General features: G+C 31.0%; 4 protein-coding genes and 1 long non-coding RNA gene across 13 annotated transcripts in view; 1 reads left to right on the forward strand and 4 right to left on the reverse strand.

The window, feature by feature from the left end:
• GluRIB (Glutamate receptor IB) overlaps nt 1-4768 on the reverse strand; it is a 208567-nt gene extending 203799 nt beyond the window's left edge. For 3 of the 5 annotated variants that reach the window (XM_011633483.3, XM_011633484.3, XM_011633482.3), the window contains exon 1: nt 4479-4768. In XM_011633483.3, coding sequence (XP_011631785.2) covers nt 4479-4716 — 238 coding nt within the window. In that variant the 5' untranslated portion in view covers nt 4717-4768. The remainder of the gene's footprint in view (nt 1-4478) is intronic. The other 2 variants (XR_016139381.1, XM_011633485.3) reach the window with 1 other exon arrangement.
• A 9302-nt stretch (nt 4769-14070) lies between these two features.
• Nucleotides 14071-15697, forward strand: TfIIEbeta (transcription factor IIEbeta). The gene is made up of 4 exons (XM_011633480.2): nt 14071-14294; nt 14616-14892; nt 14974-15180; nt 15251-15697. The coding sequence occupies exons 1-4, from the start codon at nt 14233-14235 to the stop codon at nt 15563-15565; spliced, it is 861 nt and encodes a 286-aa protein (XP_011631782.2). The 5' UTR covers nt 14071-14232; the 3' UTR covers nt 15566-15697.
• Nucleotides 15698-15812: 115 nt separating this feature from the next.
• On the reverse strand, nt 15813-25686 carry LOC105423653 (ras-related and estrogen-regulated growth inhibitor). Its single transcript, XM_011633479.3, has 6 exons — nt 25283-25686; nt 23582-23695; nt 20718-20774; nt 17030-17103; nt 16671-16937; nt 15813-16596 (listed from the first exon to the last, which is right to left on the reverse strand). The coding sequence occupies exons 2-6, from the start codon at nt 23676-23678 to the stop codon at nt 16441-16443; spliced, it is 651 nt and encodes a 216-aa protein (XP_011631781.1). The 5' UTR covers nt 23679-23695; nt 25283-25686; the 3' UTR covers nt 15813-16440.
• A 4279-nt stretch (nt 25687-29965) lies between these two features.
• ple (tyrosine hydroxylase ple) lies at nt 29966-42692 on the reverse strand. 3 transcript variants are annotated; one of them, XM_011633476.2, is made up of 7 exons: nt 42220-42692; nt 35771-35882; nt 35328-35453; nt 34999-35058; nt 33367-34186; nt 32189-32552; nt 29966-31885 (listed from the first exon to the last, which is right to left on the reverse strand). In XM_011633476.2, exons 1-7 carry the CDS (start codon nt 42286-42288, stop codon nt 31718-31720), a joined length of 1719 nt encoding a protein of 572 aa, XP_011631778.1. In that variant the 5' UTR covers nt 42289-42692; the 3' UTR covers nt 29966-31717. The 3 variants fall into 3 exon arrangements, with proteins under 3 accessions (XP_011631778.1, XP_088932412.1, XP_011631779.1); XM_089076286.1 differs by lacking the exon at nt 34999-35058; XM_011633477.2 differs by lacking the exons at nt 34999-35058; nt 35328-35453 and having other exon boundaries at nt 42220-42691.
• A 19065-nt stretch (nt 42693-61757) lies between these two features.
• Nucleotides 61758-67802, reverse strand: LOC148936749 (uncharacterized). Of its 3 annotated transcripts, none has more exons than XR_016139203.1 (6): nt 67506-67802; nt 67127-67346; nt 64725-66965; nt 64339-64585; nt 63826-64067; nt 61758-63372 (listed from the first exon to the last, which is right to left on the reverse strand). It is a non-coding gene; the product is annotated as an uncharacterized LOC148936749 (long non-coding RNA). The 3 variants fall into 3 exon arrangements; XR_016139202.1 differs by having other exon boundaries at nt 64725-66491; nt 66723-67346; XR_016139201.1 differs by having other exon boundaries at nt 64725-67346.
• Between the last annotated feature and the right edge of the window lie 4287 nt (nt 67803-72089).

Consider the following 72089-nt stretch of genomic DNA (forward strand, 5'->3'; position numbering starts at 1 on the left):
AGTTCCGCCGAGTACTCGCTGTCACTCGATTAAATCTTTTAATAATCTCCAACACATTCAAAAAGAAAGAGGGAGAAAGAAAGTAAAGAAGAGGCGGAGGGACATGTTAATTGTATACTTGCATATCTGTCAGAAAAATGTTGGTTATTTCTTTTATCTTGTTCAAAAGGTATATAAAAGGTATATAAATTTTAGCCGAAAATATATCGATCTATAATCTCTACAATAATAACCTAGTTTAATATGTCTTATTAAATATTGGTAATCAGTACTTGGAGTATTGGTACTCAGTAATTGGATTATTGGAAGAAAATTCAAAGTTGCTTTTCAAAAGAAAAAGGATGTGTATCAAAGTGTGTATTTTTTGGTTATTGTAAAGTATAAAGTCTGAAATGTATATTATGGAAAGTGAAATATAGGAAAAAGATTTCGATTTTGAGAATATTGCGCAAGTAAGTCAACTGCTTTTGAACAGAGATTTTTATCGTTTTTCTTGTCTTCAAAGACCATCTTCTAAGCTTTGAAGTAGCGAATACGAAAAATAAGATCAACTTTGTGAACTTTGTAAAGATTTCTGACCGTGTTGCGAAAACATTAATGATCATAATTGACACAAAAAAACTTATTATCAACTTGTCAGTTAAAAGAAGTTCCTAATTAATCTTTTCGCACTTAACACAAGTGTTGTCGCAACGCTTACCCAATATGAAATACCTACTCTGCTTTGAAGATTCTAAAGTATATTAACAGAGATGTATTTGCAAAATTCAGTTAAAGAAAATGAAGACGTAATTAAACCATGTTTAAGTAAATGCTAGGACAAGTTTTCTTTTTGAATGTTTTGAAAAATACACATTTTCGCATCTTAAATTCAAATGTTTCTGAAATCATAACTTTAATCGACCTAATAAAAAAATGTATATTCCTGAAATTCTTTTACTTGTAATCTTTTTCACGCCGTGTTTTTCTAAAAATCGTGAGAACCACTTTGATCTCGCCTTTACTCATTTAAATGGCGAAGAATATCGTTTGTGGCGCACAATTGCTGGGTACTATTTTAGTACTACTTTATGGCACAGCTAAATGCGAAAAACAAAATCTAAAACTCGCTCTTACGAATGCACGCTCGCGTGCGCATTAATTTTACAGCTTTAATGAACGCGCTAAAAACGTGAATGCGCGCGGTGTGCATCGTGTGCATCGTATTAATATTAACTAGAGCGTTGATATCCGATGCGTTGTAAATCGGGGTCAACCGTCTCTACCTACCGCCGATGTTTTCACTATCCCTTTCGCATAATTCCACCGAAAGTATACTGCTGCACCATCGCACTCTGTGTCTTTGAAGTACGACATAGTACGAGAGCATACGAAGAGCACGACCCGCGCGTGCGGCATAATTTGAGCGCGAAGCAACGAATCCTCTCCGCGCAACATCCATCCCCGTGTCGACGTCTCTCGTGCCACAACCTTCCTTGTCTTTTCGTCGACTTACCCACTATACTGGTTTCTCCTCGTTCGCATAACTGCGGAAGAGAGACGCCGTCATTTCTATAGACATTCATTATTCACTGCTCGCTCAACGTGCTTCTCTCGTACCCTTTCTCTCTCTTTCTCTTTCTCTCCTCATCGTCTTTCTTTTTCTCGTTCTCTTTCTTTTTCTCGCCCCCTCTCTCTTCCCTCCCTCCTTCCTCTGTCTCTTTCCTTGTCCGATACTCATCCCGATATGTGTACCTCTATTTCTCTTTCAGTTTCTAGTTTCTCTATTTCCCGTCATCAAGGCTACCATCCGCGTCTGTTAAAATCGGCAACGGCGATAATCCGCTGAGCTTTTAAACGAGCATCGCCGTTCTACAAGCTGGATGGACTTTGTCGAAGGATTTCTGATCGACGAAAGAGCCAACGGAGAAGAAAGGAAGAGAACAAGTGCGCCGGCGAAAGCCCGGTGAGGCAGAATATTTCATGAGAACGGAAGAACGACGGTAAACGTTCGCGCGCGCGGTAATCCATCGGGGCAGTAATGTTTTGCACAATTCATACGGACCACGCTAAACGCTTTTTGATGACTCGATTTAATTACAATACGCTTCGATTTTCGGGCACGTGCGAGCAGGTGCGCATTCGTAGAATCGATTAAATTGCACTGCTCCATTCGTTACGGCGTAGCGTTTTCCATAGCGTTATTTCCGCGCAGCTGCTTTGTTCAAAAATGTAGCATAATGTTATGGGATACCCGACTAATATTCAATAGCATCTCCATTTATTATGGATTTTACGATATCATGGTCTTTGTTCCCCCGCCACTTGATAATTTATGCGTGATAAAGAGTTCACTGCGTCCTGGTTAATTACTTTGGCATTATGATATAAGAGAAGCTTACGAATAAGTTGTGTAAATTCCCATTCAATTGCAATTTCACTCCTGAATAACGCATAACGATTTTACAATCCAAACTGATCGATAAACATCGACAAAATTAATTTTCGACTACGGAAGATAATATACGGCTATTGCTAAGCTGTTACAGAGATCTAGAGCGGCGTATCGAATTAAAAATATCGAGTATTTATACGTAAACGCTGAAGCATTTCAAATACAGGCGTGCCGGTACAATCAATTGATTAACCGCTATTACTATATTATACATACGCGTATTGCAATCTCGACGTGTCGAGATTGCAATATATTCTGTTGCAACATAGTGCGGCCACGTTGAGTACACATCAAATATCGTAATATCATATCCGTCGAAAACAGACGGTCGCGAAAAATACTGTTTGTATCTATAATATTGGTAATGATGCGAACTTGGATAATATTTACACGGGTTGTACGGTGAAATATAAATAAACGTATCGCGAAAGTACGTTAAAAGTTAAACATTCAACGATGTTACTAACGATTAAAAAAATATTTTGTAAACTTCCAATATTTATCAGGACGGAACTGCGTTCAATATAGTATTTATGCCATCTGTATATTTTTCGAGTATCGCTTTGGCCGCTTGTAAAAACGCTTTACGCTTTTTCCCATAAAATTCGATCACCTCCTGAGGAAAAAATTTCGAAATGTACGAGTTTGAGATCGTTATGGCATGTCAAAGTCCGGTTCTTCCAATGAGATACTTTCGTCTTGTGTCTTTTCTTTATGCGCTTTCTTGTTTTCCTGTATTTTCAAATCATAAAACGAGATTGGTAGAAGCTCAAGCTAAATTATTCAGAACAAAAATTCATTTCAGAAAAATCACGAGATTTTAAAGTAATATTATCTGAGTAATTTTCCTTTAGTTTCTTTCTTAAAATGGAAAAAATGATTTACAACTCTTAATAACTTAATATCGTACATATTTTTTTAATACATTTTTTAATAATTCGGATATTCTAATAATATATAAAAAGTATAATTTTTTAATTTTTTATAAAATCAGGTATGTAAATCAGGTTAAATATATATATTGAAAATAATTTAAATAATTTAAAAAAAAAGAAACAATGAACTTTAAAACTTTAAAATTGCTATGAATGAAATAAATAATTTGTCATTAATGCGCCAGTAAATAAAAGTAAATGTTATAAAAAAAAATCGATGTAATTATTATATCACTTCAGCTTTGCATATTAAAAGAGAAATAGATCTATGTTATTTTAATATTTATTTCCTATATAATATAATCACGAATTATGAATAAGAAAAAATATTATAACTGTTGAACATTTTTTCTGAAATAATTAAGTAAAAAAAATGGTATTTATTTCTGTCTTCATAAAAAAGCAACAATAATACAGCGAATATTGAAAAAAAATTATTTTAGCTATACTTTGTTTTACAGAGCGCGCTTTCATGCCATAACGATATCGTGATGTAAACAATGTAAACACGTGAAATAGAAAACGTTTTTTTGACTACTACATCACATGATATCAATAGAATTTCGTTCACGGTTTTATTATTTTCGCCATTTTGCTAATGTTCCTCATATATACTCGGCATAACCTGTCGCGCGCGAGTAGAAAAATATAATATCAAACGTTAAAATATCGCATAATGGAGCGTGAATTCGAGCGGCGTAATTAAGTGCACTCCGATCGAAATAATGGCGCTGCGAGGTAGCGATCGCGATGTCATGCATTACGAAAGCTATTTATTTTGCCGCATTTTTCCATTGGACGCATACGATGTAATGTTGTCCCGGAGGAGGAGCCGATATTATTACTGGAGCATGCTGCGCCAGTATTTAGAATACATAAGCGAACGGTATGTTTGCACACGGCGGCTATGTATATAGCCCCCGGGTTCAGTAACCCTTCTGCCGACGGCAGACGTGCTCGACGAGGTTGAGCCCGGCGAGCACTCTCGACGGCGCGTCTCTCGCGAAACGTCTATAGCTGTAAATAAGTTCGGTACCACTCCAGGACACCCCGGCGCCGTGTATACAACATACACGATAACGATGTAACAACACACAAACAACGCTCACCAATGGGGATCTTCTCGGGGAACGCCACGGGCACCAGGACCAAGAGGATGGTTAAGGCCACGGTCATCATCGTGGCAGTAGATGTCGGTCTGCTGATTCTACCGGCACCAGTATTTCTCGCGTTTATCTCGCTTTTCCCGGAAGCGGTCGACGCGGCGGCAACGAGAGGAATCGCGGTGGTGCGACGCCGCCGTCGCAACGAGGGTGGTCCACCCGTCTCGTGAACAACCGGGAGCATCTTCCGAGCTCCGTGGTCTGACACAAACTACCGTACTCTACTCGGCGTGAACTCGGTCTCTCCTGAACCGCCCCAGCATCCCTCTCGTCCTCTCACCCCTAATTCCACTCCCACCCTCTGCCCTCCTGCTCGTCTCTCTCACTCTCTCTGGTTCGTGGACCCCTTAACCAGCAGCCATCTCCCCCCTTCGGCAGCCGTTTCTCGCCCTCTTCCGACGCGTTGCAGCGCTCTCCCTCTCGATCCACCCTCCTCCCCCCACCAAACCCGTACCCTCCGTCGCGACTTCCGCCACCACCGACGCAAGCATCCTCCATCTCTCTTTCTCTCTTACATTCCCATCGCTCTCCCACCTATCGTTCTGTGCTCTATCCTCTCTCCCTCTGTCGCGCCCTCGTGCTTCACCACGGTAGTTCGGGATGGAAGCGTACGTTTAACGCGCATGTTACGATAGTCGCGGCGCGCGTGTTCGTCTCGGAAATATTCCACGCACCTGCTGACTGGCGCCACGCCGCTACCGATCCTACCACCGATATCCTGCCGGTACGCATCATGCCGATTTAATTGTTTTTAGCTCGTAATTAAAGAGTAATTATATTTAAGAAAAGATTTCAAAAGATTTGAAAAGGTCTTTTTGATCAGGAAAAAGACTTTTAATCCTATAGTTTCTCTTTGATTATCTGTTTATATAACGTATATATTTAATATAATTTTTTTTGTAGATCTATCTTAAATTAAAATAAAAAATTATTTGATATGATACGCACCAGCGGATTGTAACACAAACGTTAATTTGAAAAATATAAATATGATCAAATTACAGCAGCATACAAATAATTAAAATCAAGATTAATTACTGCATGTACATTGAATTTTTGTGAATCTCTTTTTAAACAAAAATATTTAATAAAATAATTGTGGAATTTCTGAAAAAGATTATTAACAAAAGAGTAAACCTTTCTAAAATTTAATGAACAGTAATTTAATCCTTGTATAAAAAATGTAGATTACGTATCTTGAACATATTATTTTCAATTGTTATAATATATTATATATATATATATATATATATATATATATATATATACATATTAATGCAAAGCCGGATTCAGATTTTGACAAGCAACCAAACGCGAATAAATACAAATGAACAACTCGCTTCAATGAATACGAACGGTATCATTCGATCTACAATGATAAGCCAATTGTTTATTTGTATTTGTTCACATTCGATTGCAATATTCATCGCATGTTCAAAATATGCACAGAATAGCCTATCTTCATATAACACAGTAAATAATATTATATTATGTATTTTGTATTGTAGGCGCATAAAACAGAAACGCTATGCGACTGTTGTAGAAATAACTGTTGTAGAAATGGTTCGTTACGCAAGTAACAAGTATAATAAATTAATAAGTTACACAGAGTTATTCCCCAGTTATCTCCCAGGCTTCCTTCTTCTCCCGCGTCCTTCGGTTGCTTCTTGGCAACACTCACGAAACATTACTAATTACGATCACGCGTTGATTATTAAAGTACGACAATCGCGCGATACTTTATACGCCACTCCCGAGATTAGTTGAACTTAGTTGCGAAAACATTGGTTACGATCGGTATGCGATAATCATCAAAAGGCAACACTCTTACGAAACTTTGCGCGATTTTTGACGTTAATCGCAGATATTACGCCCGTGACGTTTACTATATTATATCTCGACAAAGGAATAACAGAAAGAGAATTTTGAGAATACAGAAAGAGAATTTTGTTGTCAAATCTAAAAATTTTGCCAGATATGAATTTAAAAATAATGTTGTTGCATCATCAAAATTATTATGTAGAACGCTTAAACATAATAATATCGTAAAAATTTTTTAGCAATCAATTTGAACATAATAATTTTAGAAGTCCATCAAAATTATGTTTATAATTTATACAATCCCATACAACACAAATATTAAAAATATATCAAGATGATATCGTATCGTGGGATACAATATTATTACAATTTCTCTACCTACCCGATTTTTTTTAATATTCCTATCTATCCGACAGGAGATTCCCTAATTTTTAATTTATAAATTATAATAATATTGTTATTTATTTATATAATATCTTTATTGTCAAATTTTTTAGCATTTATAACCCTACTTATCCATATTCTATTCTCAATTAAAATTTTATATTTTAACATTTTAAATATAGATTTATCAATTTTTAATTCTTAATTTATAACATTTTTTTATTTGTCCAAATTGTTTGGTATCTCTATTTACCCGACTGGGAAAACTCAACAAAATTTTTAATTCATAAATTATAATATTTATAATTAAAAATTATATATCCAAATTTTTATAATATCCTAATCATATTATTTCTTAATTAACTTAATTAACTTAATATTTAATCAATATTGTAAATAGATTCATCATAGATTTCATAGATGATATTAGATTATATATTTTTAATATTTAAATTATAACATTTTCTTATTTGCTTCTATTCTTTCCCTCCCGAATTCTTATCCACCTGAATTTTCATAGCGTTGTTATCTATTCGCGAATTTTAATAATATTTCTACTTATCCGCGAATTTTTTCATAGTTTTCCTACTTAACCGAATCTCTCTGTTTTGCTGGCTAATCCAGCGGGGTTCTAATTCACGGTCATTAAATAGGAAATATATTCAGAAAAAGAATTCAGTTTTTAGAAATCTATGTTCTCAAAAACATAGATAGTAGTATTTTATAATTTTCCCCCATAATTGCAATCGCACATATATAAAATCAACCATTTATGTTTTTAGTATATTGTTGATTAATTTTTTATGACTTTAGGTCAAATTGAACCTATATTTCTATTGCTCCTAGCCACAGAAGGCCAGAGCGATAGGAAGGAAACGTACTCCTTAAATTATCGACTAATTATCAATGCCGACAAATTTTTTGTTCGATTTACATGCACACGTCAATTATAAAATCGTCTTAATCGCGAGAACCATTTAAATATGAATACAAAATATGAAACTTGTGATAATATACGGTTCTTAAAGTTAATATATTGATAATTTCGCGTTTTTTTTTGCAATTCGCGTGATTAATCTTTGATTCAAAATAAAGAATTTCGATTATATTCCATGAATAGAATTTAAAAAGGTTGAATGATGATTTGAAAATATTGCATAAAAATAGAAAAATAAAAATAAAAACGACTAAAATAAATGATTAATTTACAATAAATAATATGTATTTAAACCAAAAAAATCTGAGATCCATATTATTCATCCGTATTATTCACGTACGATTAAATCGTTATTTAAATCTCACTATGAATCAGATGAGAATGGCATAAAAGATTCAGAATGAATGACGTGAGATTCGTGCGAAATAATAAATTTCTTGCATAATCAGCATGCCAATATTACGCAATATACGATTTTATAAATTACTATAATATAAACTAAATATCAAATATACGCATCTGCATAATTTATCAAATGCAATAATATGAGCAATAATAAATTTAATGAACAATGTAAATGAGAAAATCTAATATGTTAACAAAACTTACATTAAAAGGCAGGATTTAAATTAAAAATAAACTTTTAAAGATTTTAATATAAAACAAATATAATTTAAATCAAAGTAAATTAATAATTTATGATTATATTCCGCGATGAAACATTTACTGAAGTTATGTATGTTATGTTAAATCTTGCTTTAATTTATGTAAAGCTAAGTTATCATAGTCATCATCAAGTTATCTAAGTTATCAAATTAATATAAATGGATAAGTGATACACGATTAGGATCAAATCGGCACGTTTGTCATGTAATTAAATATTACTTTTTCTTATTTATTTATTTATTTATTTACGTTTATTTACGTTTTGTAATATACATTGTTAAAGAATTTCTGAATGTATGTACATATACATACATACTTTTTTCTGCACTGATTTAAATATTTAATCCTGGTAAAATTTAAAAAAAGAAGAGATAGGTAAATATAAAACACATAATAAATATATATTCTTATTAAACGTAAAATATGAATACCTTCTTGTAATTTTTGTTTTTATTTTTATTGAAAAATATATACCATGAAAAAATTTGAATAAAAATTTAATATTTCTGAAAAATACTAATTAATTTAATATAAATTTCTTTTATATGATTTTGTACCATTTCTATTAAGTATTTATTTAAGAAACCTAAATATTAAATGTGTCCATTTCTAAAAAAAGCATGTCGATACTCGAATATATCAAAATTATTGTTGTCGGTTTTCCGTTATGCCGATTAGTTCTCTCGCTGCACTCACTAAATATATATTTCAAATTGTTTATGCTTATCCATTTTAGGGCAACAAATCTGTGAAGATTCAACTGCAATACTTTTTTATAAATATAAATATATAAAAATAATCTAAGCCAAGTTTCACAGATTTGTAACCCCATTAAAAAAATTGTGTTACTTACCGATCCGATGCGCAACAGCGGAGTGAATCTGCCACGTAGCTACGATGATTCTGTAATACAGAAACAGAACATTCAAATTATAACAGCGCTCTAAATAATAAATATTTTACAAAATAGCTTTTACGTATATTGAATCTACATATTTGTTTTTCAATTAAATATTCACTCATTAAATATTCAAAATAATAAAATAATTTTCAGTAAAAATCTTTATAGAAATAATATTTTAAACTGTTTTTCTTTTCCGAAAAAAACTATAAATTTTAAATTATCGAAATTTATTAATTCAAATAAATGTAAAATTGATTAATTTTATGTTGAGAAAGAAAATGTATATTTACCGCAAGGTTGCTCCGCCGGTGCTCGATGCCTCTCCTAGGCTTCTCCTTCTCTCAAGATGTCGGGTCGTCGGATGTCCTCGCAGCACAGGATACTCATGTAAAACACTCGCGAATTATTATAATCGCGCGCGATAACTAATTTTAAATAAAAATCTTTTTTAGTCCGGTCACTCGTACGGCACTCCCGAAGCAGACGTGCGCGCGACGAACTTGATTACATTTCGTTCATTCACTTAAAAATCGGCAGCGGAAAAATGACGGTCGATTAAAAAAACCGACCGATTAACTTGCCACATAAGAGCCATTGAACGACTCGTGGCTATATTCTGTTAATACATTATTAATAACAATAATATTACCTAATGTTAACATTAATGTTAATAATAACGGTGCAACAGATACTGTTAGAATATATATATTCGAAGATACTCGAATTAGATCATTAAAGAAAGCCCTTCAGAATACGCAACCCTTCCATCATGTTAAGTGCAATACCCGTCGTTACAATATCGTTTACAAAAATAAATTATTATTAAATTTACAAAAATAAATTATTAATACTATGCTTCAAAAGATAAGCGTTGAATCAGTGAATACGGGTCAGTTCCCGCCGTCCGGAATAAAACAAATTGTCTTTTGATATATACGTATAAATCCGACAAACTTAATAACTGCGCGAGCTATCAACGTTTATTATAACATGCATCGTAAGATGTTCCGAACATCATTTAGAATTCATCGCGACTTTGATTCGAAAAGAAAATATGAAAATGCGGAGCGATACGTAACACCACATGCCCACGAGCGTGGTCGATGGTTGAATGATAACGCGTTGCGCACGCAAATACAATACCCGTCGATTGTAAACAAAGTACCAAGGCCGCGCGCTATTGTATCGCTATTTCAAACACAAAGGTTTCAATGTTTATAACAAAATTATAAATAAGGTATACATCTTTCCGTTGGACTTTACACACGGAGAAAATATCAGGAACAGGAATAAATATTAAATTTTGAAAATGGAAATTCGGAATAACGTTAATATTAGTAATTATGTAAGATTTTAGAAGTAGCAAAATTATATAATATGTGATGTACATATTTTATAAAAATATATAATGTTAAAAAATAAATGGCGCGCGCAAAGCGCGCGTTTTGTACTGTTCTAGTTTAATAAATTTTATATATTAATATATGTTTCCAAAGAAAATTTAATGAATTATACATTATTACTTTTATATTATTTATATTATTTTTACATGTTACATATGTACGTACATATATAATTTCTTAAAACATTTACATTATTTTATTTATATTTTTTTGCAAGATTATTTAATAACTTCTAAGCAATTAATCAGACATTTCGTAATAGAAATGCGAAAGACAATATAAAATAACGAGGTAACACAATAAAACTCTATTTTATGATTTAATTTAATGGACTTTCAATTTTTAATGCTCAAAAATTATTATTTTATGTTCATTAAGACATCTCATTTTATAATTATTTATAAATAAGAATGGAAAGTTTTGTTTCTACACAAGATACAAATGAATTAAAATGTGAGTCAAATTGACTTCCACACGTCAGACTTCCAGCACCTATTGATTAAATTAATTTCAATATATATGTATGTGCTATTATCAGACATTTTGTTTTTTATTTCATGTTAACGTCATCTAAAAGTCAAATATGGCTTTATTAATTTTAATACATATATAGAGAAACAATTTATAATCTTTAAAAAGATTGAAAGTCATAGCATTAATCGGTATAAAATACTAATTCATCATATATTTATTTACAAAAAGTATCCTTCATATATTTTGTTAGACTTAGAATAATATAAATATTCTTAAGCTGAAATTGTTTCTCGACAAAGCTGGGTTTTATATAAGAAGAGTTTTAAACGTTTGCATGCTGCTGTAATACGTTTTCGGCTTTTGCGATATGGAATTTAAGAAAAGTAGCTTATAAATCCTATCATAAAAATAATTTCAAAATCGTGATTCCATTTTGCCCATTTTCGTGATTTTTTTTAAATAAATTACATTGAGAAATTGCGTTTTTTAACAAGCACACGTATATTCACGATAACAAACAACTTTTGTATATATACTTTAAAATTTTGATACGTTCCGCTAAAACGCGTAAACCCAATTGTGCATTACGCGAAGTAAGATATGCACTTTTTAAAGTTTTACAGCTTTTATATGATCTGCAATGTAACAAAAGAAGAGCTCAATGTCGCCTCAGTCCTGATGGAAAGAGTATCCGATATTACATGTACGCGTAACATTCTCTTTGCCAAGAAATTCATAAGAATAAGGTATAACTTAGCGAAAAGCATGCAGAGTCGCAAACAGTCTCGTCTAATATATGCGCGACGCGTCTTCGCTCGTTGCTCGGATAACTTTCTTCGTCGAGGTTTTAAGCGGTCGGACGGTCAACTTTATACGTCCGCGCTGGCGAATTATGGAAATCCTTCCTGAAAAAGTTCAAAGTGCGACGAGACCACGCTAACGTGTCAAAAGGTTCAAGTCGTTGTTAAAGTACGTCAGAACTTTTGACAAAAAGCATTAATGTTTGTCCTGACGCTATCACGCTTATCATTTTACCACCGCGATTACATATTTGCGAATAGCGGAGATCGATCGCGGAAGTATTTAATATAAATGACGTGATTAATCCACTTGCTAACAAAGATTCTTAAATCAATAATTTGCCCTAGGGATTCCAAGATTTAAACTTCTCTATCGAACATCAAATTTACTAAAATTATTAAAAAACAATTATTAAAAAAAAAAAAAAAATACCTATTTCAGTTTGATGATATAGACCGATGTCGTTTTTGCATATTTTTAAATTGTAAAATCCCTTATTTTCCCTCTTGTTTTGTTACAAAAATAGTGGCTTAATCAACGTTGAATAATGTTGTGCAAATATTGTTGCAAACGCTACGAGCTTAGGAGGCGGGATAATAAAAAAGCGTGCCGCATTATAAGATTAAAGAAGTCCATATATCTCTACGATACAATGTTTGTCACGACTTGATTTACTCGCGGTAGCGGGAAGGGGAGAGGGTGGTAATTTGCGCTCGCAGGTGGCTGTAGTAAATCTCGCGGAATCGCGTCCGTGTCGAAGGTTTCTGCGCCCTTCGACGATAAGTAGTCATAACGATCCAAGTGCGGAATGGAACGCGCTGCCACGTGCTGCGTCGCTCGCAAAACGTCGCCGCGTCACGCTGAAAACGCAGGACCACGTCCGAGAACTACGAGCACACGAGACGCGTAAAGCGTGTTCCGCATGCGGCGCGAACGATCGTAAAACGTCGAAATGCCGCTCTGGATCATTGGCTGGATGATTGCGGAGGAACTGACTTGAAATTTTCTACGTGAACGCCGCAGAAACGCCGCGTGAAATCCGCGCGTGCTTTACGAGATCAGTGACAGTTTGATGTTTCTGACAGAAAATCGAAATTAATGTAAATTAATGTATTAAAGTAAATTAAAATAGATAAATAGGTACGTGTAAACTGAGATGTTCAAACGAGAAGTTTAAGCATTATTCAAGAGACCTGTCGCAACTACCGATTTGCTTCTTCTTGTAATATTGTTAAGCATAAAAAAGATTAAGAGACATAGTACTTTTTTATTTTTGACCCAATTTGAAATTTAAGGGATGAAACAGTCTCTTTAACATTGATAATTGTTTTCTTTGAGATCAAATATGAGCGTTAGCTGAAACGATGAGATATACAAGATAAATGTAAACGAAAGCTATAAACGATGAGATGTAAAATGCAAAACTTTTATGATTTTCTATGTACTTTAATGTGTATTTAGATAAATGTATATTCAGATTTTTTAAAAATTTAATATTTAATATTTTAATATTCTTTAAAATACCACATCTCTCATTATTATTTTTGTGAAATTTAAATTTCTTCTGAAAGTAAAGATTAAAAGAAACTTACGCCAAATTCAATCATACATATAAAAAAATTATTTAAAATTAAAAAAACTTCATCTTTTGAAAAATAAAAAATGTCACATTTCAAGAAGAATTAAATTGATTTCAAAATAGTTGTGACAAGTCCATTATTAGTCAGGTAGGATTTCTGCTTCTTGTATTTAAAAAAAAAACATAACCCATGTGTTTTTGTTGTCTAAAATGATCTGTCTTGTAAAAAATGATTGATCGTTGATAAAAAAGTAAAACATACGATCATTCACATGACATGATATTTGCATAATTTTTTAGTTAAAATACATTACAATTAAAATAAATTAGAGATGAAAATTGAAAGACCAAAAAATGCAAAAATACATAATATTGTACGTGTTAAGCACTTGATTTCTTGTGTATATTTATATTTATTTTTATATAAAGCAATAAATATTGTCTGATAAGCAACAATATTCTGATTTGTTTCCAGATTTGTTTCCACAATAAAGATCTTTCGTATATTTACGGAAATGAATTTATACACAAGTTATCTGAACCATAGCGCGCAGCTTCAAGTGCGACGTGCGACTGTACTTGCGCAGTGGCGTTTCTTCAGGGCTAAGATCCAGAGGCAGCGGTACTGTGTTCAGCGAGAGGTTAGGTTTTGACATGAGATAGTAGCATATGCTAATAATACGTTAAATTATAAATAAATAATCGTGGCATAAATACGATTAAGATCTAATATGGATCCGGCTTTACTCAGAGAGCGAGAGCTCTTCAAGAAACGTGCTCTGGCCACACCAGTGTGAGTATTCATGTTTATCCTTTTTTTCTATCCTTATTGTTTTATCGATATTATATTGTATTCGAAGAAAAAATTAAAAAATGAACAATAATAATTTATTTTTAAGTAAAAGCTTAATCTCATATGGATAATTTTGTTTTATCAATTATATAAATAAACTTTACATAACCTAATACTACCACTGTGTATACCAGTACTGTGTATGTCAAATATTCACATGTCAAATATTATATCATATTTGTAATCTATATTATATATATTTGACTTATTTACACGAAGATTTACACGAAAATGTAAATATATTTTTTAATACAATTACAGAATTGATAAAAAGAAACAGGATAAGGAAATTGTGAAAGATGAATCGTCAAAGAAGAACGAATCACCAAAGAAGAAACCTAAACCATCGTTGGTATCTACAGGCCCGAAATTGGATATGGTTAATTATAAAACCATGACAGGTAGTACGCAATATAAATTTGGTGTATTAGCAAAGATAGTAAAACATATGAAGACAAGACATCAGGATGGAGATGATCATCCATTAACATTAGAAGAGATTCTGGATGAAACAAATCAATTAGATGTTGGATCGAAGGTATTGACTGTTTTCTCTTGCATTCTTATTTTATATTTATATCTTCTAATGGAAGCAAGCTATATATTTTTTTATATTTAGGTCAAGCAATGGCTACAGACTGAAGCTTTAGTACAAAATCCTAAGATTGAAGCAACCGATGGCAGATTTGTCTTTAAACCTATGTATAAAATTAAAGACAAGAAATCCTTACTGAGACTTTTAAAACAACATGATTTGAAAGGTCTCGGTGGTATATTATTGGAAGATATACAAGAAAGTTTACCACATTGTGATAAACATTTAAAGGTAAATATAATAAATCTTATATCGAAATTTACTTCTGCAATTGGAAAAACACTAATATTATATATTTCAGAATTTACAAAACGAAATATTGTATATTACACGACCACTCGATAAGAAAAAAATTGTCTTTTATAATGACAAGACAGCACAATTCCCCATTGATGAGGAATTCCAAAAATTATGGAGAGCTGTTGCAGTGGATGCTATGGATGATCAAAAAATAGATGAATATCTTGAAAAACAAGGAATTAGATCGATGCAGGATCATGGACTTAAAAAGCCAGCGCCAATCAAACGAAAGAAACCTGTTAATAGAAGAAAACAGTTTAAGAAACCAAGAGATAATGAACATTTAGCAGATGTTTTGGAAACATACGATGATTAAGTAAAAGTTTCATTGTTCTGTCAGATACAATAAACTTTTACATAGATATGAGATAATATCATGTAAATAAAATTATATTCCATTTATTTTGTAAATTATTATTTTAAGTAAAAATTATTGTAAGCTCATAAATGTTCTTGGACATTTTCATTTTCTTTGCTCATTTCCTTTGTGAATTATTATTAGGAAACGATAATATAAATGTCAAATGTATGTTTATAGAGTACAATGTATGTTTACACTAATAATCTTTTAACAACGTGACTATATAATTTATTTCAAACATATAATAAATAAGTAAAACATTTACATTTCACATTGTAAATACAAAATAAATATAGAATTGTAAGTTGCGATACTTATATAAATTATATGTACGTTGCACATTCGGCCTTTTTTTAGATTTAAATGATTGACTCGTTTAATCTGGTGATACAGTAAAAAAATTATAAAATATGTTACTATATATATTACTATATATTACTAATATATTTTTTGAGAATATTATATAACTATCAGAAACGCAGTTCATTTTTTCTATATTACATTTTTTTCTTGAACTGAACTTTTCTAGTGCATCAGGAGTCATAGAGTCAGTTTTAAGAATTTTTGTAGGTGTATTATTAAAAATTTATACATACCCTACATTTTATTTGATATGAATCTTTACACCTAGAAATTAAAAACTATGATATTTTCTTTGGCATTTGTCGTTTCATTTTTTTCATTTATTATATAGTAAACGATTATATTCCCGAATTGTCCTATTTTCTTTTCTTGCATTTCCCCGAATACAATATCGATTTTTCATTATTCATTTGGGATATTTCCTTTTCTTTATATTTGTAATACACATATATACTTCGAACAATAATTTAATCTTTTGGTAAAGCAGAATCGCTTTTTCCTCGTGAGTAAGCACGTGTCGCTTTACTACCGAGCATTCTGTCCAGCAAAGATTGTTTGTTTCTTCTTCTGGCTGCAAGAACTTCTCTGCATAATTCGTGGAAAGATTCTGCAACTTGAGCAACCTATAAAAGTTATTTGGCTGTTTAGATAAAACTTCTAAAACCAGAAGCAACAAATTATCAAATATCGCAATTACCTGTTCAGCTGCTGTTATTTCACTAAACCAACATTCGAAATCCTTTGCTAATATCTCTCCCTCTTCTGCGCTGACTTGTCGTAAATGGACCATATCAGCTTTATTTCCCACAAGGGCAAGAGGCATCGCAGCTTCAGGATCTGCTACTGCCAGAGCTTCTTTTGCTTTTCTGACAAAATTGAATGAGTTCCTGTCTGTTATCGAATAAACCAATAGCAAGCCGTCTGCCCATTGTAAAGTTTCTATTGATGGCAGCTCATTCTCAGTCTAAAATGTTATTTAAACATTATATATAAAAAGTTACCTATACATTATAATATAATATGCGAGAAAAAGATTTTATTATATACAATAATTACTTTTGGACATGTATCTAAAATTTCAAAAAGAATTGGTTCCCCATCGACTAGTACTTCATGTTTGTATCTGGTTTCTGGGAAAAAAATAAAACTTAATACATGTATAATAATCATTATTCCTAAATCATACAATTTTGCTTAAAAGTAAAATTTTATGATATTTTATAATAATATATTTTTTAAAAAATTTTAAATACATTCTGTTCTGTTTCTTTTTTGAAGGACTTGATTTACAATCATTGTCGCTTTTGTAATTGCTAATTTTTTATTTAATGGATTTTTACATTGTTCGTTTTTATTTCATGATTTATTCGTCAATCATCATCGACTAATACTTCATGTTTGTATCTGGTTTTTGAGAAGAAAATAAAACTTAATACATGTACATTATTCCTAAAACAAATATACAATTTTGTTTAAAAGTAAAATTTTATGATATTTTATAATAACATATTTTTTACTTTTTAAAAAAATTTAAATACATTCCCTTTTCTTTCTTTTTTGAAAAACTTGATTTACAATCAATGTCGCTTTTGTAATTGCTAATTTTTTATTTAATGAATTTTTACATTGCTCGTTTTTATTTTATGGTTTATTCGTCAATTCTTTTAACAAATAATAATTTTCTTTCTTTTGTTTATAAAATATTATAAGAAATATTCTTCGACAAGATACGAATTACTGACAAAATTGCTTCATAATAATTTAAATAAAAATATTAGAATAATTGCATTCATTGTATTTTATCATGACGCAAACACATGATTTCCTTATTCTATATTAAATAAAAAAGAACACACACACATTCTTGCTCGCAGATTTAAAAAAAATATGACATAATTATCTGTATAATTTTCTGCCGCGTGAATATTTAGAAACTAAATTTATGCGTCATTAAGCGGTGCCTCAAATCGGATTTACCTTTGAGATGCTAACTCGGCACGTGCTTTCTCCTGTCTACGACCGCGTCTGTATTTTCGCAAAACGAAAAGTTTTGTTCGAGTATCAACCTCGCATTAGTACCCGTCCTGTCTAGTGTCAAATTCGTCTCCGATAAATTTAGAACGGACGCGGACAGAGGTATGCAGAGGGAGAATGTACGTAGCTTTAGAAGTGGATTACAGTTGCTGGCAATTTTTCAAACTGACACTATTCTATTATACACTTTGCCATGCGCACTTTGCCAGTTTTGTAAGTTAAACGAGTTAACAAGAATCAACGAGAAGTACGATGCAGTCGAATCTACGTTTACAATCACATTTCTACCGAGAAACTCGGCTGAAGTAATTTCTAAGATGCGGTACGACTTAACAAATAAATATCGAAAATCAATTTAATTTGTGAAATCATGTTGTATTCGTTATATTCGACGCTAACGAATTCGCGGAACAAAAACGCAAAACGAAATGCGATAACAGTCTGGTTATCAAATTAATCTACAGATTCTACAAAAATAGCACATGCGTATATTGTCTTTCGACAATATTTTAAATATTTTGTAACAACAACGAATCGTGTTTTACTGCGTTTTGTATAATGGATGCCGTTATCCATTATACAAAAAGCGCGAACATCGAATCATAAGGTTGTTCCTTTTAGTTAACTAACATCGTTCCTTTTTCCTTTTTTTTTTCTTTACTTTGAAAGAAAAGGAAGAAAGATGAATGATGTAAGAAGTTCAGTTAAATAGAACGAATCTAAAAGTTTTATCATTTGCACAATAATATTCGGACAAATAAGTAATGCCGCGAATCATTCCGTGTGGCGTCTCGTTATTCCTTCCCGAAATGTGATCGGAATCATTTCTTACAAATAACAAGCTTTCATCAATTCGATCAATTGATTTTCGCGATTAACGTTTGGAACACGTATCGAGGCAATGGCTGTTTATCAAAAGTATTTTACCGCACGTTTCTATGAAATAAAATCTGAAGTTCTACAGATAAAAGTATATAAAGAATTCTTTCATTGAAACTTGTAATAATTTTTTTTTAACAATTTTTGCATTCGAATATTCGTCGCTTACACAATAAAAGCTGATACAAATCAATCATTTATTAATAATACATATATTTTACATTTGTACATGTAAATGGTATTGCACGTGCAATACTAAATTTTGAATGTACTCGTTTAAATTTCAGGATTTTAATTTAATTAGTCATTAAATTGATCTGCGAAATATTCTATGATGCTGGAAGGAAGATGCCAATGTATTTGTCGTAGCTTTTTAGGAATTGATGAAACGCGATAAAGGAAAACGGTCTAAACGTGTATAGGGAACTATACGCATATTCGGCGCATACTTAAAGTGTAATATGTACTTTAAATATTTCGTAGTGTCAAAAAAAAAAAAAACTAAACAGCGCTTGGTGCACCTTGTATTTTGCCGTGTAGATAACGCGCTCCTTGTGTACATACACAAGATCGAACGTTGGCGGACGTTGTTGTGCTATCATTCGCACGGATAACGCCCGAACAAGCAAGTAGTGCTGCGAGCTGTTCCGCGTGTTATTAGCTCTCGAAATGGCAAGCGCGGCAGGCATTAAGAGCAAACAAACGGGATTAATTCTTGCGAATAATTAGAAATCAAGTAGCGCGTACGTATATAATATGCGCATTATATCGAATAACGCGCGCTCAAGGAAGCAATATATCCCGCTTATTAATGTATAGTATATTTCGATAAATGTATTTTACTGTGAAATGATTACGATTGTATGAACGTAATTTATAAAGTAGAGACCGTGATTCCTCAAAAGAGCGTGGAATTCCCCAAAATTTTCGTTTATACATAATTTTGGCTTATAATTAAATTATAACTTTTTATTTGTACGAGTAATTCTAATGAGAGATTTTGACGTGTGTGGCGATGTAACGTGGCTAAATTGAATCCTTAAATTCTTTGTAAAACATTTTATATTTATATATAATAATTAAATATAATTGTATGTGAGGCATTATACATAAAATATATCCATATATAAAAATATATAGAAGTGATGATACATGTATAATTATATATAAATATAAATATAAATATAAATATATATATATATATATATTAATTATACATAATTAATCATATGTAATTGAATTACATATGATTTGACAATTATACATAATTAATCGTATGTAATTTGTAAATGAACATATTCTATATATAACTATACATGGAAAATTTTTTACTGAGTTAGTTGATTCGTTAATGAAATCGCAGAAATATTTGCGTGCTAATTAAGATCAATAAATCGACAGTTATATTGACATAGTGCAATATTCATCGGAATGATATGGCAGTATTAGTAGCTGTCGATAGCTGTAGATGTACATACATTAAATATGCGTTTCCATCTCATTTACCGTACGTGAAGCATGAAGTCGCGGAAGTTGGAGAATAGAAGATAGAACGATAGGATAAAAGAACATCAGAAAGAGAAAATGTCTCGCAAGATATCGTATAATAATGTCATTTGAATGATATCAGATTTTACGTAGACGATTGTTTCGCCCCTCGGCCGAATTCTCAATTAATCTTTAATTTAAATTTGATCTTCGAACCGATCTTTGTCCGCGATACGAGATACCTCCAAATGTCTCCTGACACTTGTCAAACAAATGTCACCTGATACGCTTTTGAGATGAGTTTTGAATTTAACTATAAATACGGGCCTAAGACTCTTTTCACCTGATTGATGATCGTATTCCCCGATGTATCTCCTCGTCAGAAATCTCACTGTCAATGCTGAAACATAATGGAAATATATACCGTTTCGCATATAGTTGAAGCGTCACATAATTATATTGTACATGTTATAATTGAGTTGGCAAACTGTAATGACAGGCCACTCGTGCAACGTCGCGTCTCGGATTCGTATGCATCGTGTTGATCTATATTTCGTCCGTTTGTTACAGTCGTGTCTATTTATACAAGAGCAAATCAACACGAATATACTACCTCTCAGCGTAATTATTACACTACAAACAATATTTAATATTTAATCGTATTTTGCTAAAGAAATTCAGGAAGAGAGCTAAGAAAATCAATAGTTGAGTTTGCGTAATTAGGTTATATATAATTACTGCCAATTGCATAGCAGAATTATAAATGAAATCGTGAAATTTTGTTTATATATTACATACATTTATATTATTTGTTTATATTAATATAACTATATGCTATTTTAGTACATATAAATTGACCGATGAAATTCTATTTTATATAGAAATTTAAGCAAAAAGAAATTTTATGAATGAAATATTTTCTCAATGTACTGAACGTTATAGCTTTTAAGAAATTGAAGATTGTAAGAAAACATGCGTTAGATCTGACAAATAGAAACGTTCATTGTTTCTGTGATATGCAATCTTCGATACGCTATTGAAGCAATGTCCGTTCCATTAGTCTCAATGTTTTGCGTGAAAGTGATGAAAAGAGGTTGATCTCGCGCTGACACGTGATCTTCTCTCGATCTTCTCTCGATATGATACCGCATCTGAACATATTGCGATTTGATCAGGAGAAACGAGAGCTACAACCTAGTGACACGCTTCGAGGTATACCACACTATTTTTACCACAAACTCAAACCTACGGCGCCACAAAACCTTGCGCGAGTGATGCCTTAACGCCACCACGTCTTATCCATTTGTTTTTAAATGTATGAATTTCTTTTCGAACTCTCAGTTTATATCGAATCAAATAATATCACCAATTAATCCGAATTTATTGTAAAATTAATATTTTGATAAAAATTAATAAATCAATACAAATAGAAAAATTTATATTAATCTAAGGAAGAAAAAGTAAATAAAAGAAAAGTAATTTTTAAATCAAACTAAATTTAGCATAATGAATTTTTTACTAAGATTTATACAAATTTATAAAACGAACATATTATAATTCTATGAATGCAAAAACATTACAATCTGTGTGGAATATATTTCTATCTGATATAAATAAATATATGTATTGTCTTCTAAAATATAAGTCAATCTTTTGATCGACAGGAATGCGTGTATGTTTCAAAGATCAGTAAATTTATTAGCGATCGGTTTATTTGCGTTGGAAATTTGTGGCTCACGATCGTGTCTCCTTGATTTAATCTCAATGTCAGTAAAAGAGTTTTGTTTTAAATTTTTAGATATATGAAATTTTTGAAAAAATCTTGCTACAAAAATTAAATTTTAAATATTAAAATAGCAATTTCTATTAAAAACAGATAAAGGAATAATTACATAAATACCGTTACAAGAGAAAAAAAGAACAATATAATGAGAACAATATATATATATATATATATATATATATATATATATATATATATACATAAAAGAGAACAAAAGTTTTTTAAAAAGATTCTTTAAATATTTATAAAATTAAAATATCTTTCAAAATGTTTTGCTTAAATAATGTGTATTAAAATGAAATACAATGCATTATTGCCTTCTTCATCGCATCTGTATTGCCTTCTACGTTGTGCAAAACTCTATTAGAAAAACTGTTTTTTACATGTCATTGTTTGGCATTTATGTTGCTTCACGAAATATTTTCTTGATATAAAGTTTCGATCGTAAAGAAATGTTATGGAAATCATGACGAATTATGACTTGATTACGATCCAGGGCAGATTTTGAAGTAAAATTTTATAAATAGCGATCACGTATTTTGCGGTCAACAGAAAAGACGTATGGCTCTGACGAAGACCGACCAATTATTTATTCATCTATGCCTTTACACGTGCCATTATTGAAAATATATTAACTGTTCTCAGGTTCCTCAACGCGTATCTCGTATGTGTGGAATATGATTCGTGCTACTTGCACTTGAATTTAGAGCGAAGACAATTAACGCGCAATTATTTCTTTCTCGATTTCGTTTAATCGATTGTTCGTAAAATAATAGCTCGATTTTGTGCGCAATACGAGTAGTGTGTGAAATAGATTTTGTTCTTAATTACACGCCCCAAGGTCTTTCGATTTATGCCAGATTCGCAAACGCTTGAGATGAGAATCTATAGTTAATGCGACCATTGAGTACTTCCTGTCTTTCGCTATTAATGAGAGTTAAAATAGAAGTAGTTGCGCAAAAACACTTTTAAAAACTTAGTATTAAAGTATTTTTTAGTGTAACTATTTCATCTATTAACAAATAAAAAAAATACTCGAAAATTTTATTATAATTATATTGTGAAATTAAAATAATAAAAAATAATATAAAAATAATTAAAAAAAATAATAAAAAAGTATGCACATCATTTTTATATAAAAGTTTAAAGTTCAGTTTATTATTTTATTATTAATTTGCCTATTTCGCAAAAAACAGGAGTCTGTTCTTGTAAAATTACGCAATGCCTGCATTCTCATATCTCAATGTGATATAAATTATATCATGAAAATTAATATATATTTTATATTTCTTATAATAAAAATTAATTGTAACATTTTTACTTTACAATTTCATTAAAATTAATATTTTTAATTAATATAAAAAAGTTAAATTTGATTATAAATTTTATTAGAAATTTCGTCCTATCAAAATACATTCACTTACCGCTTTTGCCGACTCCTGGAGCTCCTATCACAGCCACCTTAACTTCGCACAGTGAACTCTTCTTCCTTCTGATGCCTCTAATTGCATTTGACGTCATACTATGAGCATTTGTCACTGACAGAAAAATAAATACAGAAGAAATTATCATATAAAAACGTCTAATAAATATCTATCAAAGATTCCGAAAGCATGCCGAATTATTTTCAGTCAAGAATGTTTTCAAAATTAAATGCCCTTATAATTTTTAATTTTAAATATTTCTAATTTTAAGTATCTTTATACATTTTGCAAAATAAAAATATTACACTTTTATAAAACACAAAAATTTATAAACTACAATTGTTATAACTATTATTACTTATTTTTAATAAGTTAATTATTTTTAATCATAATACTTTTATTTTGCAATATACAAATAGTTATTAAAATTACAATCTCTCTATTATTATTAATAAAATTAAAAAATTTATAAGCGCTTGCGTTAAAAAAATTAATTATATTTGAGAGGAAGAATAAAATTCGCATGTTCTTCGTTTGTTGTTAGAAACTTCATCGTGAAATTAATACCATGTTTTCTGGATTATCGAACTAGAATTCATTTACCGGGTGTTTCATTTCCTCTAGAGTGCAATAAAAAAAAAAAGCGAAAATTTTTACAGCACTTCGTGGCTACATCCGCTGCTTGTTTCTCTTTGGACGCGTGTTTGAATAAGTCGCGCTACACTTCGGAAGAGGAAGAGAGCGCCTGTCTAGAAACGCAGAAAGGGAGAAAAAGACGGAGCGAGAAGAGTGGATAAGAAGAGAAGGCAAGATGTGACGGGTACATTAATAGAACGGTTTGCACACACATGTTCCGTGGAATCTCGGGAATTTCTTCCACTGTCTAACAATGTACCGAGGTTACGAATACCGGGCGCGATGAGGACGATAGTGCGGTTTGTTACGAAATTTCCGTGTAATGTCATGCTCGTCGATGGCATATATTCGACATTGCTTTTAATCGAACCCATTAAAGTCCATAATAACTGTGGTTTAACCGTATTATGACGGTATATAATATAATTTAGACAATTAGTAAATCTTGGAATGTGCACGGGCAAACTTGATACAAGCGCTTTCCTTTTAATCTCTAAAGTATGCACCGATGTACTTAACGACACACTTTCCTAAATGAATGCATGTTAACGGGTCTTGGGACATTTCACCGCATAACAAAGTAGTCGTGATCCTGTAGCGTAGATATAAATAAGCGCTGTATTATAACATAATACAGACATAAAAATATGCAAATGAATACATCTAATGTAAGTGGACAATATTTAATGTGAATAAATAGGTATTTTCGCTGAGAAATACTTTCTCTCTTTCGTTGCGTAACTGTGGAACATTTTTCACCTTTTTTTTTCATCTATTTCAACATTTCATAATTTTGCAGCATTATCTCAGAGCGTGAGAAAAATTACTATACATATTTAACTTTAAATCTATAAAATATATATCTATAATTTATATATAATTGTTCTTTACATTTGAAAAAACTTCCTTAACAAATTTGACGTAAAAGTATTCACAATTGCTATGTATGATAATTTTTTTATGTAAGTCAAAAATAATTATCTTATAGTCAATAGCTTACAAACAATTATATACTACTTATTATCGATATAAATATGTATAATTAAACTATCTCTTGGAACTTACCGGTCAGCTAAAATACACTCTGTTGCTATACTGTTTTACTGTTCTGCTCTACACGCTTTATCGATTCATATCGTGATCGAGTTCGTCGTGTAAGAAGAATGCACAATTTTAATTCGAATGTCGAATACAGAAAGTTTCGCTGACGATTAATTTTGCGGCCTAAGATCAAAGGATCGAACGCGAGCGTCGCGGATTTGCCATCGGTGATCGAACATAGCAAACTTATCTACCGAACTGCATCAATTCATAAGAAAACGAAGGAAGATGGATCGCTCGATGATCGCGCGTCTGTCACGTGAACAGGCAGTAGCTTCGTTCGAATTGGCGGCTTTCCGAACCGCCGTGGCACTTGGTCTCAGCGCGACTGTCTCGCCCCATTCTCTTCTGGTGGCTCGCGAGGCCCGCCAGTTCCCTTATTTCTCTTAAGCCGTGTACACGCGGTACCCGCTTCCGGTACAGATGTGTGCGCAGACGAAGGTCGAGATTTGAAACGGCTCATGTCCCTCCGAGTCTTTCGAACGTGCCGTCTTTGCGTCCGGATAAAATTGGAGCGGACGTATGCGCCGAGATGGGAAGCCGAGATGTAACCAATGTTTCCTAGAAACGCAGAAACTTCGCCAATATAAATTGTAATTACTGATGATTATACAAAGGTCCGCGTGTCTTAATAAATGCTATGTAATTGCTGAATTAATTGGTGATTACTGATTCAGCAATTGTATAAAGCTTTTTAAAAATATATTAATTGTCTTCTCGTAAGAATTTGTAAATGATAAATAAATATAAAAATCTTGTGCGCAGGATACAAAGATTCATTTTTTTAGATTATTTTAAGTTGCTAAAAGTAATACTTCAAACGCAAAATTTTCTATTCAATAATAAATGTATGTATAAATAGATATGCACAATATGGATTATTACAATATAACTTTATACAGATTATACTTATTTTTTATGTCGTTGGGAATAGAAAAAAAGAAAAGAAAAAAGAAATCGCACAAATCACTATACAAATCAATATTCTTTACCAATAATATAAAAAAATATCCTGACAAAAATCAAAATTGTAATTTTGATATTAAAATATCATTTTGGCGATCATTAACCAATAATTTTAATTGTGATTTTAAATATTTGGTTTATCTTCATGTTGCTGTAAAGATAAAGACACAGCGTTTATCGACGAGATTTTGCACTTTGCTGCAGCAGATACAATTTGTTCATTTAGAGGAGCCACGTGTTGGTGAGCTCGAAAATTTCTTCCTTTCCGACCTCGTCAATCTGCTCTCGATGTCGTCGTCTCGATACCTCTGAGCAATCACCAAAGATCCAATTTACAATTCGCAATAGAACTGGTTTAACTCGATCTGAAAAATGATTCAGTTAATTATATTCAAAATTTTCTGAAAACTAATTTGCATTTACATGCAATAATAATTATTATAATTGATTTGTTTTAATAAATATTTTAAAATACATTTTTAATATATTCTTGCATCTTAACATTGTAATTAAATCATTTATGAGAAAGTTGTCATGAAAAATTATATCTACATAGAAAATTACATATGATAGATATAATAATCTTTATAATTTAAAAAAATGTAGAATATGATTATTTATAATGACTAATCTTTAAAAAGAATAAAGAAGAAACAATCAAATTTGTTTAAAAGTATTATACATAAAGTTTTTGATAATTTGATAGATTATATGATTTTTTTACTTGATTTTACTATTACTCTTTATAATAAGTGAACTTCATAACAATCCTGAGGAAAACCCTTCATTTCATGAAGAAATCGACAATTTTCTTTTGGAAGTTCATAATTCGCGTAATTCTTAAATTATAAACAGTTTTTCTATAAATAATAATTTGTTAATGTCTATTTCTATTAAGCAATATACGGAATAATGTGTTACCATTGTGAGAATTTATTTGTTTATTCACAGTCCTTGTTGATTTTCTTAATTGAGATGATTGAAAAGCAACTTGTTCATGTTCCTAAAAAATACGATAATCTGTTAATATGTTGGATTACAAAATGTAAAATGTTATGTAATTTGGAAAAAATATTATAACGGTCAATCTGCATATAATAATTAAATCTTGTTATTTTTATGTAAGTTTTTTACTATAAAAACCTATCGTTTTAATTACAATATTTAACATATTTAACATATTTAACATATTTAACATATTTAATGTATTTAACATATTTAATAACATAAAAATTCTATGTAATAATGATTTAAACAATTTAATATTATAATAATTGCATGTGCTTACATATCATAAAGTCAAGATTGTATATTCATCTTGCAATTTTTTTATCAATACCACTATCATTTATGTTCTCTTGCTCTTGAAATGTTTTTATCTGGAATTTTCTGAAATATAACAGATTTTTAAAAAGTGGATTTTTATTGTAGAATTTTTGTTTGCTTTCTTATTTGATATAATTTACTTGTCTGAAGGATAAATATAATTAATTTTTCTTAATTTATCGGAAACTTCCGTTATCGCTAGATATATTATTGTTATTATAAATGTGTTCTTGATAATTATTATTTTCATACATTAGTTTATACTCGCTGTCACTTTTGTTAATAATTTCTAAAACTGTACTAAAATCTGTTTAATTGTTATGAAAAATTTTCTTGCCACAAATCAATATTATTTTTTAATTTATCTGTCGAGATTGTCTACATTGTGGTTTTTATTTCCGGAGATGTATCATTCTACATTCTGTACCATTACTACATTGTCCTCCCATTGGCATTTCCCATCATTGGCCGTAGATTGTGAGCCATTGCTACAAATATTAATATATTTTTATCCTTATTTTGTGTGTGTATGTAATTATACGTATACTATCAAATTCTTATATAAACATACAGATATTTTCAATAAAGAAGAAATGCCTGCTATCAAATATGAGTTGAACTATTTGCATTCTTTATATATTAACTTAGTGACATTTTAGAACTTAATACATGAATGCAAAAGATTAAACAAACGATTTGGCGGCATGTTATCTTTATTGAAAATATACGGTTTATTCAATTCTGTTGAAAATTTGGTAATGATATAATTTGATATACTTATATCATATAATCAGTGTGACATAACATACATAGTTGATACCATTACTATATTCTCAATACATTGTTGACTCCATTTCGATGATAACGATTGTATGACTGTGTCGATGACGTTTATGTTTTTCGGTGTTGCTGGTACGAAATTCCTTCTTCTTATGTTTCCTATGAAATCCTCATATATTATTTAGTGAAACATTAATCTCTTTGAAGTGCGTTCACATTTGCATACTAAAGTCATATTTTTTATGTAGATTATGCTTTTAATTTACCAACTGACATAATCTGTAAATGAAAAGGATAAAGTATCTATACAAAAATATAACTGACCTCATCAATTTATGATTATTATCGTCAAAATTAGTTTTATTAATGCATTTTTGTCCATCCCTTATATCTTTTTCACATCCTTTTCGATACAATTCTAATATTCTTAGCTCTTCATTTTGATTATTTTGTTCTTTTACTTTTATCTTTCCTAATCCAATTTCGATTAAATCTAAAAATAATTTTAATTCATTTACAACAATATTCATCAAAATGAAACATGCTTTTAAAGCATCTAAAAGAAAATAATATAAACATGATTTATTTATATATTATAAAAATATATTATAAAGGTAATAAAAATATAAGTTTTACAAAAGCATAATAAATTGCGCTATATAAATTTAGCGCAATTTTATTTCTTTTTCTTTGTGTTTTAATAAAGGAAATTTAGCGAAAAAAATACTAAGAGCTCTAAAAAATTTATCTTTTTTGACTTCAAATAAAAAATATATTATAATTACTTAAATTAACTTTTACACCTTTTTTTATTAAATAATAATAGTTTGAGATATTTTAATAATAAATTCAAAGTTAGAAAATATTTATGACGAGATATTAAATAAAATCTCAATTATGTCTGAAAGTCAATCAAAAATTACAAACAGTGATAAAAGTTCTCTCTCTTTCTCTCTCTCTCTCTTTCTCTTCGTTTCTCCTTTCACTTGACATTTTTTTCTTTTTACTACTTACATGAACGTGACTTGGGCATATAATATAAAACGACGATATACAACATTAATGTGATTAACGAAAGGCGCTTCAGGTAGATGATCCACTCAAGCACACAGAATTTCTCGTCGAAATAATTTGATGAGTAAAGAAGGAAGTCATTTAAACGACGGGAGAAGACGTCACTTTCTCTTACCATGTTCATTCCGTGATTTGGCGAATACACATTGCGTAGCAAATGCAACGATGAGAACCATAGATTTTATGGTAAATGTCTATATATTATTTTTTTATATTTTAATCATTAATCAAAGTATTCCGGAAAGAAGGAAGAAAAGAAGGAAAGAATTTGAGTGACGTGTTCGCGCATTCTGAAGCGATTCCGTCACGATGTAAGAAGCAATTTCACTTCGTTTCAAGCACTTCCAGTTATGTCTAGCTTACGCCTTAATTATGTTTGACGATCGTAATATGACTAATATGGTGATAAGATAATTACGCCAATAGTTATATCACACATTCATACCGGATTTTCACTTTGTAATTACATATACGTATCTCGTAAAGTGACAATAACACATGTAAGATTCATATCTTAGTTTTTTATTATGCTCTGAGTACTTTACAATATAATACAAAGGAAACATGTCATATGTATTGACCGTTTTTTTCTTACTACAACCTAACGAGGGTGGGTTACACGCACGTACACGTACGAGAAAAATATTTCATACAGGTCGATGCGATACAGGGTAGCACAGTGTGCGCAAGCGGGGACTCGCACTACTCGCTAAATAGTAGGTATCTCTCTAAAGCAACGTCGATTCATGACTTCCGGAATTGTCTGGGAACTGTAAGGACCTAGGCACAATAAGCAGAAATAAAGATTAAAGAACTAAATATAAAGAATTAGAAACAGAGAACATTAGAAAGATTTAGAAACAAAAAATTATTTTCGACTAATGAAGAAACCATCTCGTTACTCCTTGATTGTGTATCGAAACATAGTCTCTTTTATGTCGAAATTTTATTCTCTATTTCTAATTCTTTATGTTCAATTCTTTCCTTATTTCTTTTATTGTGTCTACTAAACCTTAATCACCAACAAGTTCGTTCAAACAGGAAGCGACCTGCAGACTATCTAGATAAGAACACAACTTAAAGATATCCTTTACGAAATACTGTTTAATTCGATGCAAGTAATTCTAAATTAATTGCGACCAGCTGATAAGAACATTTAAACGCTCACTTCTTATCAGCTAGTCTGGGAAGAACTGCCCAACGACTCTATACAGCCGCGGTGTGACAATTAATTCACAAAAGAAAAGAATACTGTATGTTCCCTTTGAACAACGAATTCTATCGCGATGAGGAATCAATATCCCGCGAGTTCTACATGTTCTACGAGACTACGATAAGCTCTCAGCGACGACTATCTCGCGTTTTACAACTCTTTGCTAAATGCAGACTGCACTACGAAACATCGGGGCAGATGCCAGTGTTTGCTGGATTAAACAATTTCATGCATAACATAATCTACTAACATAGTAATACAATAATATATAATAGAATAGAACGAAATAATAGTAATAATTAATAATAATATAATTAATAATAATATAATAATGTAAGAATCTCTTTTATACGCGTGTACGCGCTGCCACTGGTAAAAAAAAAATAACAAGTGCTTTCTATTTATTCGGAGATAACCTTGTGATATGCGTTTCCGCTCGTTTGGCGTCTTGTGAAAAACATTCGAGAGCAAGAGATTGGCTCAGAATTACTTAATCCGCAAAATGATTCATTGTTCAATTAAGTTGATTATTTTGACGGAACGTAATACGGTAGATACACAATAAGGGGCTAACATCAAAGATTTGCTCTTTGTTGTATGTATAACCGGTGCGCATACACGCGTACAACACATAAATGAACGATTTTATACACGAAATGAGGAACGAATCACGCGATAAAAATGATAACGATGAGATGATGTGCTCCACCGAACCTGGAAGCTGAAGCCTCGATACAAAATTAAATATTTTTCTTATTTAAAACAAATAGATCTTATAATAAATAATAATATATCTTTTTTTTGAATTATCGAGTCAAACTAACACATTTTTTACGTACAGCATTAAAAGACTCGTCAAGCTTTGCTTCAATTATAAGAAGAACACGTAGTTTGTAGTACGATTATATTATTAATTAAATTATTATCACCGAAAAGTTCAAGAATTATTTAACTGGTTAAGAGCACGAGCGACTTCGAGGTTGGATGGCTTACAAAAGGAATAACCAAATTGATACGCGAAGGCGAGGAAGTTCTCATTCTTACGCGAACTGTCTCGCTTTCATTTTGTTGACGGCATTCGTAAGGTGGGTCATCTCGGTATTGAGTTGGGAAATCAGACCCTCCAATCTGTCAACACTGTCGAGGACTTCGACGCGTTGCGTATGCGGATTGAACCTGACCTCAAATGGCCGACTCATAGTAGACACCTGCAAGAGAAACCAAGGTTTACGTGACTGAGCTCATGTACCAAAATAAGAAATCGTAGATAACGGAAGTAATCGACTACTACTTCTTTTATTTGCAATAAATGAAAATAAAAATTATTTAAGAGATCAAAAATATTGAACAGGTAAAAATTAAGCTTCGATTCCATTATTCCATTTTGTCAATAAAAGCAGGAAATTCCAAGAAACATAAAACATTTTATTTCACAAATTAATATTGAATTGAAATTGAAAGTATTTATTTATACGCAGGATGGGAATAATTAGTGTTTTTAGCGTACTTACCCAATGACGGAATTTCTCTTTGGCATCCTCGAAACTCTCGGCCACGTAATATATCGGCTGGTATTCTTGATCTTGATATTTTTGGAGAGCGGTAGTTGACGGATCAAAAGCTCGATGTTCGCATTTATCGCTCAATGCGTGCAGAAGTTCACCATAGGCCGACAATAAGCCAGCACCGTAAGCCTTGACTTCAGGACCTTCCTTACAAAGACCGAATTCGACGGTGAACCAATAGATAGTTGAGAGTTTTTCGATTTCCTCATCTGAGGCGCCGAGAGATGCCAATCCGATTTCTTGCGAAAATTGAGCGAAACTAGGATCGGCCAGAAGCGGCATATGGCCCAAGAGCTCATGAATGCAATCTCTGCAAATAAAACCACACAAATTTAAAAAATAACGTTGCGTGCTTGTCTTAAAATTTGTATTCTTAAATTTATCATTTAATTAATTTTAGATATAAGGTTCAATCGAATTGTTGTAATTTTTTGCAATATTTAAACGCTTAATGCACATAGTAGCGTTTTAATTGTATTAAATAAAGTGAACCTGCTAAAATTAATTAAGATTTGTTATCAGATAAGTGGCGCGAGCAAAATTCAAGAAGCCAATTCTATTCTTACAATCTGCAGAGCTGCCTGCAGTTCTTGGAAATCATACTGTGACGTGAATCGCCACGCGGAGAAACGAGTTCGTAACTGTGGAACTGAGTTATCAACGCCATCGTGTCGTTAAAAGCCAATTAGAGTTCCATTACGAGCTTAGAGAGGCGCAGTTTAATTTTATTATCATCGTACTCTGTGTACTACCGGGTGCAGGCTCCCGTCATAACGCAATATCGATTGCCTTGCAGTTTGACACGAAGGGACAGTCGTGACGCGATGCCAGGGAGACCTTTGCAATTTCTGATTTTTATGTACCTAAAGATCTATGCGTTCGATATTTTAGCGAGTTTCATTATTTTCTGTAAAATGTGTCCTCCGTATGCTTTATTGTTTCCAAATCATAACATTTTTTTTTAAAGAGAAACGTAACTATAATGCATTTAATTGTTATCCATTCTCCGGGATAAATGTTAAAGAATGTTTGTGAAAATAAATTTCTGATAAAAGCTTTTCGATATGAATAAATTGGGGAGAATTAAATAACGTAGGCAAAAATTAAAAATTGAAAGCACTTACGGTTCGGGAGTGTGATATGGGCTATTGATGTGACGGACATATTGGGTGCTCTGGAATATTCTGAAGGCAAGACTGGACAAGAAGTCCCGCGCTGTCAAAAGACCGGCGGCCGGTCGAAGAGTAAATCCTGTGCTCTTCTTCAAGAAATTGCTGACTTCCTGCAACTGCGGTATACGGTGGGACTCGAAGATCCTTTCCTCTTGCAATTTTTTGAAGACTCTCTGGTATTCCACGCACGCGTGTTTCGGTACCAGATCCAATACGGTATTAAAGACGCGTGACCAAGTCTCGTTCTCCGTTTCGGTGTAAGGAATGGAGGGTATTGGATCGCCGTACTTGTAAGCGAAAGCAATTTCGGCAATGACCTTGCGACGAGCACGATACTCTTTATCAGCGAAGCCCGGGTGATTCATATCGAGATCCGGTTCGTACTTGGTCATCAGGTGGTTGCAGTTGTCGAGATCAGAGGCGTGACGGGGAAACCAGGGGTCTTTGATGCTGACGGAATTGTCGGCGAGCAGAGTCACACCGTCCAAGGCCGAGCTTTGTCGCAGATTTCTAATCAGCTGCAACAGGCTCTGCCTGCTCATGTCAATCTTGACCAGAACTTCGAATTGCAGACCTTCTTTCTTTGATGGCCGTGACTCGACATGGGTAATCGTGCCCTTGAAATTTTCGATTGTCTTCAGGATCCTGCCCAGAGAGCCGATGCCCTCTCGCAATCTCAGTACCAACGCCGCCTTCTGTACGCTGTGCTCGCTATCCGGTGATTCGGCTATGGTCTTCGCGAGCACTACTTCCTCTTCGGTTAATCCGGCATCTGCGAAAAATCAAACGCATCGTTTAGTTTCGCTTAACGATTAAAAATTCTTACGAATAAACTCGTATTAAAAATAATTATATCGTGAAATCATTTTAAGAAGATCGCTAAGTGACATCGTTCTACGCAGCATTTGAGAAAATATGATCGTCTTGACGATAGGTGGAGTGAAAAAAGCCTTCGTCGCGCAAATCCAACTCATGAAACTTTTTTTTCAAGAACGCTTTCGGACGTGACTTCTCGCGAGTGCCTCAAATGACTTCCGTGAACGGTAATAATCGGGCAATTCAAAGTCCATTTTCGCCTAGCGCCTTGCCGTCGCAAAACGGCACCGTCTACTCGGCCGCGGAGGCGGCGGAAAAGTGGCAAAGTAGTCGTCATTGTCGCGGGCGCGGACGTGCTGGCAAGATGGAAGTCGATGCGAAAAGGAATAACCGTGTTACGCATTTACCGCGGCCACGCGGGGTCGCTTGTAAAATCTCGAGAAAGGCTCTCCTCCGGTAATACGATTCTAAATGCACAAAGCGGCTTCGGAGGGCAAAGGCGGGTTGGAAAAAGACGGAAATAGCTCGCAGACGTAATTCACCCCCAAGTGTCGACCGAGCTCCCGCCCTGGTCGACCGTCGACAATGGCGACCGTTTCACCCTCCATTTACCCTCGTCCTTTTATCCTTCCAGAAGGTGCGCATCACGTCTTCGCATGCGTTCCCTTCACTTCACTTCATTCGTGTTTCATTCATATCGCGTAATATAATATTTCGCTACGCGATGATTGAACACGATTATGATCGGGGAATAGAAAACGTACTTACCATCATCGTCATCGTCATCCGGTTTCCCATCGCTGTCCGATGAAGCCTCCGCTTTCGCTTCTGAAAGTTATAATGGATTCGTGCTCATGCCATATGCAACATTTACGCATTCTCGGATACTTGGCGGCAGATGCATTTAAGAGACATCGATTGACATCAATTTGATGTTACAGTAAACATCGTAAATATTGAAATTTTTGAAGCATTGTTACGTTAAATAATAAAATTTCATATACATATAACAATAACCGCAATTATGTTTCATGAAAAAAATGCATGCTCCAATTATCCAAAGATCGTTACAAGTTTTACAACATCTATGTACAAACCTTCTTTTTTCGCCGCGTAAACTAATGACTCCATCTGTTCGTCGTCACTTGATGAAACATCGACGTAATGTTCTCCCTGTCCCTGTTGTTCTTGAGTACAAGTAATTGTCTGATCCGTGTTCGTGTCTATACGATAACAAAAAACAAGTCATGCAACATTAACATCTACATGCATATACTACATGCTTTTCTATGCGCGCTTGTGTGTATCACACTGATAAAAAATATGTTTTATTTTAAAAACCTTTTTAATAACGTATATATTTCTTCAAGCTATTCTATTTACATAAACATTATGATCCTTTATACGTAATAAATTGCGGGTATATAACATAGAAATATTTATTGTCTACTTTTCTTTTACATACATCGAACAAATATATTTACCATTTACCATTTATGTCGAAAAGAATCATGCTAATAATAATATTTACAAGACTCACCATTCGCTCGTTGCCGAGCTTCCTCGAGTACGCTTTGCTTCGTCTGTTTGACGACCAGCGTCTCAAAACGGGCATCGTCTACAAGAGAACGTCGTCGTGCTGGATATCCGTTCTGAAAATATAAATAAAAAATAAAATTTATATATGTATATAAAATCGTAATAAATTGAATTGATAAGAATATTAGCAATTCACATAATTTCTGCATAATTAAATTCTGAGTGCCACTTTGCATTGTTACATTCATGTATTAAACGTACAAGGAATTATAGATATAACTTAGAACTTTAAAGGGCGGATGTCCTTTTGCCTTGACTAGCCAAGTTCCGATTTCCGTGGTCTGTTCATGGCTATCTTTGACGTGAAACGAAACGGAAATCTGGCCCGTCAGTTCGACTAAGTGTCGCTTAAATCGGATAACGAACAAAGGTACGGAAATGAATTTTCGCGACTTCCATCCTGCTGTCGTTGAAATATCGGAAATGAATTAATTAAGACGGCTAGAAACAGAAAGGAACTTGACTCGCGCTTACTTCTTAGAAGAAGATAAATTTGATTTTTTTATTTATCATCCTTGCTTGATACATCCTTGCTTAATATATCCAGTAGCTTATTTTGCAATTTAATGAAACATTTTTATCTGAAATATTTATGTTCCTTCGGTTACGTGAATTTTTTATTCGAAAAGGATATTTAGAATTTTATTCGCGAGCAAAGAAATCTTGAAAGATAAAATAAGCGTTCTGATTTGACAAAAATAGACAAACATGCATCACCAATCATTCAAATTCCCGACTGTTGCCGCATATACACATATATATATATATATATATATATATATATATATATATATATACAGCGCCGCGTGGAGGAGTTAGTTGCGTTTTCCAGCAAAGTCATCGGTTGGCACAGTTTAGAGAAAGTGTTTAGCAATCCCTTAACAACGCACGTGTCGTTAAGTGGGCCAAGTATTTCATCGGTGGAACAGACGAACGATGACTATGCTAGGAAATTGCGATATGACATGATAACACACCGAAGGAATGGCAAATGCGTCAACCAACCTCATACCGTCGAGTCGATAGAAGACGCGAATTAATTAATTCCCATTGTAGAGTCGTCCATGTGAATTACGATTGTCGCGCGTGACGAACGTATGTAAAGTATGTAAATATTTGTCGATCAGATGATATACGGGACGACGACTGATCGTTCGCGATAAGGAATGAAAATCCGGCACGACTCAACAAATAAACGATGCGAATCCTCCAATCGAGCAAATGGTAGGTACCATAGGAATGTTGTCTTCGACCTTGTGCAATTGCATGAACGTACGGTCGAAGATGCAAAAGAAACGACCTTGAGAGTCCAGTAATCCTACACAGCGAAGGAATCGCATCCATAGACGAACAGGATCTCTCTCCCTCTTTCTCACGATCGTGCTAATTTTGTTATAGATACTCGTTCATGGTGTTCTTATTTCTTCGATATCTAATTAACTGTTTTAGTATATTACTGTTTAGTATAGTATTCCTATATGTAGTATAGTATTCCCAACTGTTTAGTATAGTATTCCTATATGTTATAGTATGAACATTTAGTATGATACGTTTTCATTAAATTATTAAAAAAAATTATACTTTATTTTTTTCGTTTAATGGGAATATAAAACTTGAACGATTATTGCAACTGATGGTGATAAATTAAATCAAGTTTATTTCGAGTTAGTTACATATGTATCCGTATCATGGTAGCTTTGTAATCGTTTTCCAAAAAAATTTCGATTTATTATACAAATAAATATTTCTAACGTATTTCTAACATAGCGACTGTCAGCAGTTACGATACTAATGCGATGTAATGTCTCGTGGATAATATAACCAAGGTTGATCATTAAAATTGCGCTCGCATAACTTAGTTCATTACGATCGCTACTGCCCAATTATTCGAGAGAAATTTCCTATCGAGATTGGTTTCTACGTATTTATTCAACAATATTAAAAATGGGATTTAAAATTTTTTTATTATTTACAATACTGTTTTAACGTTAGTAAAAATATTCAACATTTCTAAAATTTCTGCAAAAAAATATACAAAAAGTAATAATGCGGCAATCCAAGCATAATGCAAGAGAGCTAAAGGCGAATAGAAAACCATCCACCATCGCAAAATGGGACAATTTGCCTTAGAGTATCAATTTGAAGAAGCTTGTAAAATCGCGATCGTACGAATACACGACATTTATAATGTGTCGCGCACACATATCGAAATCTCGCGTTAATGTGATCCTTCTCATCTTGAGAGAGAGAGAGAGAGAGAGAGAGAGAGACAGGTCGTATGCGGCAGCCCGGGTGAAACAACAGGCGTTTAAATAAAATAATTAACATAGTAGGCTTGCGCATATATAGATGCATACGCATGCAGCACGCGCACGCGAGTTGCATGCGCCAAAGGATAGTCGCGAATGCAACGAGCTCGTGTACGAGCGAGTCTCTCCGAAGGCGAATAACGGGTGCAGCGTTCAGGGCCTTTTTCGCGTATATCCTTCTGTCTTTCTTTCTTTCTTGACCGCTCTATACAATCACTCTCATATTTATAACATATTCATAATTATCATGCGCGAGAGTCGAGGCCGGAATCTGATTTTGCAACAACGACGACATAATCTCGTTCAATAGAGCCGATCAGCGGCCATGTCAGTAGCCTTGATATCGGAGAGGGTGCTATCGGATCTCGTTTCGCAGAATCGCGAAATAAGTGATTTCATCACAAATTCGCACGTTGCTCTAACGTTACTCGACAAGCGGCCGCGTGAACGAATACTTCTAGGGCAAGGGCGATCGGTTTGACGGTCTGCGATTGTGTGCGTAATCACCAATCGTTGTATCGGAATTCAGGATAGAAATAATTAGATCAGAAATTTTACGGAAAAAAAAAACGATATGACGTATTGATTTTATTGTGACCGAAAAGATAAACAAAAAGCCGTGGGCAATATTACATAATTGACTAATTAATTCTGTTTTTAGTATTTTGTTAACGGGATTGTGTTAAATCGTTATAGCTACATTATTTACATTGGACGCATACCCGGAATGACAGAAATGCGAAATAGTATCCGCGTTGATGACGCGATCGCGATAGGAAATTTACTCAAGGTCGGTTCACTTTTCATCCCGCTGCTGCTCTCGCGATCTATCGATCGACCGCGCATAACCGATTCTAGATCCGATCTAGATCCTTGCGCACGCACGAGTTCCGTTTCAATGAATCAGAATCGTCGCGATTGTCATAGGTAAAAGTCGAAGTTGTCATGAACATAATTCAAAGCGAGGAGATACAATTTTATGGAATATTTAATGTGCGCAAATCGTCTGCCTTTATTTTCGAAGTTTACCGTTCAAAACAGAGCGGAAAGATGCTTCTCACCGGAATTGAAATCGCCAAATATTTTGGCGCGTGCTTTCCAGGAAAGAATATATAAACGAAAGAGCTAACTTATTTAAAGAATCTACAACTCTTCTGATGCAAAATATATAATATTTGTTATATATATATATATATATATATAAAACAAATATTATATAACAAATATTATATTTGTTATATAATATTTGTATATATAACAAATATTATATCACAATGTTATCTCAGGAAATAAATGGACATAACTTATTCATTAATGAAATAAAAAAATATGTTAAATAAAGAACTAAAAATATATATATAAAATATATAACATTTGTTATACATTTTATATACACATTTTATATTCTTTTTATTTCTTTATTTAACATATTTTTTTACTTCATTGATGAATTACGTCCATTTACGCACATTAGTAATTCCGGTCCATAGAATATGCGGAGAAAGTGATGTAGCCTCATATTTATACAGACGGATGCAAATAACCAATTATCACAATGTTTAGAGAAGTTCTGAGTATCTCGAAAAGAAAGCAAAAATCAAAAATCAAATTTAAATTTGCTTAGATATTAATTTTAATGTTTTATCATCAGAGAACATTAGTTCGTCATTCATCGATAACGGTATCTGATGCACATCACATCACGTTGAATTATTCATGAACGAGGAATGCAGTATTCTAAGAAAACTCGCGGAATTTTACTGCGATTAGTATTCGAATCCGCAAACAAACATCGGCGATTTGCGAGCCATTCGCGCTAATGGAATTTTTACGCTAATAAATCTCGATCGTCCGGGAAAGTCAGAAGGAGTCAGAAAGATCGAAGTGACGATTAAGATGTATGTTTTAGCACGGCCGTTAAAAGAGATAAACATGATATCACGTGAGAAATGAGACATAGATCTTGCCGATTATTTTTACAGTTGTGAAATTTCGCATCGTCGTAGATACGCGCGTGCGGAGGAAAAAAAAGCGAATAACCTCGTAAAAGTGTCGTTATGAGTTGTCACACGACTCACTGGACACGAATAGAAACGGAATTGGCCTTGCTACCGTGCGTTATACACGCGACGGGAAGAGGAAAGAAAAAAACGCAGCAACCTCGAAAAAGTATCGATTAAAATCCATTAGTGTGCGATTCCGAGGGAAAAATGTAGTTACGCGAGGAAAGATGAGTTCTAGCGAATTGTAATTTGCAGAATAGACATATGGAGACGCATATACAGACGGTATGTATTAAAAACAAATGTTACACGTCCATTCCAATCAGCATTACGTATTCGAGAGTGATTATGTAAAGATGATAATTGCAAGACTCACGTAAAGCTGTTCACAATCGTTTACCTGCATCTCGTTTTTACACTAATCGCAACGTGTGCGCGATTTCGTGCTCTTGTAGAAGTGCAAATATTCGCGAGAGAAAGGGGTGGTGCAAAAATGATTTTGCGATTTGCGCAACGTTTGGCAAAGAGGAAGAATTATTTGTCTTTCGACGAGATGGCAGAAAAATAAATTAGCGGTGCGTCATCGAGAGAATCGCCGGTTTCTCCCGCCGCATCTTCGTGTAATCGAAAACAGCTGATTCGTGACCGGCTACTTCCTCGTGTAACCTCGTTGATCTCACGCTTCTTCAGCAGATTAATTTTTTCGCGCCCGCTAAGTGCATAGGTCTTGCATCAGCTGCTTTGATTCGAGATCTTATGGAAATTTATGCGCGCAAAGTAAACTGATCACTGAACGGATTATTTCTTCGTGTCTTTTTTACCGTGACATTTTCTGACTTTAATCGAGATAAGAAAGAGTTTTATTCTGAAATGATAAAATCGTAACGGAATAATTGTATAACTCTAATCTTTATTTATTCTACGGAATTTTGCATAGAATAAATAAAGAATTAAAATGTAATTAAAATAGTTGAGTGAGTCTTAAATATTGTTTAAATCATTTTTACTGTTGCGATAAATAGCCAAAATTCGTGAATAATTTGAGAATGTCAAAATTTTATTTAAGACCGGTTTTAAATTAATTGAAGTGAGATTCGCATATCGTGAAAAATTCTAGAATCAAATCCATACAAAATGTGACCTCGACAATTAAATATTCATTAATATTGCGGCAAGGTCATTAACATTGCGTAAACAGGATAATAATACAGCGCATTTACTTTCTCTGCGCGAGGATTCTTCTCCGTTTCGCCGGGCCTACGTGAAAATTTCACTTGCGTTGGTCTCCGGTTATTAAGATTGAGAAAGAGCGGAACCGACACGCATGCACCTTTAAGTGATTTTCTGACGCAATTTTTTCATCCGTTTCGAAATGTACCGTTAGCCAGAAAAATCTCGAGAATCTAACGACAAAAGCAAACGCGCGCTATGTACAGAAATCGTATAATTAAGCCCAGAACGTGTGGCATAGCAACCGCAAAGACACTCTGGGTCTCTGTAATGAATGCAAAGTGCACAATTTCAAGATAAATAATATATCGTTGCATATATAACAAGATCAAGTTTTGCAACTACGTTTGTCGAAATGTAAGAATTCCCGTGTTGAGAAACTAGGATGACATTTTCAGCCGTCTTCAGAAACTCACTCGTACGTATATCGATGATTTAAACGGACGGCAGATTCGCGCGCTTACCAAGGTCTTTTTGATCAAACCTGTTGCTCTTGACATGTGCATGAATAGAACAATGGAAATATTTTGATAGTAGCAAATATAATAATTTTTCGGAAGAATTTTTTGCAAGCGTCAAACTTATCAATCGAACTTATCAAACGATTTTTGAGAAACAGAAATGGAAAAATATTTTATATTAGAATGCTTTCTTACGTTATTTTATTTAACAAATTTTCAAATATTATGTTACATTCTATGTTTATTTATATTTTAAAATTTACTGATGAATCGATACTTCACAACAATCTCTCAACTTTTGCAATATTTCTCTTTAATTTTCTAACAATTTCTGAATTATTTTTATCCATTTTATCTATCAAATTATTATTTAAAAGTAAGACTTACCTCAATACTGTAAGACTTCTTGATGGCGAACATTTCGCGGTTCTTCTGAGCGGCTGCGACTGCCATCATATCTTCTTTATCACTCCCCTTTCAATAGACCTTTCTAATGGCGATTAATTTAGATTTCTCTGAATTTAACGATCGATGGACTTGGGTGTCTCTCAATCGTCGGGGACTTGGCCTGATAGTGCTCACTGGTCGACAATTCAACGAGAGGTGATGTGCGTGAGCTCTTCACTGCCGCTTCCGGGGAAATTACACGAGTGGACGTTGATGTCACGCGCTTTTCGACTTTAATATCCCGATGATATCCCGGTGCTACGTCCTCTTCGGCCTCGATCCGTCCGATCTGCTACGGTTCGACTACGACAAACGACGAGGACGTCGGCGACGACAACGAGCCTCTACTACTACTTAAGTCCGCTTTGGACGGAGCGTACGAACGAATGCGTCTACGGGGCGGATTGCCGCCGCATATAAACGTTGCCTCCCTTCACCGCCTGCTAATGCCGGGGTCAGGGGTGCCCCCACCCTATCGTCGTTTCGGGTGGTCCACCAGCAGCAGCCGTCGCTACCACCACCGCCGTCGCTGTTGCTGCCGTCACAGCGCCGCCGGCGCTGCTGTCATTGACGAAGACCACGAGGTGATTCTTCGTTTAGTTGCCGATACTTTCAAAATTCCCACAGTACACCATTACGTGTCTTTCATTAGACGATATGGTCCAGGATATCTCCTTATACAACCAATGATGGGAAGTTGTATAAAATCAGTAGTGACATCGTTGCACATAATTCGTTGCCTACATATATACATGCAAATCGATCTTCTTTATGTATAGTGTATCTGTGATATATAAGTGTACAATTGCGTTTTATTAAATAATACATTCAATAGTGCTCTTTAGAACGCTAATACGCTATTTAAAAGTTCCAAAAAATATTGATGGTAAATACACATATCATCCTGTTAAAATTAAACTAAAATTAATTAACATTTTGATGATGTTAATTATTGAAAAAATTCACAAGATTTAAACAGTAGCTTTAACTTTAACTTATCTGTTGTTTAAAGAATGCCAATGAGTTTTCTTGAAATAAACTCGAATAGGATCAAATTATCAATATTGTTTACTGGATTCAATGTATTTATAGTTTGCGCTAAGATAGAACATTTATCTCGATGATGTTTGGATCATTTCCAAAGAAAGCATATTTAAAAATATATCGATAATTATATAATAAAATATTATATGTATGTACACTAATATTAGGAATAATATATGTTGTGAACTGTATGTTTATGTACAAGCAAATTTTTAATATTTTCTTTATTGTTACTATTAAAATATTAATATAGGAAAGCGTGACATTTTGAATCATTAACATTATTAATTTCCCGTAAATAGTGAAAAGCTCACATATAAATCCTATTTATTATATTATTTTTCAGTGAAGGCTCGCGTAGCTATGCATTACGTATAAATTTAACTTTGCAAATAATCATGCATTTATCAAAGTTATTTAACCTTGACAGATTTATTGCAATTTGAATATAGATAATTAAAGAAACTAAAGAGCATAAAACATAAAATACGTGTATTTTTTATATATGTAAATACAATAGCAAAAAAAGAAAGCAAGAAAATAGAATAAATATTTTTCAATCGTCAGAAAGTAAGTTATATAGAAATACATAAGGCCGATGGATACGCAAAAAGCAATTTCTGAGAATCTGTTTTTTCCGTATCTCAAGTTTCGCGTTGAGAGAGCCTCATTACATCAAATACACAAGAAGGTAGACTGGGTAAATCAAACAACTAATTTTACTTCACCATAAGAAAAAAAACAGATACGTAAGTGATTTACCACTTGACGTCGCTTTTACTCTAGGTTTACGTAAATCGTGCATTAAAGGTTAAATCACGATCACGGTTTTACGTCCGCGTCGGAACTTAGCGTCTCGCAAATATGACGCTCGTGCGATCGTACGCTCGATCCTCGACACCGATCGAGTCGTTCGATCGTCACTTCTGTGCGTCAACGCGTTCACATGCGTACATACAACGCACGCACGCACGCACGCACGCATGCACGGACGCACGCACGAGGCGAATGATCGCACGAGGCGTGCAATCGAGCGATCGTTCGGAGAAAGATCTTACGGAGAGAGAAAATGCACGTGTTAGCTTTTTTACAGCTTTCTAAAGACACGACTGTGTTACGCTCCGGCCTCTGCCGTACGTTCGCCGACAATGGTGCATTCGGTAGGTGTGTCAGCATTATTGTGATAAATATTTCTTAATACGTCAACTCGATCGCTAATACTCGATCATCAAGAACCTGTTCCTTATAATATACATAATGACACGACGTATACATAATTGTATACGGAAATAGAAAAATGTCGCATTTACATGTACGTTGCGTAACGGAGGTTGAACAGAGATCCAGAGACTTCGGAAATTCGATTATTCTTGATTAATGATCGTACAAGATCATTTAAATATGGCAGTATTCCTAGAAAAACTTATCGATTGAATGATCGATTGAAAGATGAAAAAAATCGATGAAAAAAAAAACACACACACACACATACATACTACTAAATCGATACTCGAGAAATACGCATCAAGATATCCGATGCACGCGTAATGTGGCATTAATTAAAGTGCCAAAAAATCAATGCGAAAGAAATGATTTCAATACACGAGAGTTGACGTTGACATTGTACATTAATATTTGGCGTCTTCCAATTATAATGCTGATTTAATGGGTCTTTTCAAGAATTATAGAAAATTGTTTACATTATTTTGGACCAATGGATTATCGTTTCGGTCTGTCGACTTGTGTTGAAATTTTCCTTAGACGTCATTCAGGTATGACAGCGCATCGTGTGATCGACGTCACGAATTGCGTCGCTTAGAGGCACGAATAGTCGGGAACTCCCGAGTGGCCGAGTTGAGTTCTGCCGACCTCTTTAGCGACCAATCCGATTTCAAAGTGTGGATTCCCAGGTTGGGAGTTTCCAAGACTTAATCGTGCATGCCGTCTTCACCGAGCAAAAGAAACCGCTCGGTCGTCGTGTCACGGTGAATCACGTTCCGAATAACGCGATAATGCAATTCGTCGACGCATCATTACTCTTGCTCTGCATCGTTAACATTTTTTTTAGCGATTTCTACGGGGAAATACAAGTGGAGTTTAGTCTCAGATAAATAAGTTACACAATTGACTGGCAGTTTAGGTTTAGATAAGTAAATGAATATGTTATTTATATTCCGCCTTTTGAAAACTTTTAAAAAAATATATTTAGTTATATACAATTTCAATCCCATAGCATCTAGAAAGAAATTTATTAAAAAAAAGCAAGAAATTTAAAAAATGCATAGTTGGCTGCAAAAGAATATTACAATTAATTTTGTGGATGAAATACAAATTATATATATATGTGAATTATGTGTGTGTGTGTGTGTGTGTGTGTGTGTGTGTGTGTGTGTGTGTGTGTGTATGGTGTGTGAACTTCATGATACGAAAATTTTATTTTAATGTCTTGCTTCATTTGATTTCTTTACATTTAATTATCATTTATGCAAGTAATATTGTTTATATCTTTTATCGTATAAAAATGTTTTGGAATTTATCCTCTTCGTATTGCAACTAATCAACAACGTTTACACATATATCTCTTTCTATAAATTGATAGTCAATATTGATCGTTAAGTGACCCCTAGGAGTTAGGCGATTAATCTATAGATATGTTTGTCATCAAATAACCAACTATATATTTGTATTAGCTTTTAGAATAATTACCCAAATCATTATCAAAATTGTAACAAAAAAGTAATGAAATAATAAATAATAATAAATAAAAGCAAATAAAAATAAAACAATAATTAATAATATTTAAAAATAAAATACAGTAATTAATGATAGACTAAAGTTATTGCAATTCGAAAATTTAAATACTTAAATTCCATATCTTGAAACTTTGAACTTTGTCTCATGATTTTTTTTATTGAGAAAGAAACTTAATTAATAGTGAAGTTTCTTGTTAAAAATGTGTTAAATTAAGTAATTCGATTGATGTGGATGTCACTATCAGCCTTTGATCAGCGAGTTAAATTATCATCACGCTAAGTAAACTTTAAGAACAACAAAATTGATTATCTTTGGAATTGTGTTTTGTGTCGTGAAATCCTTGCAATCCTTGGAGGCCAGTCGACTCTGTTTATGAACCTAAACTTTAATTCTTCTAGTTGAACATTGGTGTGTATTTGCACACAATACTTTTATTCCATTTTATTGCAATATTAAGATATATATTTATGGGAAAACAGCTTTTTTATTCCGTAGAATGTGTCAGATACGGAAATATAGCAATACTATCGTATGAGTTATCGTTACTTCGACTAGTGATCGAATACATATATTTATATGTATATGGACTGTATGACATATATTTATCGTTATATCAAATGTGAGACGCGGTCTTACTTTCATGTATCAAGGCCGCTCCGCTTGTTCAGAGATGAAGTGGCACTTGCTCTATGTCAGAACTTATGTAGTTATGTAGAGATCCAGACTGTAATTAGTTTCGTAAGTTTCGTAAGTTTCTGAGCAAAAAAATCGATGGATAATGTAAGGGAAGCATCTAAACAGGTTCAAAAATATAAATGTTTCACTTGCATTAATACGTAATATTAATAGGATTGATAGCTTTGTTTCATTTCTTGAATTTAAAGAAAATTTGTAATTAATAAATGTAACGCGAATATTGCTTTTTATTATTTTTATACCGCTATATGATTATATAATTCATTAACTTTGGTAAACATTATGTAAAAATTATGTCATGTAACCATTTTGATACAGATTAATAAAATGTAATATAATTTTCATGTTTTTCAACCAGACCAACAAAATAAAATAACTGGATTCGTTGGTTAAATCGTTTAATTAAAATGCACCAATTTGCATATTTGCGAGAGAAATATCGCATCTGTATAGCAACTATATAATAACTAAAGCGAGTATTAGAGTATTTATTGAAATTCGCAAAGGTATGTTAATTACTAGTTTTATATTATGCATTTTATATTATGTTTCTGGAACGCACGACGAAAATGCGACTGAATATTGCATAAGTTACACGAAGATATGCTCGTTTTGTATGAATAGAACCTTTTGCATTTACAGTGTAAAAAATTAATTACTTTTATTTGCGGGATAAATATTGATTTTATAAACTCAGGCCAGCACAAGATTTCGACATCAGATACGCAATGGATGTGTGCGACCACGTCTAATTTATTGCATAAATTTATCAAAAATATAGTCACCTAAGAGAGGTTTGCATTATGCGCAACACCAATATGTCGTACATTAGCAAAGATATACGGTTTATAAATTTACTATTGCATATGACTTTTATAAATATTCCTGCTACGTTAAGCGGAATGCCAATTGATCTGTCTTTATCACCGATAAAACATCGGTTCTTGGTTTTCTTAACATTATAATCAATATTTGTTTTTATTTTAAGAAACAATTCGGTAAAATATATATATATTATAAATATAAAATATATATTATTAAATATATATTATTTCTTGAAATAGAAAAAGATTGAATCATATATTTTAATTAAATTTCCTTAAATTAAATCTTATGTAAATTTTTCCAAGTCATTTGAGGAAAAATCTATTGCATTAATCTTTTTTTTTTAATTTTTTCTTACCTATCATATACTTAAGAATAAATTAGTTTAAGAATTTTTCACACGCAAAACGGAAAATATGTAATTTTTTAAATAACATATTAGAATAGTCTAATTATAATTTTCCTTAATATCAGGAAACTGAACACAAAACGTCATATTTCTGGATATTGAAATAATTCTACTTCGTAAATATCACTTAATCAGCAACTTAATTAACGAGAAATGTGATTCATTAGCTTGGGATTACCGTCTTTTTGCAATTCATAAAAGTGATACGTTTAAGGACATAATGTACGATGCATATCCTTATTTAAAAAACTTAATTCTAAATCGAGAAAATTTCCATTACTTAACTTTAGAGTAATAAAAGTTTGATAAGATTTTGGTTAATTATATCTACTCTTTTTTTAACTATTTTACTATTTTTGATGTTGAGCAACTGCAGAAAACCATCAGTAAATGCTATGTTTTTGTATAAGAATTAAAAAATAATTACACAAAACAATACAGAGAGAGAGAGAGAGAGAGAGAGAGAGAGAGAGAGAGAGAGAATATTAACAAAAGTGATAAAATAATCAAATAATTTGGAAATATTTTAAATATTTTCGGTTTAACATCAGTTATGAAATGCATTATATTAATTAAGCAGACAATAATTTTTTATTTGCAAAATAAATTATAATTATAAATGTAAAATAGAAGATTATAATATAACTAGTGAATAATTAATCTTAGTATAGATTCATTCAGAAGATTAATGTTTTTGTAACGATAGATAACAAAGTTATAGATACTACTTCGCAAAGTTAATTTCTTATGCAAAATTGTGGAATTGCTGATTTTTAAATATATACAAATATAAAGATGTGAATATAAACATGCGTAATTGTAATTATCTGATTTTTGAATAAGTATTAAAATATGAAATATTTTTATATTAATATAGATATTATTTTATGAATTTTTCAATACAATTCCAATTTATTAAATCAATAGAAAATCTCATAATATTTAAAGTTATTTTAAAAATAAAACTTTTTTGTAACTTATTTAAATAAAATTTAAATAACTTGCAATTAAATAGAATTGCATAGAATAATGTTAGGAATTATATTTTATGTTTTCAAAAATAATAGACAATGATGACAATAATGATTGATAAAAAATATTTTTGAATCGCAATAATCATACATATTATTTTTTTAATTGTACTCTTAACAGTTTTTATCAATATTGATAATTGTTGTATGCTAATACCTAAACACTATTATATAATAATCAGGTAATAAGTTTCTAGATCGCAAATAGATCGATTATAAATAAGATAAAACATGACAAATACATGATATTAAGATAATCTTACATATTATTATATTTTATTGTCTTTAAAATGTGTAGTACAAGAATATTTGTAATTTTTCTAGCAACGTGTGGTTTGCGTGCCGTTTGCGGAGATTTACATATTATGTGTAATTCTAGAGACTCATTTAGATACGCAGAAAATTGATATCGAAATTGAGAAAAAACAATTTGCCTTAACACAATACGCAGTGAGATTATGACGCTGTATAATTATCATATTTCGTTTTTATAAGATAAACTAGAGTTATCATGACAAAAATAACGAATAAGTAAACGAACAATTATCGTTCGTTGAATGTACGCAGAAATTGTTATATTATTGATACAATTCCTTTTGTAAATTGAGTGCCATCGATACCGTGCATTAATAACAAAAAGTATCTGAAGAAACTATTCATAATCAAGTGAGATAGATATTTGTCAGATATCTACTTTATTGTATAAATCTATTGTTATATAAATGTATGCATGCATGCATGATTCTTCTTTCGTACGTACTTGTGAAATCGCATGCACGTTATAAATATGTAACTCTTGTAAAAATATATATAAATATGTAATTCTTGTTCAGCCAGTTCAATAAGTATGCTTGTTTTGATCATTGTTATCAGGAATATTCCGTGTTTATAAATCTGTAATGGATTTTACGCAAAGCATTATACAATTAAGGAAATAATTATTAAAAATATTTCGATCGGAAATCCCACACATGAGCAAATGTCTAGTCGATAATCTGCGGGACACATTCTAAATTAATTGAAGGTTATTAAAACAGTTAGATCATAAAAAAGTTTTAATGAAATAACGGACTGATAATTTTTTGATAATGGCAACTATAATAGCATAACAGTTAATTTATGCAGATATTCATAGAAATGATTTAACGTGATTAATTCGAATTCTGTGAATCATTCAAAACTTAATACAAATAAGAAACAATTATTTGTAAATAAAATTTAATTGTTTTTAATTATTTAGTTTTTAATTGTTATTAGTAAATTCACATAACAACGGATATGATACAAAATTCTTTATCATTAATGTTCTTTGCACTTATTTCACACAAAATAACGGATATGATAAAATCAAATTAAGTTATAAAATAAATAATTAAAAATTCATATTAAAGGTTGGTAAATATTAGCTTTATGTTTTATTATTTGTCTGCACAAACAAAAAAATAAATAGTTATTTATGCACATACATGAAGTATACTTATGAAGATATAAAAAAAGAACATGTCAAGTGTTCTGATGCTCGGAATCTGGAATATGCGACGCAATTATAATAAATAAAAATGAAACGTAAGACGTTAGACATGATTATAATAAATAAAACTTAAATTAATTAATCAATGTCTATGTGTAAAGTGGCCTTGTATGCTGACTTAGATTTGTTGACACCATGTCTAACGAAATGGTGATACAACTTTACACATACACGTTGTCCTTCTGTCAACAAATGTAAGTCAGTATGCAAGGCCAATCGAAGGATACAAAACGAAAAATGAAATAGACTTCACCGATGTGAACCGTTGCAAAATTATGAATAAAAGGATAGTAGCAATGCTGGAAAGTACGCGTTAGCATATCCACATGGCCAATCCGTAAAGGGAACGCAAATAATCCCGCGACTTTTCCAACAAAAGAAACCGAACTTTTTTCTTGATTAAGGTCTGTCGAGTTCAATGCCTCTCCCTCTCTCTTTTTGTCCCAACCGGTGTGTGGCCGGTCGATTAGTTCGAGCGACGTATGCACTGATAAAGTCGACGATTACTCACTCGTGGCAATTAGCAATAACCGCGAAGCAGAAAGCAATCCGATCTCGGCCGGAACCAGAGATCCAAGGACTAATTATTATCCGGTGACGGACAGGTCGGATCGTTTTGTCCTGTCTCGATGATCTAAATTCAATAGTAGACCCGGTTCCGCTTTACCGATCAATATTTCTAATTGATCCGTTTTGGATTATAACACTCGGCAGGATAAAACGGTTTTTGTTCGCAAAATACATTAATATGACTCATGGGGATTGTGCGAAAAAACTTTAGTATAATAGAATAATCACGCTTAGATATGCGCGCAGAATCGTGACAGGTCGTATACGCGGCCTTAAACAACATTAATTGTATTAAAGCTTAATTTAATAAGGTTATGATAAAATAATATAATTAAACAATCTTTTTATTTCTGCAGAAAGAGATATCTGATTTAAGAAATTAAAAATTTGAATAATCACGCTTAGATACGCGCGTAGAGCCATGACAGGTCACACGCGACCTCAAACAACATTAATTGTATTACAGCTATATTAATAAAATAATATAATTAAATAATCTTTTTATTTCTGCAGAAAGAGATAAACCTGATTTAAAAAATTAAAAATTTGAATAGAAATTTTTTTTAAATATTTATCTTAGTACTGATTATTATAATTTTTATATATTATCTTTATTTCTATAGAAAATGTTAAATGGGACGCTATTCATCTCTTATAGCAAATTAAAAAATATTATAAACGTGCTATGCGCGTATTTGTTGTATATAAAAGTCTAAGTGCAAAGAACATTAATGATAAAGAATCATAGATTCCAGTCATTTTCCACAGTTCGTATGCCAGCAGTTAAAGATTAACATATTTTCCAGCTGTTGTTATCAAAGTAGGGATCTTTGAAAAGGTCCGATGAACTTTTATCTTCTCTTTGCATTTGTCTCAGGCTCATATAAATTTTTCTAGTTGAATATAAATTATTTTATACAATGTAACAGTTGACGTGTTATTAATCAAAGTTTCTATGTTGAGAATCTCAACAATATATTCATATACTTTTTCTGAAAATGATATCTTAAAAATTAATTAACTGTACTACGATAAAAATTTCAATAGTTCATATCTGATTTTAGAAGATAAATATAGTTCGCATAATAACAGTTACATCAGTGAGTCATAATTTTTTTAGATTGCTGTTACGCTTGTTTATCTTACAATTAAATTCAACGCGTGATGTTTATGTAACGCAAATGCGTTTGAATTTATAATGTCTTATCATATAGTAAGCTATGATATGTTAATATTGTGCTACTTAATTGCACAATAATTACAGTTATTTGATACAGTAATATACTTACTTAGTTAAAAATTATTAAACATCAGACGCACCTGATTCGATAATTATATTAGCCATGCCTAGAAATCATTAATTCAGATTCTATTCAGATAATCTTGCTTTAAATTACGATGGGATATTCCATATCACATTTTCCTGTCAGCATCATCATTTATAGTTTACTCTTTCAAGTTCGTAGTAATTGTTAATTACCGGTTAAAGAAAAGTCCATCGGTCAACAACCAGGAAAATTGCGCGGTAAATTCTTGTAATATATTGCGATACCATCATGAACAATTATTATACCTATTATTAATTCATTCAACACTTGTAATAATGTGAAAGATTTTATCCTGAACTGGAATGCGTTTAAATACTTTGCGTTCGAGAGACGCCTCATCGGATTCTTTCCATTTATCTCGTCTCCGGTAAATGGTATCCGCGAATATATCCTTCGCGGAAAAGGAGCAACATGATATGTGTATTTAATTCGTTAATTCACATGTTCACGACTCCGTGCAAAGGAAAAGAATACGAATGCAGAAAATAAACCGGATCTCCTTGTGCATATCCAATTTTTACGCCGCTTTTTGTCTTATTTCTCTTTCGTGGTGCACCTGTAGCGCTTGTGTAGTTCTCTCACAAACATTCGCTCGCGCTTATCGAGAACCCTTATACCTGCGTTTTACGAGGTAATTATGTGACGCGAACGAATATCATCTTGTGATTCACGCTTTTTATTTGTTTGAATGCATGTGTAAAGTGATACTTAAATGATATTTAAATATAATTAGCATTGTCTTCGGATATCTTGGAATACTATTATGTATATCATTATCGCAATAGGGGAAAAACAGAGATGGCCATATTTAATTTCTAAAAAATCCAAGAAGCCCGCAGTGTCATTTATGGCATATGGAAAAAGGAAGACGCATGCTTCCAAGAATCCATGATCAATTCTGAAAGGAGCATCCATGAAGCTGTTACTTTTCGAGAGAGATTTTGGAGATCGATGGTGTCACTAATCATCGAACTTAATCACGATATTTATAAGATAAGATACGATAGTTCGACTCTGGAAGAATAGGTAGATAAGCCGGGATTACATATTTTGGCTCAATCCAAACTGTAGCATTATTAGCATATATCACCGTTCACATAATATTAATTATAAATATATATCTTTGTTTCAAAATGTCAAAATATTTAATTAATATTTAATAAAATAACAGGGCATTAAGAAATAGAATTTTTCACAATTAATTAATAGAATTTTTTTATCTTTTAGAAAAATTTTTAGATTAAGAATAATTAATTGATTTTAGATAATGAGACATCATTAATTCGAAATAGTTTTTGCTGATATTATTGAAAAACAAAATAAATATAACGAGCGAGAAATCGCGATAATGGAAACTTTTTTGCAAAATATTATATTTGGCAGGAACGTCTTTGCGAACAAAATCGCGCGTGCGATCGATAGCTCTTCGATTCTATAACGCGAAGTCGTTCTGGGAGTGACGGGCCAACAATGAGCGTGCCAATGGCACGAGAGACACTCTGTCAGGCAATTGAGAGGATTTTAATAATTACGAGAGCACGCTATCGTCTGGCGAGTACACCAACAACGGCGAGGTATTCGCAAACGAATGATCTACGATCCGCGATTGCGCGTATCGGCACAATTCAACGAGATAACGAGATAACAGCCGAGAATTTGGGTTCCGTGAAGGGTTTGCGGGAGAGCAATCTATAGGCCTCTTGTGAATTCGAACCAACGTAGGCCAAGATAATGTTACTTCATAATGTTACGATATTACAATCGAAAATCCTATTTGTTAATTCTGCCTCCGTCTTATAAAAATTATATGTAATAAACATTATTGATAAGTCCGATTTTATAAACTTAAATTATATATACACAGTATCGCCTAAAAGTTTGAGATTACGCAAAAGCAAGAAAAATATGAAAAAGTTGCAAGAAGAACAATGAAAGCATAATAATTTTAAAGTATAATTACATTAATAAGAGCTTAAATAGCATATTATGTAGTATTTAATATAATTTTATTTTTCTTGTCGTAAAATTAATCAATTATATATGAAAAATGTACTAAGTATAATAAAATGATATAAAATGGATAATTCCAGTTATTCTTTAATATTATATGAAATGTGATTTAATTGATTATGAAATGATCTCGTGTGCATATTACGTTCAAATTTAATACATGGTTTTGATTAGTACAAATGATTATATATATAATTTTAACTATCTTGACTCCTATGATTGATAATTCTTCATAATTCTTCGAAAAGACATTAAGCAACAAGGAAGTTCTTTCACTTACATACTTTCAATTAGTCATTTTATGTCATTTTTATACACGTACACGTCAATACTCACTTCTGGGTTAGGATTTCCTGGCGATTTAATATATTTGTTCTAGGAATATTGTACGTTGTAGGAGTATTCATAATTCTAAGATAGTTTCGTGATCGATTATTTAGATGATAAATAGTTATCGATAAATCGTTAATAATTGCGATTAAAACATAATGACCTTAGAATGTAGCCATTATGTATTCATGATGATCTTTAATATAAAACATATGAAATAAATTATATTTTATTTCACGTGGGAGATTTTGTAACAGAAAGATATTCAAATTAAGATATTCAAATTAAATTTTCTTTAAGAATAATAGAATTATTTTACCTTTGTTTTACGAATAATTATACTTTTCATACCTCGTTATCGTCAGTTTATCGTTTCTATCAAAACTTGCAACGCCATTGCGTAAACAATGAATATTAGTCGGCAATAATAAAAGAAATCGTAGATCATCCTAGTCGCGGGAAGACCCAACGAGTTCAAGGAAAGTTCACCCAAGGAGAGATTCTATTATTTTTTTACGTCGCACGTAATCAGTCAAAAGTCACCGAAGCGTGCCAGCTTTGTCATTACACCGACGATGACGCACCTCGATCATGTCCAATTCGCAAGCGTGCCTGAGAATGCTATCGGGTACATGTAAGCGATGTCCTTGCGGATTACTAACATTCGTCACTTTCGAACACATCAGAAATGTTCTTTAATACTTCTAAGATGTCGCATAGAGAACGATGCTTTTTACACACTGCTTTTATAAATATATAAATTATTTAGATATAAATCTATATCTAAAAAGTTTTATTTATATATATATATATATATATATATATATATTTTTTTTTATATATATATATATAAAACTAAAAATTTTACATTTGTATATGTGTGTATATTATATTATATATTATATTACAAATTATTTATATATATATAAATAATTGTTAGATTCATTTTTTGTACATGTAGATATTTAGTTTGTTAGAAGATGCGACACTCCATCAAACAGTAAGGCATGAAACATTATTGCGATTCGGCTATAATTCCGGGGAGAGGTATGTTGAGCTTGCGGAATGCCATACATTTTACGGTCGGAAAACCCTCACTAAGACTCGACATATCTCACGCGGATTCGTGGTGAGGGATCATCGCTTTACGTGCCGAGGGACACTTATTCCAGATAAGTGGCTGCGCCAGAGTTTTCTGATGTGCAGGGACAGTCATTGTCATTTCCTCCCATCGTTCATCGTAAGAGCCCATGTTTATAACGTAATATATGACGAGCTGAACCAAATCTAATTGAATGGGCTGTCACTTTTTCGGTAAAATAAACGTTACGTGTTACGTAACTTTAATATGTTAATGTTCGAAATAAATATCTTGTCCATTATGGTTAAAATTGTTATTTCAGAATTCTCTAATTCAAACATTGAAATGCAACAATTTACACATAAAAAGTGTAATAACTATTCTTATATAAAAAAATACAGTTTGATTTTTAATTTTCTTTTGTAATAAATATGTCTTTATGTATGTTTTTTGTACTTATTAAGACAGCAGTTTTTATGTATTATTGCATACACTTCTTTATAAGAATATGAATAGATTAGTAGATACATTCGACATCCGGTGACTAATGTAACGATTGATCTCTAGATAACAATTTATTCGAAGCAAGAACTTAGTGGTAAAAGGCGCAATTACATTTTGATTCAGAGACAAAGAGAACCTATTACTTCTGATTATTTTATTATATTATTGCTGCGATCTACAAGTTATTTCGCGACAATTAAGAGCGATTTAGCGGGAAGCCCTTGTACAGATTTATTTTTAACGCGACACGTCAATCTGAACAGCGAAAGGAAATGATGCGTAAATAATTATTAACGAACATTTAATGAGCGTGACGCAAATGCAAATCTGGTTTGACTACCAGAATAATTTGCTCAGATCAATTAGAGTCAGTCAATTACGGTTATACTTCTATTTACCTATTTGTCTATCTCGCTTAATTAGAATTATTTTATCGAATTTCAGGATTTTTATCTCGAGTGCGCATAGTGACAGAATGGGTTACAGTCATGCGATGTTACACGTCGATAGGATACATGCACAATGATCATGATATAACGACTTACGCGTGATATATGTGCTTGACGGCCTTGCGAAGCTCGGGTGAAACCGTAGACAACGCGAGATGCAAATCAATCTTCAATTATTATAATTATTTCGGATGCACGCAACTGCGGGGGTTTGCGATAGAGCCGGTTTCTTGCGGAAATTATTAATATAGGACTGAACGATTGATTATATCTGATATTAATGTGGCGATTAATACGTCGGATAAGACTTTTTTTTACGCCAGAACTATATTTAACATATACGATATTCTAATAGAGAATTTTTCTCACGTATTTAATTTTAATTATGGCCAATTATAATTCGATGAAGATCGCGAAACACAATCTCCCGGCACATCCTCCTTTCTAACTCCGATTACAGTTGTTATTTTTCTCCTCTTTGTTTCAAACCTATTCTCGCCATTCAAAAACGAAATCAAATTATCTCAGCTATAACGGGCGAGTCTATTAAAAGGCTGAGAAGATTAAAATTGGCTTAAGGATCAATGCTCGTGGTATTTACGTCTATATGGAGACAAATATATCTACGTCTATCCATTTAGCGACGGTTATTTTTGCAGTATTGCAATATTGCACCAGCGTAATTTCGCGGCGCATTGATTTTCGCGGAAAGTATGTCGACTGCATGTATTTTGTTCTAAATTGGGTCTAATAAGTTTTCTTCCATTATACACGATCTGCTTAAAAATTCCACTTACATAATGTCATTGAATAAAAATTATTCACAATAAGTTTCCTTGTTTAAAACATTTATTTTAATTTATGCCAAAATATAGATTGAGCTTATATTTAAAACATAAAAAATAAGTAATAATAAATAATAAAAATAATATTATCGATAATAAACACATCAACAAATGATTCAATATACAATTATACATTCTTCGTATATTATTGTTCCAATTCCTCGTCAAGGTTCCCTATAAAAACGCGATCGCTCGAGGAAGTGAGTGCGCGATGTAGTTTCGATATCGAGTAAAATCGGGTAAAACCCACGGTTTCCTTCTGTGAGTTTTTTTTGCAATCGGTGGAATACATTTCATAGTCCAAGATCAAGCATGATACCGGAATCATAGACGCAGTCTTTTCCGTTCTCTGTATATGCACGCGTTCATTGTTGCGCGACTTTTCATAAATATGTAGCAGATGTGGTCAGATGAAATCATAAAAATTAATTTGCAGTTTGATACGATTCGATAGATGGCTATCAAATCAGCAATTCCGCGAATAACACGCGATTATTACGATCATGCATAATAAAACTGTTCTGTTTTAAAACCAAATAGTTCAATTTAATAAATGTTATTTATAATAAAAGTGTATTTATATTTTTTTATATAAATGCATTATTGGGAATTTCAGAAATGGAAAAATTAACTAAATGAAATAAATAAAATAAATAAGTATTGTTTATTTTATTTAATATTATAGTCAATTTTACAGTAATCTTAATTTGTTATCAGGATTTTTTAAAAGACATATTATTTATATAACTATTTGGAATAAATGCGCTTAATTTTAAAATTTATCTTCACATTTTTTCTTCTTGCGACTGTTTAATAATCACGGCTACTTTGTAATTCGATCGATAATGCACATTGCGTTGCATTGTTATTCGAATTTAGAATACAAGCGCTGCTTATAACATCGTTGATCGATGATGTACAATGTCGAGGGGTTACAACGGAAAAATCAACGACATATCTTTGATCGATAACTCGATTCTCCTTTAAGTATCACGTGCTAGGTTTCAAGGTACTGCGTCGAGCGAAAGTCCGGAATCGATCGACATTAGAGATTCCTTTGACACAATGTGCGATTCTAACTAGCAACGAAGAATGTTTATTTTTATGATAAATCTTGATAATGGCTAACGTGAAGCATTCCTATCTCATTATATTTATTTTCATTATATTTATTATATTTATTTATATTAAATAATTTAATAAAAATAAAACTTAATTTTGTGTTTTTTTTATTGAAAAAATTCTTAGATACTAACTGTACTTAGATACTAACTACTAACGGTACTAAATAAGGATATTATTACGATCGAGTACAATTATAGTTAGTATGTTGCTCAGTATCATTGGCTTCCGAGGTGATCGCTCGATTTACTGACGTATTGGAAAAGAAGAAACGGGATTTCCCTTTAATGAGCGAAAGTCGTCCAGCCATAAATCATTAAAATCAAAGCGTTTGGAATTTCCAGTTTAACCTAATCTTAATGACTAGATACATCATAATGCATCAACATATATATTTTTTTCTACATTTCTCACATATCAAAAGATATATTCGGGTATTCACAGGACTGATAATAAAATTGATATGTATGTATTTTTATCGCGGAGAGACGTAATGTATAAACAATGACTGAATTATGAATCTCTTATTATGATTACGTTATGAGTGGAATTAATTAGCTATAAGTAATGTAATAATAGATTGTGTGTCATTCGTTGTCTAGCTAAATATAAAGCGATTACAGTAACAAGATATAATTATCTTTGCAAGAATCAGCATAATTACAGATGACAAATTGTATTTATGTATATGCGACAATTAATTAAAATTAAAAATAAAATTAAATATCATTTCACAATATATCAATAAAAATTCGATTTGAATATTGATTTTTTTTTTCCTATGTTTTGCACCAGATTTTGCAATCTTTAACTAATAGGACCTTACTAATATTAATTCAGAATAAAATTTAAGGATGGAAAAATCCTTCGTAAAAAGTCTGTTTATATTTTATTACGCAAGTCGATCACCGGTCGCGCCGTCGAAGGGTTTTGCAGCGAGATCTCAGCTTCCTTGATTTATAAGAGTCACATTTATCACAGCAGATCGAATAGTCGTTCGAGACAAGAGATAATTCAAGGTCTGCGAGAGGCCCGCCTGCACGGCCGCAAGCCACGCCGATTTACACCCACGATCAACGGACATGGACGTGGACGTCATGTGCGTCATCCGAGAAGGAAAAAGGAAATACCATGCACTCCAACTAACGGGGGTACATACACATACATGCGGTAGATCAAGCTTATGCACACTAACGAGCAGACATCCTTATCACCGGGAATATTACGTAACACGCCGCTCGTTAATTACTCACGAACCCGCAATATGCAAATCGCACACAACAACGACGAGCGCGTTGTGCATTCGCGCTTTAAGCATAAGCTAAAATATACATAATTCATTAATTGAAGCGTTTGATTATTATGCGAATGATCTATCGGTCGTAATCGGCCGATAGATTATTTCTGATTTACAGGAAACTATTAAACGCTACTTTATTTTTGGATATATATATATATATATATATAAACATTTTGTTGACATGTAAATTATTCTATAGAAAAATAAAAGAAATTTTGTAGATAAGAGAGAAATAACGAATAATTATAGTAGGCAAAAAGAATTGTATTTATTATGTTTTATTGTTGCATACAACATGTAATTGCACTTACTGATAGTGATAGATTCTTAGAATTAATAAAAAATTAATTAAAAGAAAAGATAGATAGAAAATGTTAACATCTGGTGATGATAACATCTGTGTCTTAAATATTATGTTCTAATCTTGAAGATTGTCTCGATTTTCGTGATTTAAACAGTTGATCGGAAAATATATATCGCGTTATAACGGTTACTATATTAATACAAACAAATGCTCATTGTAATCAATCCAGACCTACATTCGCATTATGTCGTATAATGGATTTCACTGAATTACGATTTTCTACTCGAGCTAACTATTATATATCTCATATGACAAATATCTTTAACCTCTGCAGACGACGTCTCAACGATTCTTATATTTTTGATTTTGTATATCACGAATAAATCATGTTCTCACATTTTGAGACAAGGATAGATGCTTATAGATGTAATCGATACGTTGGCATCTAATAGGAAAAATTGTTTAACATTTATTACATATGCGTTATTCAATGGAAACAGGAAAATTTTCAGATAAAAGAATGAGATTTTTTTCTCGGATGACCTTAAATTGACAGGAAATAATCTTTTAGAATAGTTCAGAATAATAATTTCATTGCTTCAACGAATTCACAATCTCCTATAATCCTAAGTAGGAAACTGTGCGAAACAGGTAACCGCAATTGCATGGAAAAAAATTGTTGGCGGTTCCTTAATAGTTATCCTTGGACGGTTTAACTGTAGAAGTCTATAATTTGTTTTATATGTCATTGTATTATTTTCTTTCTTATCTTCCCATATATAAGCATTTTTCTTTTGTTTATAAAATAATACATAATTTGAAAATAAAATTTGGTAGTAATGTTAAATAATTTTATAATATATTTTGTTTTTTTTAACATAATTTTTACATATTATATAATTACATTTGTAACTCGTATAATATTGAGACGCATAATGTATTGTAAATATAAATAATATTGTAAAATGAATAAACTGATAACATTTTTTCCATTCAATTTTCATTTTAAAATTTAGATACAAAATATTGCAAGAGTTATTTGGTTACATCCACAATTATATGCAAAACACATTTTATATGAAACGATATAAATAATTGCTACACACAATTCTGTTAAATACACATCAAAAAAATCTAGATAAAAAAGTATATTCTGTTTTTGTATAATTTTAACAGCTAAATAATGATATGTAATTTTGCAAGTATTTTTTATACGTTTGTGTTGTTTTCAATACTATCCATGTCGCATTTAACATATCTCATGTATAAACTTTGTAATTAGCGATAGATTATCAATGTTGATGGAATATTAATGCATAAATGAAATTATATTACAAGTCTCATATACATATACCTATTTCTATTTAAAATTTTTACAAAATATATTGAAATATTGCCGCATATAAATTAAAAATCATAATTCTTAGTATCTATAAAATATTATAATTTTGTTTTATAAACATATCAATTTCCTATTTATATTTTAGACAATAAAGTTAGTTATTTCGCACATATATTATTAAAAAAATTTTGCACATTATTATTAAAATTAATTTTTATATTTATGCTATTATATTTTTATATATTATGCTCTTTTTTACATACGTTTTTAGATAAATACAATAAAATAAATCTATATACATACATTCTTATATTATAGTAATTTCGTTTAGAAACACGTGTTATTAGAAAGATAATGTAATAATTATACACTAAGTATGCAGAAGGAATTATCCAAAATATTAATATATACTTATTTATTTATTTAATTTCTGAGTAATAATAATATAACGCATATGTCATTTGAAAGTAATACAATAACACATAGAAATTATATGGAAACACTAAAAAACTAAATCTTTTTCTCTTGGAGAGAAGAAAACATGCTGAGAAAAAAATATGAGAATAACTTCTTTTATATAACTTAATAAATTACATCATAATTGTATATATAAAAACTTTTGTATGTAAAATGATATTTTACACACAAAATTACAATTATTCGATTAAAGAAAATTTATAATTACATACGTTTTTATATGCATTTAACGCAAAGGAGAAAATTCTGTTACATCATAAAGCGATATTTGAAATATTTGTGTTTGTCACTGAATGTATATTTATGATTACGAATTTCGTGAATACTTATTATAAATATATATTCTGTGTGACATACATATGTAATAGAACGACTAAGAAAAGCTTAAATATATGCATAACAAAAATAACGAATTATAACAAAAATAAATATAACAAAGATTCTATAAACAATATAAATCTAAATCTCTACAATCATCATTCTTAAATGGAATAAACGAAAGTTACAATATTTATAAAATTTTTGTCCTGAAAAAACAACACATTAAAATATGCTTATTTACGATTAATAAATATAACAAGTAAGCATTTGAAATATAAAAATTCTGCTAAAATTGGCGTTATTTTAATAAATAATATTACAAATTTAAATAAAAAATATATAATATTATCTCTTATAATATTTAGATTATATTTAGATTATTAGAACAGAAACATATTTTTACGATTATTATGTTTTGCGTGTTTCCTCTCTCCTTTTCTCTTTATTAGAACTTAGTAAGATCTTCAAAATATAATATTTTTATTACTTCTTTGCATAAAAATAAAAGATATTAGTCTAAATTTATTTATTTAACTTTTTCTCGAATAAAAAGACTCCAGAGAATACATTTTTTTTTAAATATTGTGTAATATTCTGTAATGTTACTATTTTTATTTTTATATCGCATTGATTATAATAGTTACATTATTTCTTTCTATTTCTTTTGTACATTTAGTATTGCATGCATTAGTTAATTGAAATGAAATTTCCTTGAAATATTATATGCTTCGCAACACATTGATGATTGTATAATGGAATGATGATGTCGATTTCCTTGGCTTCATCTTTTTGGCTGATTGTAATTAAATCAATGGCAGATCTAATCATAATAATAAATATATATTTTTTATTATAACAAAACTGGAAATTGAAAAACTTAGAAAGAAATTGATCTAATGTGATCTTTCTTTAATAATTTAGTTTATGTAATCAAAATTTTGTTATTTTTTTTCATAACAATATTTGAAAAATCATATAAGTCTTATAATAAAAGAATTTGAATATTAAATATCTTAATTTATATTATTAAATAAATTAGTTAATTTTTTAAATTAAATTCTTTCAATTAAATTTTAAAAATTAATACATTTGAAAACAAGCATTCGTTATAATCGTTTTTATAAGAAAGACAAAAATCTAAAAGTCAGTTTTACGTGTGTTATGTATAATTTATATATGTATATATTTTATTGCTATAATTTGTATAAATTTTACTTATGTTCGTTAGAAAATATAACTTTAAATTTATATAATGTTAAAAAAGAAATCTAACCTTCTGTTACTAGAAAGGTTATTAGAAACATATGTCTTCGTATCGGATAGTTTCGCTGATCTATTGGACTTTTATTTGAACTATATTATTTGGTGAGGCTTTATTATTATATGTCGTAGCTATATTATTAATATGAACAGTTAGTGAATGCTTCAAATTGTGAGTTGGTAAATCTATGTTTAAAAGATGAAGCAGAATTATTTAGAATAATCATCTCACTTGACTTTTCGTGCATAAAAAATCTGTAATTTATTACATTATTATTCCATATGTAAAGATTTTAATTAAAAAAAATACATAAAACAAATGTTTAATTTTGTCGTAGTTTATCACATTACTAAATTATTTTTTATGTAACTGATATAATTAATATAAAAATAAACATTTAACTGAAAATTCTCATGCTATTTAAAAGACTTAATTAAGAAGTAATTAAAAATTGTTACAAATAATAAATTATTATTTACTTGATGTTACTTTGCGTATTTATTACATTACAATCAAACATTCAGCCTGTAGCTTTTGATTGCGCATGAAACAATCTCTTACGTGATGATTTTATTGAATTATGAGATATACTTGTTTTGATATATGAGATACTTGTCTCACTTTTGAAATCAGTGGCGTATTACTTGAATTAACTGAATTTTTAACAATAAGTTGTCTTCTATTATGTACAAGTGAAAATATATTAATGTATAAATTTAGATGTATAAGTTTAGTAATTTAATTAAATTAGAAATTTCATTATTATCGGCTTCTAAAATAAAAAAAACAAGTAATTTATGGAAATATTTATAATTAAGTTCTTCACTTATGCTACATATTAATCTTAAAAATACTTTAAATCAATAAATCACAAGTGAAAGTGAGTTTCAATTACCAACATTCCAACTTACTGTTCGTTTTCTTTTTTTCTTTGCGATTATGCAGCATAATAATATAATGAACTAAAGCAGCAGATGCTACCGTTGCAGTACAAATTATCGCTTTATTGAACCACCACAACTTCATTTTACTAAGCGACAATTTCACTTTGATAAAATGATGATCACACGGATACTGTTTGAAGGTAGCGAATGGAAACAATAAACTATCAGTAGGCAAACCTCGAAGTCGAACATCTGAAAATAGAACGATTTTGGTCATGTTTAGCATGATTTGTATATAAATATAATATTATATATAACGATTCTATTTAAATAGCTACATTTATCATTAGAATTATTATTTTTACCATCTTACAGATGTTGCTGTAAATGTAATATGATAAATTATAAATTTACAAAAAACTTTTATATAGAAACTATTATAGAAACTATTACGTAAATTATAACGTCACGTAATTGTAACTCTATGTATGTCTCGATAGAGCAGAAATTATATTACATAATTTATTAGCAAGTTTAGATGTATCTTTTATTACAGATAAACGTTTTCTGAAAAAATAGAATAAAAACTGAAATTGATAATTAATATCGTGTAACATGCAATCATTAAATTACGTAACAAATTATACAAAAAGTATAATTACATATTTGTTTTGCGTTTATATTAGATAAGAACTGAATAATACAGAAATCATGTAAAACATGATTAATAATATACGTTACATAAAACTTTTTGTTGAATCTTCCAATTCGTCTCAGTTTTATCAAAGTTTTTCTTATCATTAAATATTAGTTTAGAACACGATGTTTTTAGCACGTTTTGTACAAATACAGAAAATTACCGTTTAAAAAAGACTGTTTATAACTGGTAAAGAGGTAATCTAAATAATATTTATTCCAAAAGTTATGTAATTTTATTCTATTTTTTTTATTAAAAATAGCATTTTACATAAGATAAATCGATATTATAAATAAATGAAAATTGTGATTCTATCTCACAAATGTGACTGTAAAAATAATTTATAAAGCTCTCGGAGCTCAAGAAATCGCAACAATACAAGAATTTTTAGAAAATTATATATTGATTTACGACAATATATAAGAGGAGATACATATATTTATTTTGGGAGTATTTATTCCCAAAATAAGAGAGAATGCACGTATATTGCAATAATGAAAATCAAGAAACAATAGAACGAACAATTGACGAATAAATTTAAATATATAGAGTACATATCATCATAAATATAAGAAAGATTTAAACATTAATGAGATAGAATCAAATAGAAGATAAATAATTGAATTAAATAATTAAAAGTTATGGTTATAACGCCATACTTTTATTTGTCCATTATATAAATATATTATTTTAATTGTATTTATTTTGTATTAATACTATAAGAACTACTATTTCTAAAATTAATTACAAATATCTTTATAAGACTTTTATTTGTCAATTAATATTTTTAAAGTTTCTCTTTTTAAAAGAACGTTACTTTAATCGTCCATTTAAATAGAGATGTTATCTTATAAAATATATGTAATTTATCTTATTTGTTTAAAATTTTATGAATATATCTTTGAAAAATATTTTTCATATATTTGTGTATTTTTTTAAACGTTATTTTAATTTTGTTTTTATTTGTAATCTTTGTAGATGTTAAAGGCGAATCTTTATTTGTATTTACTTCTTTTTCTTTCTCACATGGTACGTATGATGTAGAAGTAGTCAAATTGGAACAAGCATTTCGAGTATTATTTTCATTTTGATTGAAGCTATTAACAAAAATATTAAAAAACGTTAAATAATTATACGTTATATAATTATAATTATAGCATTGTAACATTTATTAAAAAGATATTATAAGATAATATATATCCTTAACATTATCTTCGTCAAGAGAAAGTTATATATAAAATTTATTTTATTTAATACCAAATAAATTCAATTGTAAATATTGCTTATTCAATTACGAAAAGATTAAAAATATTAAGTTATAATCCAACCTGCAATTAAATTCCGAAATTGTATGTTGTGTAGGTTGAATTACGAGTATTTGAGGTGGGTGCGATTTTTTCGACTCAAATAATGATTTTGAAGATGAAATATTTATCCCGGAAGAATCATCATGTCTGTACAGCTTCGTCACACTATCGTGATCATTACAGTGACTATCAGTAATAATCATTATTTGCAATCCAATCTTTTCCTTAATTGAATCTAGTTTCACGTATTCACATGTTGCAAATCTATTATTTAAAAAAATTGTTTACAGATTTACTATTTTAATGTTAAAATAGAAAAACATATTTTTATATATATACTCATGTAGAACAGAGTTAATTAATAAATGTTGCAAAATAATCTTATACAGGTTATACAGCTAATAAAAAATTGTTACATATCTAACTTTTTATGATTATTAAAATCCGTTTCGGAATTATTTGTTGAAATTTTTCTTGAATTTTCACTGTCCGATTCTTGTGTGTGCAATTTATTACGATTGCGTGGTGGTTTGACTGGAGCACCAATTGTCTTTGGAATGGATATAGGTTTAATTATTAATTTTAATATAATGTCTGTTATAATGGATTCTGATTTTGACTTCAGTTCACTGACGTGTTCAGCATCTACTATATAAATACAGAAATATAATTATTTACATATTATTTCTTTATAATTAAATATAAATTATCAACAAATTATTAATCTATATGCAGTAAAAATTGTTTATAAAAAATAAAAAATATAATATAAAAATTGCAAAGTGCCAAGTGATTATACAATACCTTTAGTTTTATTCTCACATATTTTTTCGATCTTTATATCTGCTTCTTCTCCTATTATATATCTTAATAACGATGCGCAACATATTTTTTTAATTGCACTTACCATTTCTAAAATTTTCATTTTTTTATCTCAACGTATGTATTAATTTATACTAAATTAAATTTTATTTAATCAGATCGCGCTTCTTCGAAATGTGTGTACACTCGTTTAATTATCATCGAATATTAAAATTATAGATTTGAAGAGCATCATAGACTTGTTTACAAATATGAATTATGTGGAGAGATTAAAGAAGAGAAATTAAAACTTAACCTTGTGAAATATAAACAATTTATTTATAGATAAAATATAAAATGTAAAATTTTATATTATTTTTATTTTCTTTGATAATGTTTCCGCACCGACATACATATAATTATATCAATTTTTAGTACTACTTTTTATCTGACATAAAATATAAAATTGCAAACATTTGGAAAAGAAGGGAAGGGATGTATGTATCCTATATTTTTGTTACACTGATAATAGAAACACTACCTTGCTAGACATAATAATTTCATATCCTCGCGTTTTCATGAATATAAAAGAAGTTTCTGTTTCTTGTTTTTTGTCAAGAGTAACGTGTAAACTAACGAGACTGCGGAAACGAAGATGGTATTGATATGCATTAAATCAGCATCTGTATATTCCATTAAATATATCTTTATTCTAGTCAGCGTGGGAAAAAAGATAGAACATACATAAATGAATATTTAATGACGTATAATAGCGACTATATTAGAGCAGAAAACAACTCGTGCAAAAAGCGTGGTTGCGCAATCACGTCACAATGTACAAGCTGCAACATAAAAAATAAATTGCTCGCGTAAGATAAGGAAGAATACTTTTTGTTAAGTTTTTGAAAGTAGACCTAGATATTTCAAGTGTTTCCTAAAATTCTTGGAAACTTTGCATATAAAAATAAGAAATAAATGTTCAATTCAGTTGTACATAACATCTAACTAATAATCATTCAATCATATCGTTTTATGTCTCTAAGAACAAAAACAATAAAAAAGGTAATAGCACATGTTTGAAGGTCATGAGATCTACTTCTGCAGTTTTGGTATTAATTTGGTATAATTTTGGTATTCATATTGATAGCAAAACATAAAACAAGCTTTTAACAAAATTTCTATATATTAATTTAGACAATTCAATTAGTTTAATTATAAAATCTAAAAATATTGGAAACACATCTAATATAATTATCTACAGGATTCTGTTAGAATGTAATGTATGCGCAATAATATAAAGTTTTTACGAGATAATATATGAAAACTTATCAAGCTTGTCAATCGATATCAACAGCAGGATCGTTATATCAACGTTTGAGGATACGCCTATCAAATTACCGTACGAATTAATTATTGCGTGGAGCTGCAATTATTTTTTTGTATCTATCGTGGAGAACCTTGGCGTTTCTTCAAAAGATTAATGATTCTTTAATTATCACTGACAAATTTTCTTTATATTCTTAAAACGTTAATACATATTAATCTGTAGATAAGGAAATAGTTTTTCCATGTCATTATTATGTGTAGAAATGTAAGTTGACTTTAAAGCAATTAAAGCAATTTAATTTTCGTTATTTAATTAAGAAAAAACTCATTTGTATTTATCTCATTATCGTATTGATCTGTTGGATTTGTTTGACGAAAGAAGAACTTTTTTCATTTAGTAATGCATTAAATAATTGAATTAATATAATATTGTATTTGAAGTAATCGTAATGAATATTATATTATATGCAATAAATATTTAAATTGCTAAGTACACATTATTATTAAAATATAAATATGTATTATACGTCTTAAGTTAACATAAGTATGGCGATGTCAATTGATCTAACATAAAATAGAGAATTATCAAAAACTAGAGAAAAGAGATGCAATCTTTTTAAATGAATTAAGTCCTTGACTTGCACTTTTCATCTCTACATCCGTGCGAGAACAATTTGAAGAGAATGCATGTACGTTTATTTATTTGCTTGAACATTTAGCTAATACTAAGAATAATATTAATGAGGGCCGTCAAAAGATGCTACGAGTGAAATATTTTCTTTATATATGAATAAAAGAATGTTTGCCTTGAATGATACATTTACCACTTAATGTCAATGTGCTGTTACTGAGTATTATTTGCATAACATTTTCTGTTGCAACAATCAATGATATAGAAGTTATAATAATGAAATATTAAAATATCATATAAGTAAATTGAATGGCAATTTATGTAAAAAATATATCAAGATATAAAATAAAAGAATTATATATAGTTCAAAAAAATTGCATCCACGTGTTGTATATCTCTAATATCTAAGTAATTGTAAGCTAATAATTCTGTATCACATTATATACTTGTATAACGAAATCTCTCACGGTCAGGTCTGTCTAGCAGAACAGTTACTGCACGCTCATAGCAATTACTTGGGTAATCATCACGATCGAGCGATATCCTAATTAGCTCGGAACTTATGATTAAAGACCCTTCGCTAGTTGGCATAATGCTCATACTACACGTGATTCCAACTCTTGCGCAATATTAACTTACACATTAAATATGTATTGTCATTAAAGAAACATAATTATTTGAATAAATTATTTAGGTAATATTTTAAAATTATATTTTTTGTAAAGAATTTTTTAAATAATTTGAAATTAAATGTTTTTTAACAAAATTATTATTTTTACAATAATTTAATTTTTATCTTTACAATTAATTGTTAAAAATTATAAATTTATCCATGCAATAACTATTTAAAATTTAATAAGAAATAAGATTTTAATATTGATTTGTATCTTTAAAATTTGGTTTTCTAAAACTCTTTTCAATTACTTACAATTAATCAATTACTTACAAAAAACCTATTTCTATTTTTCTATTTTTTCTAACATTTCGGTACTTTGAAAGAAAGTTATTTCCATAGTTATATAGTTATATAGTTAAACATAGTTAGAAGATGAAATATCTTGTATATCATTTTAATTTGTATATCGACAAACTGCTCAACAAATTGCTCGAAATATGAGGATATTATTCATGTTAATTCTACGTTATCGAAAATGAATAGAATAACACGCATAATTAAATATGATAATTGCAATCGAATATTCAATTAAACATTCCGAAGTCCTGGATATACACTTTGTCTGCACGATTATGTCGCTCTATTAATTTACACGCCTTTCATTATATATATATATATATATATGTATATATACAGGCACAATCCAGCTTCTGTCATAAGTGACAGGATTCATAGAATTGCACAATAAATCATTTCTATAATAAGTGATAGAATTTATAGAATTGCATAATAAATCAATGTTGTATCAATATCAATCTTAATAAATAAAATATATATTTTTAAACCTATAATTTTAATGTATAATACAATTCTATCTTTGCAAAGATACAAATCCATTCCGCGAGTTGCAATAATTTCGATATCGTAGCATAATTTTAAGAACAATGTCTGAATCATCAAATTGTGAAATTCCTCGGGACGTATATATATTCAAGGCGAATATACTTTCAAAAACTGTAATAGGTTGAAAGATTTGAGCTGTCGGTGTAATTTGTACAAAATAATGATTAACCATCTGTATCATAAGAGCAATGTGACTATATACTGTCTCTAATATTCTTTATATGAGCGTGAAATGATTGCGTTTACGTGCGTTTAAAAATTATGCACGCACCATATAACGACCTTGGTCTCTATACATACACCCATTATTAGCCCCGTATGCTTATATGTGTGGGAGAAATTCTATATCTAAATGTTTGAAAAATTACTGGTAACTTGATTAATTATTAATTGAAAGATCAAGGATCGCCGTACATGGATCACGTGCATGGGCGTTTATAATTCTTCGTACGATCTAAATTAATATCTTTGCATCTTGATACATGTATCTTTAACGATTACTATATTAATAGAAAATTGGTGTCGATGGCCATAACGTATATGTTCTAGGAAAAACTACAGTACATTCGGATACATTCGAATTTTTTAGTGCTAATAAATCCTATACAAAAAGATACTGATTTAGAATTGAATTTCATAATGAATTTATATGTATAATTATATACAATAAAATTTTTTTGTAAATATTTTTATTGTATTAAAGTAAACTTTAATTAGATTTTTTATCAAAGATAATTTATTCTGCGATCGGTAAATCATTTTATGTCTCCATGTAACTATTAATAAAAATGCTCTAATAGTATATTAAACATTTTAAATATTTATATCCTTGTGCGATAAATATTTAATTGACAACATAATGTTAATTAGATCGGTTTTATGTAAATCACTTCATGTGCGAAACCTATACTCCACTTGATAATCACTGGTGACATTCGCTCGTGTCATTGCGTGACAGTTAAAGAATGAGAGCATGCAAAAACTACGTTGAAAAATGAAATCATTCTCTGCACCAAATATCCTGACTATTGTTTTTGTCAGACAAATGGCCATTAGTGACATAAAGGCACAATGTAGAACAAGGGCAGATGCATTGCGTCACTGCACTTCC

The sequence above is a fragment of the Pogonomyrmex barbatus genome, unplaced genomic scaffold, assembly GCF_055798465.1.
Source record: "Pogonomyrmex barbatus isolate J1 unplaced genomic scaffold, ASM5579846v1 scaffold2, whole genome shotgun sequence".
Lineage (NCBI taxonomy): Eukaryota > Metazoa > Arthropoda > Insecta > Hymenoptera > Formicidae > Pogonomyrmex > Pogonomyrmex barbatus.

What these genes read in the sequence shown, in the direction of transcription:
- LOC105423653 (XM_011633479.3), bottom strand. Translation starts at nt 23,678, where the DNA reads ATGACGTCAAATGCAATTAGAGGCATCAGAAGGAAGAAGAGTTCACTG. An exon ending in TCCAGGAGTCGGCAAAAGCG is followed by an intron (nt 20,775 to 23,581) that starts GTAAGTGAATGT and finishes ATTATGTTTCAG; the next exon opens with CATTGACAGTGAGATTTCTG. An exon ending in GGAATACGATCATCAATCAG is followed by an intron (nt 17,104 to 20,717) that starts GTGAAAAGAGTC and finishes TTTTTTTCCCAG; the next exon opens with AAACCAGATACAAACATGAA.
- ple (XM_011633476.2), bottom strand. Translation starts at nt 42,288, where the DNA reads ATGATGGCAGTCGCAGCCGCTCAGAAGAACCGCGAAATGTTCGCCATC. An exon ending in TTACGCGGCGAAAAAAGAAG is followed by an intron (nt 35,059 to 35,327) that starts GTTTGTACATAG and finishes TATAACTTTCAG; the next exon opens with AAGCGAAAGCGGAGGCTTCA. An exon ending in AAGAGAAATTCCGTCATTGG is followed by an intron (nt 31,886 to 32,188) that starts GTAAGTACGCTA and finishes TTTCTCTTGCAG; the next exon opens with GTGTCTACTATGAGTCGGCC.
- TfIIEbeta (XM_011633480.2), top strand. Translation starts at nt 14,233, where the DNA reads ATGGATCCGGCTTTACTCAGAGAGCGAGAGCTCTTCAAGAAACGTGCT. An exon ending in CGTGCTCTGGCCACACCAGT is followed by an intron (nt 14,295 to 14,615) that starts GTGAGTATTCAT and finishes ATACAATTACAG; the next exon opens with AATTGATAAAAAGAAACAGG. An exon ending in AATTAGATGTTGGATCGAAG is followed by an intron (nt 14,893 to 14,973) that starts GTATTGACTGTT and finishes TTTTATATTTAG; the next exon opens with GTCAAGCAATGGCTACAGAC.